The sequence below is a fragment of the Leptosomus discolor genome, chromosome Z (genome assembly GCF_034619465.1).
Source record: "Leptosomus discolor isolate bLepDis1 chromosome Z, bLepDis1.hap2, whole genome shotgun sequence".
In the NCBI taxonomy this organism is placed as follows: domain Eukaryota; kingdom Metazoa; phylum Chordata; class Aves; order Leptosomiformes; family Leptosomidae; genus Leptosomus; species Leptosomus discolor.
In genome coordinates, this window is record NC_141419.1 from 52812040 (window position 1) to 52884128 (window position 72089).

Genomic DNA, 72089 nt, shown 5'->3' on the forward strand with positions numbered 1-72089 from the left:
AACTTTCTAACTTCCACTGAGATTAATTTACATAAATTTATTTGACCTCTAGATGACTGCATGTCTCCAGTGATCATTGCCAGCAGATTCTAATATTGAAGTGCAGTTTTACGCTGTAATTAATACTACTATATTATTCTTTTATTATTTTTTTTTATTCTCTCCTCTTTCTTAATAAAAATTTTTATATACTTAATGTCTCTCTAACTTCTACAGATTATTTTAATTTCTCTGGGTTTAATTTTTAACCTTTACTAGTCCTGGATTGTTAGTTTGTTTTTTTTTTTTTTTATCTCTGTCCACTTACATAGTTTAAATGGGCCTTGTGGAAAGATTCACTGAGGAGAAAATGCAGTAACTATGTATTAAAAGTAAGTTTAGAGTCTGTATGGATACATAAAGAAAGCTTAATTTCCCAGAAATGAACAAAAAAGGATGACAAGGCCCAGTGTGGTGGACAAGGCATAGTAAGACAGACAAACAAAAACGAGAAAAATAGCAAGTAGGGACTGAGTACAGGCATCAAAAATTTTGAAGGCAATCAGAGGATTTAGTGTATTGCAAGTGTTGTGTTGGTGTCCTGGGTTTGGCTAGGATAGGGTTAATTTTCACCAAAAGCAGTGAGGGGACATAGCTGGGACAGCCAAACCAAGTAGCCAAGGGGTAGTAGATACCATGCTGATGTCATGCTCAGTATAGGAGGAGGAACAGCGGGAAGGTGCGGCTCGGGCGGCAGGCGGTCAGCTGTTGTGTTCCATGTGTCTCGCTGTACCTATTATTTCATTAATGATGGTGTTGTTATCGTTATTTCTTCTCTCTTTGTGTTGTTCCATTAAACTGTTCTTAACCTGCGGGGTTTGACCCTTTTCTCCTGATTCTCCTCCCCACCCGCTGCAGGGGGGAGGGATGAGGGAGCGGCTGCGTGATGCCCTGCTCCTGGGTGGGCCCGAACCACGACAGTTGGAAATTTAGTTTGCATGCAGGGATATGGTTAAAGGGATTTAGCCTGGTTACAGGGATTTAGCTTGAACATTTAAACCATGTACTGTTAGTACACAGGTGACAGAGGCTTGGTTGACTATACCTAAAAAGTTGGTACAGCTTATCATGTCCAACAAACCACAACCCCCTGATCAAGGACCAAAGCAAGAAACAACGAGAGGAAAGAAATGAGTCGATGAAGTTCTAGAAGATATCCCAAGATAAGGGCAAACTGACAGGAACAGGATAGGCTGGACCACACCCACAGTGTCCTTAAAAGACTCTTGACCATACATGGTCAATTCAGGGAGTGGTCAGGACCCCTGAACGAACACCAGAGACTGTATGAAACCCCTAAGCATGCACACATCAATCCTTAACCACGATTCAGCATAATGCAAATTATTTTTGAATATTTATTAGATAGATGATGAATAATATGTGGTTTGGAACATAATGTGACCAGCAGGTGTGCCCAGAACACATAATAGAGCTGCTTGAAATTCCAGGTGGGTGTAGCCATATCTCTGCTGCACTCAGGTATCCAGGCCTGGATGTAGTCAAGCTGCATCCCTACTCCACATTAGGACAAGACTTAAACTATGTCTAGCCTGTGAGAGAGGTGTGCTTCATGGCTGTATCTATTCTTCCACAAATTAAAGCACCAGTGAGAATATGGGATAAATTGGAAAGGATGTTAAATGCATATTAAAATGCATATTAAAGTGGTATAAAGAAGGATTTCCTGTAGTGAAGAAAGAGAACTAAATGGAACAGCTCAACTGCATTGCATGGCATGTCATGGCATCTAAAACAGTTGTTCTCAGCAAGAAATACACTTGGTCTGTAGCCATTGATGTAGCTCCTCTAATGCCAACTCCGGTATTTTTGTATTTCTTTGTCAGATTTTAAATCAGACTTACAGTCCCAGTAAAGCATCCTGTCCCTAACAGCGGGCAGCAGCTTAGAAAAACTGCATGAGACAGAAGTACAGAATATTCTTTTTCTGTATATGTCTTCCCAGTTCTCATCCTGTACCAGGAGCTCCTGACCCAGACTACAGGATGCACCTTTATGACTATGTTTAACAGTGACTGAAAGCAAAATTCTCCATTAATCTTTCTAACATTTTTTGGAACTTATTAATATTTTGGGTGTTTAGAATATACTGGAGCAATGAGCTCTACAATTTAATTATGCACAGCAGATCAATTTCTAGATATTCTGAAGAAGAAAACCAGATGTCAGTGTTGTTTGTAGGTGAAAGCTGAGTGAGAGAAAAGGCAAATATTAAAAACCCTTTCAATTCTTCCTCATGCAAGGTCACACAATCATGGGTGGTTCAAAATGACTAAGAATGGAGGAAAAACAGATGCAAGAGGAGAAATGATCAAATAATGTAACATTTGGGATAACAATATGACTTTAGCAACCAGGAAAGAAGTCATATGTGATATGGAATAGTTTAGTACTTCTAAAGAGTTCTGAACATTACTTTGTTTCTGTGCTGTAGAGATTAGAGAATTTTTACAGTTATGATAAAATTTGTATAGTTCTGATCTTTTGTGAATTAAATTAATTTTGCTTTAAGGATTGATTTGTTAAAGTGGCCTCTGGGCATCACAGAATGTATGTCTGTATCTTAGTGATTTAGTAAAAGAATCATGCATAAGAGTAAACTCTAATAATAAGCTACAGAGTAAGAGACTGAAATAATTAGTGACACTTTAATCTGGTCAGAGAAGACACCATGGAGAACCATCTCAGTTTAAATTATTGGAGAGCAATCAGTATTACTGTATCAAACCATAGTTTTTGAAACTTCAGATAATTTAAATTCTAGGTATAATTTTAAAGGAATGTTTGTAATAGTGAAATATTACAGTCGTAATTCATTTCTTCAGCATATATTGATTTGTTTAAATTTAGACACGACAAGCATTTAGCTTTCAAAAGGATAGTACTCTTTATTCATGTGATGCTTTTGACATTATTAGCTATCTGCTTTTGTCAGTAAAACCAAGCTTTAGTTCTTTTTTCTGATGAGTGATTTTAATTTTTATAAAGAAGGTAGATCATGTTTATCAAACTGATGTGCTAGAGAAAACTATGTTATTTGCAGTCTCTGCTAATGATCATAGAGTCATAGAATACCAGGTTGGAAGGGACCTTAAGGATCATCTAGTCCAAACTTTCAAGGTAAAAATATAGTTTAAATGATATGGCCCAGCATCCTGTCAGGTTGAGTCTTAAAACTGTCCAATGCAGAGGAATCTACCACTTCCCCTGGGAGATTACTTCAATGTCTAATTGTTCTCATGGTGAAAAAGTTTCTTCTGGAGTTCAATCAGAATCTCCCCAGGAGTAACTTGTATCCATTACCCCTTGTCTTTTCCATGTGACTCCTTGTAAAAAGTGAGTTTCCATCTCCTTGGTAGCCACCTTTTATGTACTGGTACATGGTGGATCCCAGTCTGAGCTGCTTTCCTGGGTTATGTATTCCTAGGTGCAAAATGGTCAGCATAACCATGAAGATCTGTACGTATGCAGAAGACAGTACCTTTTAATGACACAGCAACACAGAATGTGACAATTATGAAGTGCTTGCATGTCAGAATGTTTTAAACAGTATATTTTGATATGATGCTTTTACATGGAAATAAAACGTGGGGTTTGGACCAAATGAAAAGAAAGCATTTTATAATCTAGGCTTTTTGATATTTTTTTTTCAAATAGCAGAAATGTATCCAGATTTCATAAAAATTAAAACCTGTAGAAATCTGACTGAACAACCTGCTATACTGGCAAATCTTCTTTTTTTTTTTTACTTGGTCTGAATACAAGTGTATCATGTGATCTGTGTGATGCCAGCAAACAGTTCAGTGGTAGCTGCAAAGCTTCCTTAACAGGTAATTGATATTGTACACTCCTCCGCTGCCATTTATGTGGCACTTCTAACTTCCTGTTAAAACTACACATTTTATTACACCCTAAATTGAAATTAAACCTGTGACTGCTACAATCTATAATTTGAGGGCAAAATTAAGACCCCCTATATTGCAGAGAGCTGGATATAATACCATGAAAGGAAGAGTTTCCACTGGAAATCCTTTCCTGGCCTTTGACTGAAAATCAAAGATGCTGCAATTTTAGAAAGATCTCCTCCACTGCTCCTCCATAAATAACAGTGGCTTTGAGCAGAACCTCCCACAGGTTATGCTAGCAAAGAAACATATTGATGTGCTATGAAAAAGGGCATCAAGGACACCCTATTTCTAACCTCCCTCAAACTGCCATGGGCATCAACAGCAAATAACAGTATTTTTATTATTTACTCACTGTTTATTATTTATTCACTGTTTATTTATTTAACAGATTAATCTATGAACACTTCATCATGAACAATTCCCTCCTACCCATTTGCCTGTGGTGTCTCATTTACATTTCTGGTTTTTCGTTCTTTCTTTTCTTAAAGCACTTACCAGAAAAAGAAACTGAAATCACACAGAATATGAACAAGATGTGTATTGCAGATTGTGAAGGACAGTCTGATTTTTTGCTTTAAACAACCTGGTTTTCAGATTTTATATATGTGTCTTGAATAAACCTGGTTTACAGTGCAAGTTTTATGTATTAGCCCTAAAACCAGCCTGCTTTGCAGTACAGCCTGCTCCAGGGAGGGAACAAGACCTGCAAAGGTGGAGAGGTGCTCCCTCTTTGGAGATAAGAGAGTGAAGCGGTGCTCCCTCCTTCGAGATAGGAGGTGAAGCTTCTCCCTCAGAAATTTTATGTGTTCTCCCTTCATAAAATTTAGCTGGAGTGATCAATAAAGGGGGGCTTCAGTTGGAATGGCTACCCAACCTCCCCTAGCCAAATGGATAAACCCTGCAGAAGAGGGGTGTTTCTGGACTTGGGGAGGTCCACTCCCTTATCTACAGGTGTACACTGGACTTGAGGAGGTCCACTTTTGTATCTATAGTGGACAGAACCCCCTTGGAGCCCCCCAAATGTGTTCTAATTAGCATAAAAAGCAAGAAGAGGAGGGGATAATGTGAACAGGGCTCATGGAAGGGACAATAAAAATACCAATAATCAAGACACAGATGTGCACCCATGGCCAAAGAACCAAAGATCAGACTGGACCTGCGAGATGTCACTGGACCCCAGGAGTGGTAATATTTCTTTATCTTTCTCTCTTTCTCTCCTTCTCTTTTTCTTTGTTTCTTCCTTCTTTTTCTCTTTCACTCTTTTTTTCCTCTCTCTGCTTATTATTAGGTAGAACTAGGGAAAGCCATACCTTTATCTGATCTGGGAAATATTATTTTTTCCGATCTGTGAAATATTACTAATGAAGTGCACTATTGGTGCCAATCTACTGACAAAAGAGAGTTATTAACTTGCTACCTTTGCCAAGCAAAGAGTTTCTGCTGCACAGAGGAAAACCCCTTTTAAAAGGGAGGATACAAAAGATTCACCCATGCCGAAACCCACCGTGTGGGATGAGACATTTAAATTGGTGTCACGGACAGGATCCTCTCTTCAAGCAGAAGAGATCCCAAATCGAAATTTGGGAAAGGAGAACAGAGAATCGGCCAAGCCTGAGTTCTCTGATATGTGGTCATGGCTTCCCAGGTACAGCCTGACTTTGTTCCCTATTGTTGGAGCTATTAAAAGAATACAAAGCTTGCCTGATGCCCTGAGGGCGGAGCTGGGCTGAGGAAAATTCTCAGTCAACTCTAGTTGTAGCAGAGTGGATAAAGAATTTGGCTATGGAAAAGAGATCAAAGGGAAAGTTACAGTATGTGGAGTACTGGGGGCTTCCCTCCTGGCAGCACAAAAAGATAAATGCACTACCAAACACACTGAAAGAGAAACAATTAAGTCCTTACAAAACTTAGTAAAACAACTACCAGGTGAATTAAACAGGGAAAGAGAAAAGAATTCCACCCTGAGAAAGCACTTGGAAAGTGCATATAAGCAGGAGGAGTTACAGCATGACCTCACTGTAGCCCAGGGTGATTTGGAAAGCTCCTCAGGGTGGAGCACCCTAGCAAAGGAAGAAGCTATGATTGAGTAAAACGTATCCCCTCCTTATCCTTGGGAGGAGATGAGGGAAGCGAAAGAAAGTTACTCTCCCCAGATCAAACTCATTATTAAAACAGAGTACCAATTTGATGAAGGGAGTGATTTCCTGGGGACAATAACCACTAAAGAAATACCCTTTATTGCTACTGAATTGACAAAAATTCAAGAAAAATTTAGCCGTCATTCCAAGGAGTCACGTGTAGACTATGTGTATAGAATATCAACCTCTGGAGGTGGCCAAATAAATTTGAGTGAGGAAGAGGCCCAAGGGCACTGGGGACCTGGAGTGTTTCTGACAATGGAGGGGGACTGAAGAGCCCCGTGGTCAATTACCTGGATGGCTGCCTATTGGGCCAGAGGCATAGACCTCCTCGAACGGGGAGACCCCCTTATGATCCCCCCAAGGGGCCTGGATCAGTTAAATGAGTCAACACAGAGGTCAGCATGTCTACAATTGCTTAATTCTAGAATTTTAGACCCTAAAATGCCCTCCCCCATGCTGTTAAAGGTAGATCCTGATAGAATGACTCCATTAATATGGTGACTACCTGACTTACTGAAGGTCTATGCCGTACAATTACAAGATTCATTAAGAGATAAAATGAGGGCAGAAGGATTGACAGCTGATAGATTAAATTGACACATGGAAGGAGAGGAAGTATCTGATTCCCAAGAAAATTGGGGAGAACTAGTGAATGACTTCATAGCTTAGAGCAGGATAATAGGGGTTAGTTTGTCAGAATCACCCTCCCAGGCAATTAAAAGATTAGAAAAGAAATACCTCCTGGGTAACAATAAAGTTAAAAGGGGGTCCCACTCAGTTTTCTCCAGGAATCAGTTATGGAGGGAGGGAACAGAGAAAGGAATCCCAAGGAAAATGATGGATGGAATGTTAAAATTGTTAGTAAATGTATGGAGGAGGAAAGAAAGACTGAAACCTCGAGAGGGACCTTTACTGAAACCATCTCCTAGTGCACCCCAGATGAATCAGTTGGGAAGCCCTTACTCCATCCCCAGTAAGTGGGCCATGGGATGGAAAGTAGGTATTTTTAAGAAAGCTCATTGAAAATTGTAAAGGAGATTTATTGATTACTTTTCCAGTCGGTCCCCACAGAATCCCTGTGACTTTCTTAGTCAATACTGGGGCCCAGATTTAAGCTCTTAAAGCTGTAATGGCCAAGAGAAGCCTCTTTGTAGTTAACCTGGCCTTACACGAAGCTGAGAAAACTCTACGTAAACATTCTGTTGTTTTGAGAAGGTCCCTTTAAGGTTCTGAGAACAGTGATTTCTGGACACACGTCCCCCCCTCCCAATGGGGAGAGCCACCAGAGTCTCAAGAAGAGAAGAGGAGGTGAGGGCCTCACCTCTGGCCTCCTGCGCAGGTGGCTGCCTTTGTACGGAAATGGTGTGCTCAGTTAGACCACTATTGCAATATTTATAAAATAGAAGAGGGACCTACAAAACTGCTCAAAATCCAAGAGCCTTCGACCGAGGGTCATAATCAAGATATAATAACTGCAGTGATACAGCCCCACTTAAAAAGTATGTGGTTCACAGATGCCTTTGCAAAACGGGAGTGAAAGACATGGAAATATTGGGCTGTAGTCCTTACTGTTAACAACCTGGAACAAATAATAACTGAGGGGAAACGAAGTGCCCAGGTAGCGGAATTAGTTGCAGCATGGAACGTAGTTACCCAAGACTCTGTAAATGCTGACCCACTGCATATTTACACTGACTTTTATGCAGTTTTTAAGGGATGGACAGAGTGGTTCCAGTTTTGGGAATCAAATCAGTGGGAGGTAAATATGGTGCCAGTGTGGCAAGCAAATGGAAAGATACACTAAAAATCGCAAGACAAAGCCATTCTGATAGGATGGGTACCTGCTCATCAAACAGGTCACCATCCAACTGCTCTCCTGAATAATCGGGTCCATTCCGTAACACATCTGGCTGCAATTCACTTGACAGAGGAGCCAGAGGAGGAAAACGCCTTTAATTGAATGGTTACATGTCAAATGAGGGCATTCAGGAATCAAAGACCTTTTTAAAGCAGCAGGGAGCAGGGGGTGACCAATAACTCGAGAATAGTGTAGTGAAGTAATCTCAGTTTGTGGACAATGCTGTACTTGCTTGGAACTTGATCTGTTAAAAGATAGCCCTCTTCATTTAAGAACTGGTAAAGGATTATGGGACACATGGCAAATTGATTATATTGGAGCCTTAAAGAAATCTAAGGGAAAACAATATCTGTTGGAGGGGGTAGGAATAGTGTCAGGAATAACCCAATTTATGTCACTGCCAGGGCCACAGGGGAAGCTACGATAACAGCATATGAGATATGGTTCAGCTTCCTACCAATCCCTAAATCTATTCAATCTGATAATGGAAGCCACTTTACTGCCAGGGTGGTCCAAGAATGGGCAAAAGCTGAAGGGATTCAGTGGGTATTCCATACTCACTATTACCCACAGGCAAATGGAACAGAAAGGACAAATGGCCTCTTAAAGAAATTTTTAAAGCCACATTCTCCAGGCTGGCAACTGTGACTTTCAGATTCAGTCACTAAAATCAATAGTCAGTGAGGAGTGAATGGATGTCCTAAAATTATTGCCATTTGTCCCACACCACCAAATATACGCCCAGGACATAAATAAAATAAGGATCCCACTACTCCACTACAATATCCAGGACAGCCTGTCCTGGTGGATCTTCCTACTGTGGGGCAAGTACCCCTAACAATAAAAACACTTCTAAACATTTACTCACGGGTAGCCATTGATGCCCATGGGAAAGAACACAAAATTCACACCAGATGGATTGTGCCCTTTTTTTAACATAGTTTGTAATAACTGAATCTTTCTGTTCTAATTTCACAGGTGATCCAGAAGAAAACCCATTTTGGACAAGGCAGCAGGAGATTTTTTTTGTTATACTTTCAGCTGTAGTAATAGGTTGCATTGTAATGTTACTTTATATAGAATATGGACAATTTTGTGTATCTTGTTTTTATATTCCACATAATGTAAGGAGATGGGAGGAGGGAGTGGAGATAATAGATCTCCAAATCTTGCATGGGTACCGATTCAGGGATTTATCTGTATGTGGAATCACAGATCAGGGACTTTGTATAGCACTCCCTCCCTCCTCAGAGCAAGGTCTAAGATTTTTTGCTATTCTGGTGAATTTATCCTTTGTTTCAGAGCTTCCAACTAATAACGAATCTGTATGGGGGTACCAGAGGAACATTTGGAAATGCCAGGAAGGAAATAAAATTTGTACTATCATTTGGAAATGAAAATCTTTGGTCAATTGAATCTGAGAATGCTGGTCTCCAGTCCCTGAATCTATTCATAGTATGACTGGGCCATACTGGAGTACCTATGCCATGTGCAATATGACTGAACCCCGTTCCAGTCTCACAGTCAATTTGACTAAATTGGTATGGCCAGATTTTTTAATTAAGCAGGGAAATTGGTCCATCTTGGTTACGGGAAAAAACTATTTCAGAAAAAGGTGAGAAAGACTACAGTGTATAGTTTTTCCCTTCAATCCCACATTTTTCCCCATACAGATACCAGATTATTATGGAACTCCTTATACTGAAACAGTTACCCTGGATTGGTGTATTCAGCTACACTGGACTACAGGACCTTACGTACCCAACTTTAAAAATACCATGTGGATGTGGTCCTTAAGCAGGCCTCAATTTAAACAATTTTCCAGTAACAGGAATCCTCCTAAAGGCCCTTCTGCTCTATTGAAGTGTAAAGAAATAATTACATGTGATACAGGAACTGGCGAAACTGTCAAACCTGTATGGCATTTAAAATCTTAAGAACTCTCATCAGAGATATGTGTATCTGCTGGAGGAATCCCTGGAAAGGGTGGAAAAACAAGGATCTTGATTCCTGTGATAGAACATATGACATTACCCAGGATAGTGCACTCCATAGATATAATCGGATATATGCCTTAAAGTGTGGTGTTACTTGAATACATTTCCCTGTTAGAAGCCTGACAATAAAAGCGGATTCAATGTTGCGATTTCACAATTATACTGAGGATAAATGGGATTGTAGAACCACACAATATCGCGCACCTTTTGGTTTAGCTTGGAGATGTTCCGATGGAAAGCTTTATTTAATGTTACAACTTGAAAGACATGCCAGTCTGGCATGCGGAATAGTGATTCCATCTCTGTGTTCAAGCTGTATCTTTCCTTCTAACTCTAGCAGGACAAGAAGATCAACCGATGTTCAAATCCTTAATGAACAATCACCTCCCACCTTGACCGTGGGACGTGTCTCTTTTGCTTTACAGACCATCTTTATTCCTGCTCTAACTGGCACTGAAAATCGAGTAGTTTTAAATAATTTAACCTGGCAAGTCCAGTTACTGTCTAATTGGACACAGATTGCCTTCAAGGAGCTAAACCAACAGGGGCAACAGGTATCCAAAATGGCTCTACAAAACCAATTAGCATTGGACATGTTACTCTTGAAAGAACGTGGAGTTTGTGGAGTATTGAATTATACACAGGATCAACATTGTATTACTCTGCATAATGCTTCTACTACCACAGAACAAGCCAGAGATAAAATGTTAGAAATCTCAAAGAAGACTGGGGAACTATTCCAGTCCTTACAATCAAGAGATTGGATGTTGAATATCTTCGTGTCTCTGGGATTTACAGGCTGGAGACAATGGTTAACAAATGTCGGACTTATTATTTTAATCGGTTTCTTTTGTTAATGGTAGGGTTAGCTGCAGTTAGGACTATGATTTCTGGAATTACTTATCTTTTCCCCTCTATTTGGCATGTTGAAATCACCACTCCCGACGAAGATTGGGATGAGATGGCCTGATGCCAGTCAGATTTCCACATAAGATTCTTAGATTTTCCTTGTACAGGTATGCCATTCTGTTTGCAGGTTCATGTCTGTGAAATATGCCTGCCTCTCAGCAGGCTGGCAGCTGTGGAGACAAAAGATATTTGGGCCCTCATAAAAAGCTAATAATCTTTAGAAAAAAATTACTCTGCCAAAAGCTAAGCAGAGTTTTGCACTTGAGCCAGAGCTACCGTTGCAGTTGTCTGATTATTTGTTACTTCTTTGATAAAACACTCAGGGCAAGGGACTTTTTTGGTATGCTCCAAGTTTGTTTGTTTGTTTGTTTTCATTTGAATGCAGTTTTTGAAAAGGGTGCTATTAAAAAGGTATTTTATGCTGCTACACTTGACTGACATCTAAAGGGCTCTCTCTGTCTGGTACATGTAATTCTTTAAGGTAATGCAGCAAGCAGCTCCCTGCTATAAAGAAAAACTCAAGTCCTGACTTTAAAAAAAAAGACACCAAACAACTTTGTAGCTATCGTATAGCCAACACAAAGCACTCGATTAATTTTCAGAGGTGTGTTAGAATTTCATGCATGAAAAATCATTATTATATTTGAAACATATCACAAATTTGGACTTTCCACTTTCTTGTAGGAGATAGCACCTGCATGGAAATAACAGCAAGAAGCTAAGCAGAAATGAGAGAAAAAAGAGGAAGTAACTGCAGAATACTCTTCCTTTTCAGCCTCTATTCTCCAAAGCTAGGATCCACAGATGTATGGAGTTTCATTGAAGTGCTGGGAAGGCAAGAACAAGGCTAACTTCACACCGGCATACACTTGCATTAGACCATCAGGAATCTTATCGCAAATTACTGAGATTATAATCACTGTTTACAGAAACATACACTCCCCAGAAACATCAAAATCCTCTATTTTCTAACCCATTTTCATTTCTAACCTTTTCTTCACCCTTATTCTCATTTCAAATGTGGCCACACTTAGAGAGCAGATAGTAAGTGGACAGGACAGGGAGTACAGGAGTTTCTCAGACAGCTGAACACACCTCCAGGGATTACCTGGTAGAAAAGAGGCTACATTCTACTTTTCCTGCATCGTGGCCTTTGATATTTATTGCCTGCAATTCAAGATACTTACTCAGTCTGAAAGCTTGTTTGTATTCAACATAGACTCTGAATTGCTCACCTTACACAAATAAGAAGAGACTGCTGGCCCTGTATGTAAGAAGGACTGGGTCGCTTTGAGCTGGTGAATACAAACAGCTGGCTATCCTGGTTCCTGTCTGAGTTCTCTAGGAACAGCTGATTTCTGTTTCCCTCATTGGGGCATGTTCAAGAACATTTCAGGAAATTATTTCAGCACTTTCCAGACCAGAAGAGAATTGCAACTTAGACCTACAACTTAATTTAGCATATTTCACACAAAGGATTTGACTGACAAAACAAAAAAAAAATACATTTTTTACACATCACCAGTTTGTTTTCTCAGTCAAAATTCACTGGGGCATAAAATTTATTCCAAGTCAGATATAAAAATTGTTTTACAGTCTTTCTGAAGAAGCCAAGCATATTCTTCTTTCAGCTTCCTGTACCAGATAAATACATTGTTTATAATATCTCTGCAGGCACTCACCAAGAGTTCAGACATAAAACTTTCACCTTGATTCTACAACCTATAAGAATTTAGCAAAGTACTAATGGTCAACTATTTCCTTAAGTACTCTAATGAAAAGGACTGGACATGATGTGGCTTTTGAATAGAATTTCACTGAACAAATAAATTCATAATTAAAGTCTGTACTTTGCAAAATACTTATTGCAAGTTTTAATTATCAAATGACACATGTAAGCTATATATTTGCAACTATCAGTTAAAAAAATCCTATCTTTTTCTACAAGTTTATGGAAGGAAATATGTTATATAAGTTAAGTGAAAAAGAACCCCACTTGAGAATAAGACCTGAATTCTTGCAAATACCAGTTTGTAATTTTTAACTACTCATAGAAAACTCACTATTTCTTTAGCTTTATTATGAACGAGAATAAGCTTTGAAATTGCTGGGTGTAAGTACCTTTCACATCAGATACACATAAAATGAACGAATTTCCACTGTGTAACTGGATATATGAAACAATAGGATCTTCTCTATGGTAAACAGGCACTGACAATTATAGAACCTTTGAAAATTTTATTTGAATGGAATCTCCCATTCAAAGCAGGATTCTTACCAATACTAGGACAGGTCAGTTATGATTTTGTCTAGATGAGTCATGAAAACGCCCATGGATGGAGATTCCACACACTCTTGACACACCTGTTTCAGTTCTTACCCTTTTTGTTCAATAGTTTTTCCTAACATTCAATCTGAACTGCCCGAGCAGCAAATTGTGGATGTTACTATACCATCTTCTTATACCACTCACTACCAAAAAGTGTTTGAACTCCACTACTTTTGTAATTAACCTTCTGGTAGCTGTAGGATGCAACTAGATTTTCCCTTTTCCTTCTCCTTGCTAGAAACCCAGTTCTCTCTTTCTTTCCTTGTAAGCCGTATGCACTATATTCCTAAATATCGATAGTCCCCTGTTGGACCTACTCCAGCATCTTAAATTATCTGTTTGAACTGGGGACCCAAAACTGTACCAGCATACCATTGGCAGTCCCACCACAGTCAGGCAGAATGGAATAATTACTTCCTCAATATCCTAGGCCATCCTCATGCACTCCTTGCTGAACTTCATAATGTTGCTGTTGATCTAATCCTCAAGTTTATCAAGATCTGTCTGGATTGAAACTCTGCCATTTGCATATGTCAACCATGCTCCCGTATGCAGTACCATCCTCAAATCTACTAAGAGTGCATTCTATCTCATTATCTATACCACTGATGACGGCAACATTTGCCATCAGCACTGTCTCCTGACTCAGCTTGTTGCCAGCTGCCAATCACATATTACTGTACTGCTTACTAACTATTGAACCAGGTGCTACAGCCCATTTTTATACCACCTGACAGTCTGCTCATACAGGCTATACTTCCAAATGAGAATGCTATGAAAGATGGTGCCAACAACTGTGCTAAAGTCAAGGCATATGACAATCAATGTTTTCTGCTCAGCTGTTTCATCACTGATGGCAATCAAGCTGATCAAGAATGATTTGCCCTTAGCATATCTGTGTTGACTGTTCATCATTACTTTCTTGTCTTTCACACGTGTGGAAGCAGATTACAAGAAGACATGCTCCATAATCCTGCCAGAAACTGAGATGAGGCTAACTGGCCTATAGGCTCCACATCCTCCTTTTTCATTTTTCCTAAAGATGAGTATAGTGAATTGAAGAAAACTCAATAACAACTAAGTGTTATTAAGCAGGTATTCTTTACTGTGGCACTGGGGAGCACGGGGGATAGGTCCTTTCATACATGCGCATGCAAGCATTAGGATTCTTGCCTTATATTTACAGCTTTTATACATATTTATTACATTCCTAAGAAGAGGTCAGGTTATTCTAATAATTTCCAGGAATTCATTAACATAATTTCCTCCCATAGTCCCGCCCCAGTCTGCCCAAGTTACGCCTCTGTTGGTTGTCCTTGGTGGTCGTTGGGGATGAAGATCTGAGTCTTCCTCATGGTTAAACTCTTGAACTTGTCTTGTGGTGCATGCCCTGTATCATCCTGGGTTTTTTTCCAATTTGCAGAACCAGCTCTCGCTAGCTTCCCTCTTTATCTCTCTCCTGCTCAGTCCTTTGTGTTCCTTGAGCCCCACAGTCTGACTGGAGGATTCCACCTGCTGTCCTTCATTTGTCTAACTTTGCTTCCTTCTTATCTCTAAAGGCCCATTAGTTAGTCAGCAATGGATACACACTTCATTACAAACTGGCCTTATTCTTTATTACAATAGCAATAGCTTTTTTCTATTTGTCAGGGATCTCCTGTGATTTCTCTGATTTTGATTCAATGACAGACAGTGACTTCACAGACATAGCAGATTACTCCATCAGCACCCTCACCTGCATCCCACCTGGTCCCAGTACATTTAACTTCTATAAAAGATCTGTTATTCCCTAAGTGTTAGCTATCACTCTTCTTCTAAAACGTTGGTAATACATGTAGAAATCAGGAGCAAGGTTGCCTGCGACGTCTTTGGCAAAAAAGGCATTGAGTGCTTCAGTGGTTTTTATGTTGCCCATCATAAAGTTCAAAACCAGATCAGTTTTGTCTGAACTACCTTTCATTATTAGTGTATTTGTAGAACCTTCTTTACTTTCCTAGTCTTTTCTTGTTCAGTTGGCTTTCCTGATTTTTTTCCTGAGTGCTTTTGTGATCTTCCTTAGTTGGCTGTCCCTGTTTCCACTTCTTGCATGCTGTCTTTTTTGCATATTAGTCAAGACGTTCTTAAGTCAGCCAAGCAAGTTTTCTGTCAAAATTCCCGGTCTTCTTGCACAACACAGTTTTTCCTTCTTGAGCTTTCAGTGAGTTCAGTTAATCTGATCTAAGCACTCTTCCTCTTAGGACAGCTTCCTAAAGGAATGACTTTGCCTAGCAATTTCCTAAACAACCCAAAGTCTGCTCTTCTGAAGTCCTAATTCTATTGCTTGCCTTCCTCTGAAACTGTAATTCAATCATCTTGTTGTGGCAACCTAAGCTGCTTCTTATGGCTTCTGCCACCAACTCTTCCTTGTTTGTGTGTCAGGCAGAAGTTGGCCCATTCTTTGCCCCTCTAGCATTTCCATTAGGAAACTGTCACTAACACAGTTTAGGAACTTCCTGGATTGCTTGTGCTAAGTGTTGTCATCCTGGCAGATGTCTGGATGGCTAAATCCCACCCCACCCCTGCCCTGAGAACAAAGAAAATTAGCAGGTTGGGTTAGTTTTTTGTCCACTTCCTCCTAAGTGGTCTGTAGCATATGCTAACCACATTTTTGATATTATGTCCCCCTCTAATCTTGACCTAGACACCCTAAGCAGACATGCCCTCCATTTCAAACTGGAGTGAAGACATAGAGCTCCTTTACAGGCAGCATGATACTCTCTTCTCTTCTTCCCTCATCCTTCCTAAACAGCAACCTGTTAACTTGCTGTGAAAGCTGTGAACGTGTCATCGTGTCATGTGGAGAATCACTGAGGATGCAGGTTGGGAACGCCAGCACAAATGCCAGCCAGTGGTTAGACGCTGCAGGAATCTGAAAATGCCAATCAAGATCACATACCGTCTACCCAATCTCCTGACTGAAGTTGTCTGTCACCTCAGGAAGACATCTGGAAGAGAACTCAGGACACACTCCTGGTGGACAATAGGGAGATATCACAGGTACCCAAGAGGGAACAGAGGCAACACCCAGACCTGCCCTAAGATGATGCACTGCCGGGCTCGAACTGCCTCCCTGGCCTGCACCAGCCTGCCCCGGCCCATGCTGCCCCATAGAACAGGGAAGTTATATAATTAGAAGCACTGTTTGTCTATCTGTGACTGAAGAATCCAAGTCCACTTAGTCTGCACACTTCTAGTTTGGCATTAAGTTGCAACACCATCCACGCTCCCTGCCATGAATTTAATTGAAAGCCCACCTCACAAAGTTAGCAAGTGTTCGCATTGACATCATCCAGTAAGAAAAGCACACATGAACTGTATGACTCTGAGCCAAAAACCTTACCTCTGACCACCAGCCTCATTCATGTCTTTAAATTTCCACAGCTACAAGGAAGTACTGCTACACAAAGTAGCACATTAAGTTTATATAACAGCAAAAAACAGCTAGAAACAAGGAAACAAAAGTATTTCAATTAAAAGCAGCAGTATGAAAAAATTATCACAGAAAAGATTGTCACAAATATTTTGAATCTAGCCACAAAGATCAACACCTGTAAGCCTGGAAGTAAGTGGAAAGTAAATGAAGAAAAGACTGGACATGTAAGAATACTCAACTGCTCTATTTAGTCCAGGGCACTTGCACAGAAGTATCGAGCATTTAGGTATTAAAATTACAATAGGATTTTTTAAAGGGGAGGATTAACAAATGCTCGCTCAGTCATAAACTGTTAGATTAGATTTTCTAAGGCAATAGGTCATCAAAAGTCTTACTGAATCTGGAGGCTGGTGACAGAAATTTGTTTTCAATACTAGATTTCAATACTGGATTTCAATTTCTGGAATTCAAGCTTAAAATTCTGGGAAGCTGAAACTGCAGGAACTAGTAATTAGTTTAGATTTAACTTTACAGTGTAATAGCTGTGTACCAGAAGCTTGAAACAGCATATTTTCAATCTGAAGAAATTTCCTTGAAAATTGTGGCTCATGATCATTTGTACAAAAATCTTTTTTTCTAATTGTACAGAAAAAAAAGTCACGTGTTCAACCCAGAAAATGACAATGATTGGACAGACTGCCAGAAAGGATGAGAACTGGTTGAAATGTATTAAGGGAACTGTTAAGGCTTTTGTCCTTTCTTATATATTTATTGAATGTTTCTGAAAAGCAGAAAATAGCAAACAAGGAACTCTGGTTAGAAAATACTAATTAACAGCTTTAGAAAAACTAATCTCTAAGAAAACTACAGAGACTTTTCATTTAACTTACCAACTGGCAACTGGATATTGCTCTAAATTTAAATGGAGAACAGTTCAATACAGAAGGTGTCAAACTTTTGAGATCAGACATCCATTTCAAAATTTCCTTCCTTTCCTGTATACATATAACTCATACAACAATCTACTGTAAATAAACACACTGCAGCCCTGAATCTTTAGCTCTAGGAGTCCACACTACCTAACCTTCACCACCCTTCCACCATAAGATCTAGAAAGGACAGCCTCATCCCTGCCCTGCTAAGCATTTTACCTAAATCCTAGACCTCCAGTCCTGCCCTGTATTCCCTTAGTCGCTTTTAGCCATAGTACCCTCAAAAAAGCCTTCCATTCTTTCATCCTGTGATCCCACTTGGCTTGAGTAAGATAACCACCGCTGTGCTACCAGCAATTAATTGCCTGGACACAGTTAGCAGCTCTTACAGCCTGTTCTATTGATAAAGTAAACTTGCACTGTCTGCTCCTCAGCAAAATGGTGAGGTTTTAAGGGCAGGAGAAAGAAGACAGAGAAAAGGAGGAATTGAAGGTCAGAAGAGACGGAAGGTTTGATGTGATTTCCTTAGGGATTTCATTTTGACTGGATACATTCATTAGTGCCCATGGGTGCCCACTATATGCAAAAACTTCTGTGACTGCAGTTAGGAAAAAGGAGTCAAGCCAAAAAAAATGCGCACTGATAGCTGTATCTTTGCACACTTATTTTTCATTTTATCTTCCAGTACAGTCATTGCCTCATGCTTTTATAGAATATAAGCATCATGGTACTTTTGAGAGACATTAAATATTCAGGAAGATTATGGACAGTCCTTTGCCAGAGAACCAAGGAGAAATGTCTCACTGAGGTAATGCTGGGCACTGCGAAGGGCTCAGAAGGGACGCTTCTTTCATCCAGCCTGAATTTAACTCACACAGGATTTCTTTCTTAAGTTACACAGATCTAGTCCAGCAAAAAAAACTCATTTGGGGAAAAACTAGTGTTAATGCTGTTAAAGCATCCCAAAAAGGCAAGTGCTACCTTTGTCACTTAAAATAAAACATAAATTTAGATTTTTCTAGAGGTGATTGTGGGTTAGTTTTAACAGCTTTTCCTCTAAGGCTTTGCTCCACTTTTCTAAATAAGCTGAACTGAGAAGATGGCAGGCCATCACCACATAAAAGCAGTTACCAGGCTTGTAAGGAGGAAACACGCCCAATGCAGACTGTATCGTAACAGGCATTACAGCACCCAGGCAAGTCTGTACTCTCAACACTTTTTTCTTACCCTCCTGTACCACTTTGTCCCTTGACTTGGCTCCACATACCCAGGATGTCAGTCAGGCACCTGGGATGAGGACATACAGCAGGCAGCTTTTCTCTTTGGAGGTCCCTTCTGTACAATGCCATCTGTAGTACCACCAGCATCTTCCTCTTTAGAGCCGCTCAGAGTTCGGGAGCAGGTTACTGTTTGTTCACCTCTGTGGCTTCTCTGTCAGAGACACGCACAAGAAACCTGCTCCCAGCCCTCTGAGGCAATCAGACAAGGGAAAAGACAGAGTTGAAATATGAAATACACAATATGCACACCGTGTCAAGGAAGTGAGAGTGAATGATGTGCAGAGGTGAAGGAGAAGGAAGAAGGACCAAAGACATAAGCATCATCACCATCTATGCAGCTTTCCTGCAGGCAAAAGAGGCAACAGCAGTGGGGATTTGCCTCTCATACCAACCCAAAATAGACTTTTCAAGTCTGTATATTAGCAAGAATTGATGGTACATTACACTGGCTTCTAGTAGGTTCCTGCTTACTGCAGGACTAAATTATTTTTTAGGATGCATTTTTTTTTCCTTTTTTGTTAGTCAAAGCTGTCATTAGGAAATACAAACTTCTAATTATGTTTTAAAATTATAATTTGATACTTGTATCATGAATGATATATATAAACAGTCACAAGTTTCTCAGAGGCAGACATTCCTCTGACAAAATAAGAATGTAAAATGGAAATTCTGACTGAGTGTACGGTCTGAAAAACAATCCTACTACAGGCATCTCTTACAGTCAATCTACTTTTGCATTACCTCCAGCCACAGAGAAAATTTATGTAAGCTTTCCTCCTAAATCTCTTCTGATACAACATGATCTCTTAAATATGAGATCTGGGCATTACAATATTCATTTAAATGTGACAGATAATTGTTAAAAGATTGAAAGCTTCATTTTCTATCGTAAAGTATTAGATTCAAATACATGGACCAGTATTTTCCCCTGAATTAAAAGATTACATTACAATTTTAAAGGTATTTTCAACCTTTCTGTGAGGCACTTTTTTGGAATAAAATTATACATAAAAGAGTATATTTTGAATGTGCTCTTTTCTTCTCCCTGTTTTGTAAGTACTCTGCTAATCTAGTTCAGGTAGAGAAAATGGGTGTTACGACTCTAAGAATCCAATTTACCAATGTCATCTTGTCATCAACCTTAGCTTAAATTTGTCAGTAAGGAACTTGTATATAAAAGAGGGTGAGAAAAATCCCCAAATCCACTCTTGAAACTTTCATATTGGAAAAGTTGTTAATGATAAAAAGGGCTGACATATAAAAGGAAACTCACTGTAACAAACTAATTCCTGTAACAAATTAGTGTAGCATTACAGTATTTATTCACACAATTGAAGACTGAGTTTTTTGTAGGTATTAGTTATGGCAATTATAGGTTCTCTTTCCTGCTGTAATATCATCATCTAGTGAAAGAACACAATGTAGATGTGGAAGACATTCTTGCTGGTTTATGTCCATAAAAACCCTGCTTTACAGTTTATCTGAGTCTTGGTGTACTGTCTAGACAGGCCCTATTATGAAATTTTCTGCTTGCATTAGGGCTCTATTTTCTGGCTGCATCTTGCTTGGATATGACACACTTCATACTTTCTTTTGCTAAACTTCTATTTATCAACAAAAGGTTACAGATTAATTCTTTTTCTGTCTCTACTGTATTTCATTGTTGGCAGGTAAACTTCCATTTAACAATAATAACAAATAACAAGTGTTATAAACAAACAAGCGTTCTCTCTATTTTCTTTAAATAGAATTAAACTGTTACCCCAATTTGGTCTGCTCTTCATTCCCCTCTTTCACTCAGCATGTGTTTCAAGACAGAGTACAGAAAGACATAAAAACGTTTCTTAGACTCTGTCACGGTTTGAGGCTGGGCCGGCCACTAACGAATGACAGACGCTCTCTGTCAACCCCTCTCCCCTCCCAAAAAGGAAAAGGAGAGAGAACAAGGGAGAGAGACTTTATGGTTTGGAAAAGAAAACTAAAACAGCTTTAATGAAATAATAACAATAAAAGAAAATATAATAATAAGAATAAGGAAATAATGAAATATATACAATATATACAAATATATACAAAACCAATACCGAACCCAGCTCTCCCCACCCTGATGACAATACGTCACCACCACACTGCAGGGCTGACACTTGGGTGGCCCCAGGCTGGACTCGGCAGCAGACAGGGATGGGATGCAGGAGCTGAACTCAGGCACCGGATTCAGGGATGTACAGATCGGGATCGACGACAGAAGAACAGACAGAGTCCTCCTCAGATGTCGGCCATCGAAGAAGAGAGTGAGACCCTCGTGATCTCTCAGCTTTATACTGAATACGATGTATATGGGATGGAATACTCTGTTGGTCAGGTTTGGGTCACCTGTCCGGTTTGCTCCTCCCTGTAGGTGCGACCCTTTTCACTGCCGGCACCCCAACATGGAGTACAAGATTTAGCAGTGACCTTAGTCGCTATAAGAACAAGTATAAACAAGGGCCTCTCTGCATACCATTCCTTGGTACAAACTATAAACATCAGGCCTTATCACTGCTAGAAGTAGTCACTGTCTGGAAAAACAGGCTGCTGTTTCAGAAAGTGCCGTTAGTTAGAGAAGACTTAACTGAAAAGTTAAAGCACTAAAACAGAATTAGTTCTGATTTAGCCCAAACCAGGACAGACTCCAATTAGAGTCCATGGGTGGGTGTAGACTGAAAAAACATTTCTTATTTACTTTTTTGTTGAAAAACAGTTAGGTATTAAACCAACTATTCTTTTAACACCACCATCTGTTCTAGGATTACAGTAAAACTTGATGATGAACTGTACTTTACGCATCTTCAAAGTACAGTTGCACTTAATTTTATGTTTTAATGTAAATTAAGTGTGTGTGTAACACTGAGAATCTGTGTCTCTGAGATTTAATTCACACTTTGTGAACAGCCTAGCAGAAAACCGTGGTATCATTTCACAGTTTCACACAGGAAACAAAATGGATTTCTGTAACTGATTTATTTAACTGTTGTATTTTTATTATTCCTAAAACAAGCCTTTTTTGGTGATGTTTACAACACAAGAAAAAAACTGCAGAGACTTTTTTTTTTCAGTTCATGAAAATCATCTTTCAGGAGTGCACTAAAGTCCTGAACAGTATACTTCTCCACTGAGGCAATATTCTGAATTCTTCATGCTTTTGCAAAGAAGAATACAAGCAAGCAAAACACAAAAGTTTCAGAAACAGGCAAACATATAACTTTAAAATGTAAATAATCATGCAAGCCAAGACAGTAGTCATGTATGTGGAAATTATTGATAAATTTCTGGCATCTGAGACAGTCATAAACATAAATCTCTAAAATAGATACACTAGATTTTTAAGAAGTAATTAAGGTGGTAAGCAGTACTGTTTATTTTGAAGCCCTAACCTCCAACCCCTTTCAACAGCAGACACCCTACATGCTTTAAGCATCAGGAAACAGCCGCAGGCCACTCATCCATTTAGAAAACATTCAGTGCTTCCAGAAAGTGACGGGACTACCACAGGTGCACCAAGCATACGTATCATGCAGACAGATTTTGCCAAGAGTAGAACATCTATGCAGGTGAGTCTCTGTGTACACTGGAGCAGCCCACAAAAGAAATGAGCTGCTGTCATGAGAACAATTAACATATTGTGCTCACTGTGGCTCTTTCTACTGGGGCCTTTTTGTCCTTTTGCTCATCACTTGGCCAGGTCATAGCTGTGATTTATGGGGGACAGAGCAGATTTTCAGGAAGCACTGCTGCTGACAGTGCTTGGTAGCAACACTTTTTTACTTCAGCTGAGACACAGTGTGCCTCTAGGAGTTTACAATGTCCCTGTGACAGAGGAAGAGGCTACATAGGCTCAAAACATGTAAGAACCACAGATACAGATCAATTCAGTTAAGAAAAAATAAGCAGGGGACTGTGATAGAAGATCACGTATAACAATGCATGATATGAATCGTGACCCCTTCCAGCCTTCATCTGTAGGTAAACAGCCTAAATTCTGCTGGAAGCTGTTGGATCTAAAGATAAATGTGAGAGTAATGAAAGAAAAATACTGTTCATTGGAATACTAGAAGACACCGATGTAGATGAAATCTTTCCAAAGAAACACTTGTTCAGACCAGTGATAAGAACTTATTTTAAAGTTCTTAGGCCAATTTATTGCTGCTACTGAATTTTTTACAGTTGTATATAAAATGATTTCTTCTTTGCAACAAATTAAAGTAGCTTGTCTACCTTTAGCAATTTGCCATTATACTAAAAGCAGACTGTATCTGGCAACGCAGTTTTACAAAAGCATTATAAAGGAGCAACATTCATGGTTAACTCTTATTATTCTCCTGCTTAAAATAAGAAAGCAAAATACAGAATGCATAAAATGCTGTGATTTTACTAGCAAAAATAATCTCAAAAATTCTATTCTGAAAATAATTTAAACTTATGAGATATATTCTTAAGTATATGTTCATGATTTACAATAAAAAGCATAAGAGGGTTTTTTTTTCAGCATTCTTTTGTTCTCTTGATTACTTCATGTTCTTGAGCCCAAGAAATTGATCCTGGCACTACCACAGCCTTTTGGTACTGCAAGGACAAAAGGTAACAAACATGAAAATCTAATACTAAACACTACGAGATTCCTCAGTCCCTTCAAGGCATTTTGTCAAAAACTTACACAGAAATACAATAAATTATTTTAATTATGATAAATGTTTTGTACAGGAATACCATGACAAGAACACCATAGCATTGTTTTACTTCAATGATACCAAATAGAGTGGTCTCTGGTTCTGTAATTGCATACATACAGGAAGAGCCGATCCACATCTCCTCTGGGGTACATCTGTGTGCATAACCAGAATATCATTCAAAACTTTGTTTTAGACAGTATTTTTTCAAACTTTGGAAAAATTCCTTACCTTGAGACTCTAGATACCATTTATACATCCAGGAAATGATACTGTCTTTCTCACAAAGTTTTCTTTACATACAATAGCTTAATTAGTTTGGTCCAGAGCTAATGAAGACATTTAAACCAACAATTACATAGACCTAAATAGCTGGATTTTTAAAGGCACCTACCTAAAGAGGCACTCAGCTACATTCTAAAAAGCAGTCAGGGACCAATCTCCAGCTGATCATACATAAATGTAAAATGCATCACTTTTGCTTTTTTAGTAAAGTTATGTATGTGGTTTTTTACAAAATGTATCTGCAAATCCTTTGCAGACTATATTCTTCTGCAATACTTTGCCACAGTTCGTAGTTACTTAGTTTGCATATCACTGGGGAAGAGTCATTAAAAGAAAAGTGACAGGTTAATGTCTGGGCTTTTTTTAACTGATCGCTCGGAAAGATTTCTGATCCATGCAAGGGTAAGTATAGATATACTAGGCCAATGATGTCCTCAGCATAAAAGTGATTAGAATGTGGTTTGGAAACCCATAGAATTGTGTAATGCTATTCAGGGTTTAAGAGCTTAATACAGCTTATATGGGCAGAGGACAGCTAGCACCTGGGTAGACTCATATCAGAGCAGAGAAGTATGGTCACTTCTGGTTTCTTCATTTTTCAAGACTACTTAAAAGTGGTTCCACAGAGACTTTGTAAAGGATGACAACAACGGACTCATAGGGCTAAGGGAAAAGGAGATAGATATGCTTTGTGCTGTGCCCTTTGTTGCTACAACTATCAGGAAGCACACAATGACATTTTAGTGGAACTATCAAAACCAGAAAAAGAATAAATACACAGAACTCCTAAGTGCCTTTCTCTGAATTACCATTTCATTTCCTGATAAAAAGACCCTTTCCCAGACATCCTTGACACTCACATAATCTTGCAAAGTAATTTCTCTGCTCTTTCAGTTCATCTACAAGGCCAATTTTAAGAAATTCAAAAAAAAAGTGGCCAATTGCGTTTTTCTCAAAGGTGAAAGTCAAGCAAGCTCCATGAATTTTAATGGACAATTTAGCAGTCTAAGGGTTTTTCACTGGCATTCAAGTTCTTTCACATTTTGGGTGTAAGATATGAAAGTGGAAGTTCTTTATTTCTCTCATGAGAAAATTTCTACAATTTACAATAGAATAAGGGACTATAACCCAAAGAGGCCTCTTTCAAAAGCTGCTGTATGCTAGGATGATGACAGAACGTCACTCATTGTTTTTAATTCTCTTTCCTATCTTTGGCTCCAAGCAATAAATCAGTCAACAATTGCTAACAGGCAGGTACACTTAAAAAAATTAAATGTGACTGTCAAATCAATTTCCACATGCAAGTTCAAAGTTGTGTCACATTTCATTGAAGAATATCTTATAGCTCTCTCAAAGGAAATTTCTGCATACAAACTTGAAATCTATTTACACCTGACTTGAACAAATTCATGCATTTCAGTGATTAAAAAAACCCCAGACATCTACAAAGACTTCAATAATTGATTTTGTTTCAAAATAAGGAACACAAATTGCAGTACTGTTTTCTATTCTGAAAATTCAAAGACTATCTTACCTTGCTGCAATAAGAGCACTAGCTTCTCATTTTGGAAAAAAAACTTCAAAAAACAATTTTCCTGCCCATATAGCACTAGAACTCTCAGTTTTAAGGAGGGTAGTTTTGCAAATACGGGCATTGAAAAATAAGAATATTAAGTTATGCCATAGTCTTCATTAACCAAGACAATGCCCCCTTTTTTTCCCCCATGCTTTGCATCTGACACACAATTTGCCACGCAGCATGTCACCACATTCCTGAGTATCCCAATGCTGTTACATCTTACGCAGTCCATGCATTACTCACATTTCTCTAGGACAGTTCAACAACAATGACTGACGATGTTCTAAAAAGTATTCCTTCTTGACTTTTGATTGTAACTTTCCTCAGTCATAAGCCACTGTGCTGGAAGGCAGTTGCTTGGACTTGTCAGGAACAAACATACCTCGAGGGAATTCATGGGGAAGAAAAAGCCTGATAGATTGGGGGAGGGGGAACCTGAATCAGTCAAGCTCTATTGGTTATAAACCATGGATAAAGCTATGAAGAATGCTTATTCACATGCTTCCTTCAGTACCTTCAGCAAAAACTGTTGTTCAAAGCATCTGAAACAATATTGCCATAAAGAGGACCATGATTTTTCAAGGGGAAGACATACAGATGATCATGAAATGGCACACATGCTATTTAAATCAGTTTCACCCTTTCCAATTTCTGTCTCATGGTTTGTGTGACACAAGACCTTTAACTTCTTTTTCCAATTAATTAACAGCTAAACTTGTTAACAGTTTACTACAGAATCACAGAAACGTAGAGGTTGGAAGGGACCTCTGGAGATCACCTAGTCCAACCCCCCTGCTAAAGCAGGTTCACCCAGAGCAGGTTGCACAGGGCTGCATCCAGGCAGGAGATCCATCTCCAGGGAAGGAGACTCCACAACCTCCCTGGGCAGCCTGTTCCAGTGCTCTGTCACCCTCAAAGCAAAGAAGTTTTTCCTCATGTTGAGGTGGAACTTCCTGTGCTCCAGTTTGTGCCCGTGGCCTCTTGTTTCACTGGGCACCACTGAAGAGTCTGGCCCTGTCCTCTTGACACCCACCCTTTTAGATGTTTATAAGTGTTGATAAGATCCCCTCTCAGTCTTCTCTTCTGCAGGCTAAAGAGCCCCAGGTCTCTCAGACTTTCCTCATAAGAGAGATGCTCCAGCCCCTTAATCATCTTCATAGCCGTTGGACTCTCTCCAGTAGTTCCCTGTCCCTCTTGAACTGGGGGGCCCAGAACCAGACACAGTACTCCAGATGTGACCTCACCAGGGCAGAGTAGAGGGGGAGGATAACCTCCCTTGACCTGCGGGCCACACACTTCTTCATGCACCCCAGGATACCATTGGCCTTCTTGTCCACAAGGGCACACTGCTGGCTCACAGACAACTTGTTGACTATCACAACTCCCAGGTCCTTCTACGCAGAGGTGCTCTCCAGCAGGTTGACCCCCAGCCTGTACTGGTGCATGGGGTTATTTCTCCCCAGGTGCAGGACCCTACACTTGCCCTTATTGAACCCCATTAGGTTCCTCTCTGCCCAGCTTTCTAGCCTGTCCAGGTCTTGCTGCATGGCAGCACAGCCCTCTTGCGTGTCAGCCACTCCTCACAGTTGTGTATCGTCAGCAAACTTGCTGAGGGTGCACTCTGTCCCTTCATCCAGGTTGATGATGAATATATTGAGTAAGACTGGACCCAGTACCGACCCCTGGGGAACACCACTAGTTATAGGCATCCAACTAGACTCAGCATCACTGACCACAACTCTCTGAGCTCTGTAAAGCTCTGTAAAAAATAGTTTACTCAGCCAGTAAACTATTAACTAATTATTATCTAAACACTGTTGAAATTATCTATATGTGATTTTACATTATTCGATATGACTCATAAACTGAGATGTTTAAGGACTCTGTGATATCAGAACAAGTCTGCTCATACACAAAATCTGGTTGTTACCCATGTTATTTCAACTGCAGAAATATTACTGTACAAGGCTTCTTGGCTATTCTGTCATTTTATCCATTTCCTTCCACACTGTGACAGATTAAAAAGACCTCACTGCCAATGTGGATTTCCTTTTCTTCTATATGTGCATCTGACCCCAAAAGCCCTGCTGCAGTTTAATGTTCACAGAAAAGAAGCCAAAGAAAATATCTAACAATCGACTCTAACAATTAAAGGATTATCCTATCAGAATGGCATTTACTTAAGGAACTCATGACACAAGGATAATAAATATTACGGCAGATTCACTCTGTACAAAGCATTAACCTAAGTCATGGTCCTGTTGCCAAGGTTCATGAATGTCCACCAGCTTCCTAACATAATGACTGCTCCACTACTTTGGTTGTGGTCTGCTAAGACGAAACCACTTTCCTGATCTTTCCACCATTTGACATCAACTGAAGCAAACACCGCAGTCTTCAGGCCCTACTATTTTCCAAACTGGCCTTTTGCTTAGCTTTCCTTAACTGTTTTGCATAAAGGCTTAAAATAGAAAAAGCCAGGCAGATCGCAAATCTAGTACTTCATCACCAGATACTTAACATCTGGCCAGTACGACTAAGAAAATTAACGTCCCACACTAGCTTGAACTAGCAAAGTCACCCCTCAGCTTTGGAAGCCAGACTGCTGCCCAACAGCAGAAGGCAAGAGCAAGCAGGTGTGGGTGCCGCGGTCCATAGCCACGCCTCTGCGCGCACCCCACCCACCCGGCTCACGCAGCCCCTGTCCCCCAGATGCCCGCGCAGTCCGGCGGTTGACGGGCCCGACCACCCGGCTCCCGGCGAGCGCTCAGCGCGGGCGGCCTGAGGCAAGCGGACCACTTGAGCAGAAGGCAACAAGCTGCAGTGCCGGCGCGGCGGGGTCCTTGGAGGGCATGTGGAATCCATGCCCGCTCCGACCTACCCGTGCTCCGGCTCCCACGGGGCCCCGCCCCGCTCCGCCCTGCGCTACGTCACGGCAGCCGGGAGCGGGGTGCGCTGCCCGCCGGCGCTTCCATGGCAGCGGCGGGCGCCGGGTGACGAGCGCTTCCGCTTACGGCGGCCGGACGGCGGCAGGGCTCGGCCGCGCTTAGGCCGCGCCGGCCGGCAGAGAGGATTTGGGTTCGCGCCGGGCAGGACGAGATTGCGACATGTGGCCGCCGCCGCTGCCCTGGCTCCTGGCGGGGCTGTTGCTGGCAGCCCATTGCGAGGAGGCTGCGGCGGCGGCGCTTCGCGCCCGGAGTGCCGCCACCGTCTCCCCGTGCCCCACGGAGGTGGCCGGCGGCGGCGCCACGCGAAGCAGCAGCAGCCGCCTGGCCGAGGTGTCGGCGCCGCCCGCGCAGGGCCAACCGATGACCCAGCGCGCCTTGTCTGTATTGGTGTTGGCCAGCGCTGCCCTCATCGTCTACTTCGTGATCCGGACCGTGCGGTGAGAGCGGGTGCTGCGCCGGCTGGAGCGCTGCCGCGGGGAGAGGGAGACCGGGGGAGGTTCCTCTGCCTCCTCCGAGCCACCATGGGGAGGCAGTGCGCCGCCGAGGGACCGGGGCCTGCACTGCTCCTGCTAGCCCCGCGCCGGGCCTGGTCGGTTGTGTTGGCTGCCAGGCTTCCCATGGCTCCTGGCTTGGGCCGGCGAGCAGGACGGAGAGCGCTGCCGGCCGAGGCGTCTATGAAAGTTCTGGTGGCCTTTCCCCTCCGCGTGTGGGCGGAAAGGTGCGCGGTCGTGCTCCGCTCAGAGCAGTGACACAACTCATCAGTGTGGACCTCTCACTACTGACGTCTGTCAGTGCACACACATTTAATTTTGTACATTCTGTGGATTATTTTTGCCCTATGTGCAAACTCACGTCTTGCTGAGCTACCGAATTTGCCCATCTTTCTATCTTTGTCAGTAAACGTCTTTTTTTTTTTTTTGTTTTTTTTAAGTAAACTTCTCTTATTTTGTACTTTTTTAAGGAAAGGGCCCTTAAAGCTTTCACTGGTACCAGTCAACTGCCTTTATGTTTCTCACAGAAACTATTGGATGTATAACTCTACGTGCTTTTACAGTTAATTCCAGTGTTTGCCGCTGTGTTTTGTTGTACTTGCAGTTTTACTTGCTCTCATGCTTAAACTATGAACTGTTCTGGGCAAGACCCAAATGCATGATTATGCATAAAACATGTTCATTATGCAGCAGTTCTCTGTGTACTTTTTATTGTAGTTAGATATACTGGTGATTAGTATGTCCAGTACTTTCATCATTTATTCCAGAAAGGTAGTTTAAAGATCGTGGTCTGTGTGGGGCATTTACAAAGACGTGCAGTCCAAGTAAACTAGGGTATCCTGATTGCTCCATAGCTTTTACAGATCACTCTTGAGCAGCATTTAATCTTATTTTAATTAGAATGCATATATGGATGCTATATCTTAAAGGAAATGACATAATCTTTTAAGCAAGATGGAGAAGAGCACTTCTTAGTCTTCCTGTTCCTTCTAACAGAAGCCTGGTGTATTTGGAGTTCTGACTGGTACTATGGAAAGGCCAAATAAATGAATAAAAGCCTCTCATTGCAAGAGCTGGAGAAGGAAATTCTCATCTATTGCCATTATTTTTGGGATAAGTGGCAGTTATTTGATACTCTGTTTTGGCAATAGGAAGGGTGCAGTTCTGCATTTAAAACTTGAGTGCTGTCTTCTAGGTGCTACTATTAACTGGAAAGAAACCTCATGTTATTCTGCAGTTCTGCTGCACCTTTCTGTTACATCTTTCTTCCGAAATTCTGAATAGATGAAGCATATGCTTTTGAATTTGGACTTGTGGCTGAAACATTTTTGGCAATGGTTGTATGAGAAATTTAAGGTACAGATACAAACCTCCGAGTTCCCTTTTGAAAGATTTTCCCAACACAAAACAATATGTGTTGTTATCAGACATAAAAGCTTCATGGGTTTTTACAGACTCAATTGGGTCACCCCACTAGTGGATGAAGGGAAGGTAGTGCATGTAGTTTTTCAGGATTTTGGTAAGGCTTTTGATATTGTACATCGTAGCATCCTTCTGGACAAATTATGTAAATGTGCGATGAGTGAGTTCACGGTGTGCTGAGCGATGAGCTGGCTGAGTGGCAGGGCTCAAAGGGAATGGTGCTACATCTGGCTGGCAGCCAGACACCAGCGGTGTTCCTCAGGATTCAATTCTAGGGCCAGTTCTGTTCAATGTGTTTATCAATGATGTGGAGGCAGGAGTTGAATGCATCATTAGCAAGTTTGTTGATGATACTAAACTGGGAGATGCAGTTGTCTTTCTCAAGGGACAAGAGGCCTTGCAGGGGGAGCATTGGGCAACCATCAATGGAATGAAATTTCATGGGAACAAATGCCAGACTCTGCATCTCGGACAGAATAATGCCGGACGTAAGCATAAACTGGGAGAGGAGTGTCTGGAGAGCAGCCCTGCAGAAAGGGATCTGGGAATGCTGGTTGACAGCAGACTCAACAGGAGTCAGCAGTGTGCCCTGGCAGCCAAGAGAGCAAACCACATCCTGGGGTGCATCAAACACAGCATAGTCAGCTGGTCAAAAGAGATGGTTGTCCCACTGTACTTAGTGATGGGATGCGGTTCTGAATTTGAAAACAATATTAAGGTACTTGAATGCACCCAGAGGAGGGCAAGCTAGCTGATGGAAGGGCTGGAACGCTTGTTCTGTGAGGAGCAGCTAAGGACTCTGGGTTTGTCTAGTTTGGTAAAAAGGAGGCTGAGGGGCGACCTCATTGTTCTCTACAGCTTCCTGAGGAGGGAAGGGGAGAGGGAAATGCTGAGCTCTTCTCCATGGGATCCAGTGGTAGGATGCATGGAAATGGTTCAAAGCTGTGCCAGGGAAGGTTTCGACTGGATATTAGGAAGCATTTCTTTACTGAGAGGGTGGGCAGACACCAGAAAAGGCTTCCTGGAGAAGTGGTTGATGCCCCAAGCCTGTCAGTGTTTAAGAGGCATTTGGACAATGCCCTTAATGACACGCTTTCACTTTCGGTCAGCCCTGAAGTAGTCAGGCAGTTGGACTAGATGGTCATTGTAGGCCCCTTCCAATGGAAATATTCTATTCTAACTTAATATATTTGCAATTTCATTTTTTTTTTCAGAGGACAGATCTGTAATTTTAAAATCAAAAATAATGTTTTGCAAGTTCTGGTAAAGACTCTACCAGGAAAATGTAGCTGCTCTCTGTTGAGATACCTTTAGCCAAAGCTTTGCCTACCTTTAGGAAGGCAGTGGTCTCTTCCTTTATCAATTTTATACATTCTGATAAAGGTATGACTTTTTTCAGAATGATGTGACTGTCTCTGAAGGTGGTGCCCTGAAAATACTTTTTCAAGAAAATCATGTGCAAGGTGATAGAGCTTTGCTAATGTGACTGACACTTGACTTCTCTCCACATAGGAGATGAATTTGGATTGGGAATGATTATGTAAATTGTACCAATCTCTGATTAACCTTCTCAAGTAATACTGCTGCAATTCCTCTGCCAGGAAAAAAAATAAAAGCTTAAGTTCCTGTCTGTCTTTGTATGGGGACTTGTTTGAATGCCCTGATTGTAAAGGTTGGGCTGCTTGTGCCTCTCCTTCTGCTAGTACACTGAGAAGCTTAGTTTGGGAAGTATTGTTGGTAGTTGTGACAACTGAAATGGACAATCTCAGAGCGGTAGAGGCTGGCAGGCAGCTCTGGAGATTGTCTAGTCCACCTTCCTGCTCATGGCAGGGTCACCTACAGCAGGATGCTCAGCTCTTGTCCAGTTGAGTTTTGATTATCTTTAATGATGCAGATTCTGCAGCCTCTCTGGGCAACATGTTCCTGTGTTTTACCACTCTCGCAGTAAGAAAATATTTTTTTTTTCTGTTGATGCTGTTACTGTTTTCTGGTTTTCTCCAATCACATTGGTGAAAAAGTTTTTATTGTAGTGAAGCCTTAGTCTTTTCCAGAATCCCTTGGACTGGAGGTCTTGCCTGCACAGACTTGTTTTCCTGCATTAGATAATTCTGCCAATTACAATAGAATTTTTTTGCTTTTATGAATTTTTGTTCTAGTATATATCAAACTCCTTTTATAACAGAAGATTTGCAAAGAATAAAGATCATACAGCAGATCCATCAGAGCTAGGCATAAGAAAACTGAGACACAGTGATGCATTGTTTAGTCTACCAATGGAGTTTTACTACCTTTTTTGCTCCTTATTTTGATACATAAAATACCTTATTGTGTGTGGTTGCCCTTCATGATACATAGCAAGACTAAAGTTAGAATTCATACATCCCTTTGGTTTTTCTCCCTATTACTCTGTCTGGACAGTTTTGTTTTTTTAACTTAAAGCCTATTTCAGACAGAAGTCTTATTCCGTGTTCATGTAGGAAGAAGTGCATGTCCTTAAATATTCATTCTTTCTGAGGTAATGAGAAAACAGGTGTAGCAGATGAGGTGAAATAGCTTTTCTTCTTTTTAGATAAAAGTGTGCTACATAGTATGGCATGCTAAGTAGGACATCCAAAATGTGTTTCAGTATGAAGTGTGTATCATGATTTTCATTTAACACAAATTTCTAGGAAGTTTTTCGTAAATCTTTTGAACAGTGATTACTGAATGTCTTTCACAGGTGCAGGATCTGTAGCTCATGCGTGGCTTTTGTAGACGAAAGGCTCAGTTAACTTCAGTTTTTCTTCAGTTTTCATTTTCTTAACATGTTTTCTACCTTTTTTCTTTTTTACACCAACATTTCTTAGTTTCTCTTATTTAGGTCTCTTCTTAATTTAACAGTCTATTACCTATGCCAACTCTGATGTTAGTCAGATAGTATCTGTTTGTATTTGCTTGTGGATTCCTCTACTTAAGCTGTATTTGATGAAGGATTGAGGCTAAGCATGTAGAAATACAACGTTAAGTTTTCATGTACTTTTAAATCCATTTTTCGTAACTTTATCTTATTAAATTCCAAAGTGTCCATATTAACTTCGGATTAACTACTACAGATAAAAATTAACCCTGTTAAGTTCATGAGGGGCATAGAGAACACTACTGGCTTTAATGAAACTGGGTTTTTGTCCTAGGTTTTCTTCCTGACAGTCACAGGGTAGAAGGTTTTAATTTAGGTTTTGTTAACATTCATTGCACGGCTCTAGTGTCATAGTTATGACCATACTTGCATGTTGCATAAGCGTCTCCAATATTCTTTTACCTTTAGACTTTTGATTAATCTATATATAAAGTTTTCATGTCACAACTAATTCTTTTATCCGTTTTTCAGCAGCATTCATTTCAATCTAGAAATTATTGCCAGCCTTGTGATAAGATTTTTTTGCGTTATCTGCAATCTGGACATTTGCTATCACTGTCTTAGGTTATTCTTGACTCACAGAGGCAACTAATTTTCCTTTTTACCCTGTTGAGTAAAACAAGTAAAGTGTATAGTGAGATTGACAGAAATATTGACTATACAAATAGCATGAACTGCTTTGCTTTCATTTGCTATTTTATTTGCATTAAAAATAATTTCTACTCTGTTAGCCTATTGGGAAGTGCTTGTCCTAGTGCCAATTGCTTAGCTTCTACTTCAATAAAAACAAAATGAAAGACACAGTATATATGAAACAACCATATTTTTCATCACACTTTCATCTTAAAGTTTTAGAATTTTATTCAGCTTGGTTCTTTGAAGTATACAGCTTCTTTCTATTGAGGACTAAAGGCCAGATGAATTGAAGGAAGAAAATGGAAGGAACTTGGTCTTGAAACAAAAGGTGAAATTTACATCTTTGTTATCAGCCTTAGCTTTAAACAAGTTGTGCTAAGGCACTTACATGGCTGGCACAACAGTTACTGCTGTTTCAAATCATAGCTGAGGGTGGAGGAAATGATCGTGCTGATTATTTATTTTTATAATAATGGAAGTTGGAGCATTTTGAAGAAAGTTATGTATTTTGTGTCCTTCCTATGGAAATAAGGTTGCATTTCCTTCTCGGTTCCAAAAGGAGGTCTAGTTCACTGGAATATAGTCTAAACCATGACTGGATGCTGATGTGTGTTCTTTCAAAGTTGCCCTGGTGTGAATGTTTTTCCAAGAAGCAAAGTAAAAAAAAAATTATTTAAGCACACCAGAGTTCAGGACAGAATTTGAAGCTAAGAGTCTCAGTATCATATTTAATATGCCTTATAAGTGGTTGAAGTGGTGCCTCTGTGTGGGGCAGAGAGGTGATTATGCACAGTATAATAGTGGAAAAATATACATAGTAATTTAGTATATACATAGTATATAGTACATACTATAGTAGCATAATGTTATACATAAATACTCCTTTTGATTATTAGCTCTGAAATATCCAGTACTGAAGTTCCTGGATGTTGTAAACACCTTTTCTAGGCACCTAGCTAGGGTTTGTAAATTCTGGAGTTTCTAGAAGCAACAGCTGCTATCACGTTTGAGTTTAGCAGCCTAGAAAGCAGATTCTTTTATTTTTAATGTCCAGTAGCTTTCACGTACCTGCTGTTGGCTAGTATACACTAGCTGAAAGTGACTCTGTCAGCATTTTGTAATGCCTTTGCATAGTGTTTGCTGAGTGGCTAGTGGTCTGATTTCCTGATTCTCAGAGACTTGAGAAAGGTGTATTCGATGCATATAGTCCTGCAAAGCCAAGTGGAATGGTTCAGTGTGCATGGGGGTTACATAGGACGCAGGCCCACACAGAGAAGCCATGGAAAGTGAGAAAAGCAGGTGCAGTCTGTTCATCTGCCATAAGCACTGTGCCTTAATCCTGAAATGTCAATCACTGCACCTTCCTTTTGTCTTTCATGAAGAATAAGTTCTCTCTTATTCCAAAGTGTAATTATGAACAGTGTTTTTAGTTTGATAGCTATAAAGACTTCGTAAAGTATAATAAAAAGTTTTGATGTCACCTGTGACTGGTCTTTGCTCTGTCTTTGTTGAATTTCTCTCTGATTTGATCTGCTGTTCTATAAGGATGCATAAAACACATAGAGAGTATGTAGCAAGACAATTTTTTTTTCATTGTAGGATCTGCTAGAAGTATGCATTTTCATGTGGTTTTGCCTGGCTCTTGCATTTAGCTACCAAGTGCCCATATAGGCTTTTTGTATTCACTACAGTAATTCTGTACAAAACTACAGATGACATTCTTCTTGGCCTTAATCATTTAATGTAAACTCTTGATGCTTAGAATTGTCTGATCTCTGAATTTCGTAAAGCTACGTGTGTACACTTTACGTATACTAGGTTTTTAAAATTTTATTATAAATATCAATATAGCTGTATTTTAAGGGATAGTTTTCTTACATTGTTGGAATAGAAAGTAGAGAAAAATTTATAGAACTTAAATGTTTTAAAATACATTTCAGGCTCAGAAGGCGAAACAGAAAAACACGAAGATATGGAGTTTTGGATACAAACATAGAAAACATGGAGCTGACCCCATTAGAGCAAGATAATGATGATGACGATACAACTCTATTTGATGCTAATCATCCTCGAAGGTTTGTATGTAGAAGCCCAATGTACTTCTAGCAATAGAAGTGAAGGAGTATGGATGATAAGCAGTTTCACTGAGAAAGCTCACTGCTGTGTTTCATATGCATGTAGTTGGAGAAGGGATGTCAAGATCACTTGAATTTTAAATGGGCAAGAATTTAGTGGGCAAGAAGATAAACACCATTTGTCTTCAGCATGTGAGTTCCAGAGAAATGGAGAGGAAGGTACGATATTTTTATTACAAATTCAGTGTCATTATTGAACCTTATGTTAAAGTCGACAACTAGCTTTTACCTTTCTCTTTTTCATTTTTCTTTTTATTTTTTTTATTTTGGAGGCTCCTCAGTGTTTCCTGTGTATTCTTGCCTATGAGTTCTGCTTCCAGCAGCTTCATTCTGCTTTCTCATTGCTAAAGTAGTAAGCAGTTACTTGATGACGGTCCTGCACCAAATTTTCAATTTGGTACTGCTGCATAGAAAGGATCATATTCTTAAGTCACTCTCTGAAAACTATGTAGATAAAGGAAAGTTTTGTTATATTTCCTTATTGTCCTTACACTTAAACTTTATGATCAGTTCAAACTTAAACTTATGCAATTCAAACTTAAAGTTTTCCTTATTGAGTAATGCCGTCACACTGCACATGCAAAAACATAGTAAAAAATTTGCTGGAGGACTACTGTCAAGTATCAGAAGCAATAAAACACTGAATTTAGCCAGTCACAGCTAGTAATTGAGTCAGCTGTTTAATGTGAAACTTAATTAAATTCTTAAGCAAAACAATTCAACAAATGCAATACATGATGTCACAAATTAATTAAAAGTGTTGGAGTAGTAAGTCAGATGTTCTGCTGTTTATCAGGGAGCAACTTTAGATGCAGTTCTGGAGCTTGAAGTGAAAGTTCAGTCTTTTTTAACTTTGTCTTCTTAGTGGGAGTCTTTCAGATTAATTTATTTTTCATAAGTCAAAGTCGCTCTTTCCTTTTTGTGTCCCCCATACATTAGAAGACACTAGTTGAAATATCTCCACTTACTGCTCCTCTGTATTAAGAGAGTCATGGGGCAGTTGCAGTTACCCCATGTTACTAGTCTTGTTCCAGTATAAATTATGCCAATTATGTAATAAATAATTGTCACATTATATCCAGGAATTCCTTTGATGTCTGTCTTAGATCTTTTAACTTCTCTTGTAACTCAGCATACTTAGACTTCAAGGTATTTGATGACCAGTTAACATGATATTCCTCATAAATTTTTATTTACAGGAATATCAAATAACCTTTTCACTAGGAATAAACATGATAACATAGCTAGTCATCGTTAGCTAACAGTATTATACAATTAACAGCAGTATTGTATTCATGTTATAGAGATTACTCCATACTCTTGTATGCTTATTTGGAGATTAAGCATTCTATATTTGTGGTTAAGCTTCAAGGAGCTGATAACGTCTCAAAAGCAGGATTTTATCTGAAGGGACTGTACTATTAATATGTTAAGTAGGTATATGCACTGTGTCTTCTTGTGCAGAGGAGGCTGTGTTAATAAGTGGTATTGAAATATATGTCTTATGCATGTAGATAGGTGTTCTGATTTTTTTCAACTGCTTGTAATAACTTTCAATTTAACTGTTTTGGAAATGGGGGGTGTGGTGTGTGTTATATTAAGCTTTCCAGACACTAATATGGCAGCATGTATCTTTTAAGCCTACTCTTTTACCTTAGTAGGTTGCTGTCTAAATTAATTCATGTTCTACAGATAAATCTAAAATTTCTAGCTTGAAGCTTGCTGTATATCAAGATAAACAAGATGGTATTTTTGAAGTTTGAAGCTACAAAAGTGCCCCAAGTGTCAAAGTGATTGTGCCTGTTTATTTAAACTTCTTTGCATACCTTAAAATAGAAGCAATGAAAACACTAGAGGGAAAGTTGGAAAAAAAAATCAAACCCAAAAAAACCCCACACCAAAGAAACCTCTGTCCTAATTTCCAAATACTCAGTCCCTCTTTAAACTGAAGTACTGCAGCAAATTGTTTAGTTTAGCTATACTAGGCAATTTAGAAGTATTCAAAAGTACATTACTGATCCAGACCATTTTTAAAAATAGTCCTTTGGATGAAATATGGTACAGTTTGAGTACATTTGTAGTGTTTCATTTAGCTGATGTTGTAGCTATGGTAAAATAAAGCAGCTATTAATTTTAATAGATACAGTTCCTCACACACTGTGGTACCTTGTTGATGAAAGAACTTCTGCTAGATAAGTAGTATTTGATTTTAAAAGCATAATCTTCAGCTGAAAAAGCAATACCTGATGTTTTGATCGAAGTCCAAAGAGCCCAGAAAAAGTGGAGTGAGAAGTGGCATGTAATGTTTGAATATGTCATAGTCTGGAGTAAATACATAGAGTGACGTAACTTGTGATGTATGCATCCCTTCATTTCTGCTTTATGGGGCTGCAAAATGACTTAAAATTTGATATTTGCTCACAGAAGAGATGATAATGTCAACTTCTCAGTCAAACTGCAAGAAAAGTAAATGTATTGGAGTAACTGAGTGATCTAACCAAACTTAATTTCAACACATTTCTGTTAACTTTCTGAGGAAAACTGACTAAACAGATCAGAAGTTAATACCTTCAGAAGATAATAACTATAGATAATAAAGGAAGAAGATGCTAGTTTGTTTCAAGGTAGCTCAGAAAGTAAGTGCTTAAATTATCAGTCATTTTGCTATTGGGAGCTTGAGAAAGCAAGGACTTCAGTTATGTTTAGTCAATAATGCGAATATACTCCATTTATGTATATTGAGAGCTTGCTGTGCTGTCCTTTATGGGGAGAAGCTCCCAATATTTTAGAAGTTATTTTTTATCTTGAAACAGTGTTTGTGTAGGAGGAGAACAGTGCTGAACAATATGAATGCACTCCACAAATCTGTGTAGAACAGCTTGATAAAATGTTGTCCAAACTGCAAAGCAAAGACAATGCTGGGAAGGAAGTTTGAAAACTGATGTAGAGTACTTAAAAAAAAAAAAAAAAATTAGGAATGTACTTTTTCAGTTAATTTCATTCTCCTAAGAAGGAAAGTCTTGCATCTGTATTGAGGGTTAGTAATCAGTCCTCATGTCAGTACATAACCAAGAATGACCAAAGGGAGTACAAAATGCCTAGGTAATCAGACTCGCTGAGGACAACTTGATAATGATACTCAGATATTCTCAGGAGGTGTCATTACACTTTATCCTGACATTTGTGTTAATTCAGAGGTATGGTTATTTTTTTTTAAGGTAGCATAAATATGCAGTCAGGCTTGGAGCAACTAATTAGGGAACAAGGAAGACAGACTTCTATTGTTTTTTGAATTTAGTCCTTTGTTAAGTAAATCACAGTTGCAGTTTCGGTTAACTAGAGTCAATGATCAGCTTATTCAGTTCATAAGTTTCTTACCCTCATAACTTAACGGAAGGCATTAAAAAACTAAATGCAGTTACAGGAAATTCTAATCTACAAGTTCTGGTGGGTTCACATGCTTTTGTTATGGGTAACGAATTATATAAGTATTGTTTTATATAGAAAATAGTTGTCTGTTTGCCTTCTTTCTTCATGACCTGTTAATAGACTGCAGTAGTATCCACTCTGCTTTCATTTTCCTTGACTAAAACAGATGAGCTTTTTTTAAGGTGAATATACAGCACAGTATGCATATGTTATAAATCCCTACAGGCTTGTTTTATGTTAGCTGGTAAGTCTATTTGATTCTTTCCAAGGCTAGGTAGAGAAACTGGCTTCTTTCTTAAAGTCAGCGTAGCAGGGTTATTCTATTAGTGTTTAGATATGGCTATTACTTCCAGTGTTGCTGTTTTCTTTCAGAGCTGTATGAATAAAGTCCACAGTGCCCTCTCTTGTAACATACATGTAGTTTAAGTGTACTCCCGTTGTCGTCATCGCCCCTGTAGCTAGTCTCTGTGCTGTTTCAGTTTGGGGCAGCTTACCTGAATGGGGTGTTTTAGCAATTTTGCTCAATAGCATACTATTACATGTCAGAGTCTGAAATTCTAACTTTTGGTTTCTCACCACGCAACTTTACCTATGTGTCAACTGAAGTACATTATCCTAATATCACATCTTTGTTTTTCAAAGGTGTATCACACCAATAGTTTACAATCCTCATTAAATCACTTTACACACAAACTACTTGCTGCACTACAACGCACAAGGAAAAGCACTTACTCTATTTTTGATAGTATTCCAGTTAGGGAAGTTTGAATAGGCACTCAGGGGCCTTGGAAGTTTAAAAATATATCCAACATGGTAAAACCCCATTTTTTTTGTAAGTGAGATGTCTATCTATTTGGAAAGTTTAAATGAATAGAGTTTTATGGTACTTTGCTTCAAATTGATATGGTAACTATGAGTTTTTACAGGCAAATAATAGTATGCTACATCTCTATATGTTTTTTTCATAATGTTTGATCTTCAGAAATGTAGGATAAAGTTCCCCTTGAAACAGGGCATTTCAGATTAATGCATCTGTTTCTTCTGTTGTAGAGAAGTACATGCCTTTCAGTGAAAGAACTTAATCTTAGAACCAGAGAAGGAGACTACTTCGTGGGAGGAATAAGAAGCAAGAGGGTATGCAAGTTGGGGGGACTAATTTAATTTATGTATATTATGGCATCCTTAATTTGTTGCAATAAATACTGTATCAATTTGTTGTACCTTTTTGTATATAGACGGCTCTAAATGTACAGCCTAGGGAGTGAGAGTGCACTAAAATGAAAACCTGTTTGGAAGGGAGATTTCTTTTAAAACAGGGTATTTTTTGCTTGTTATGAATCTTGTATGCCATAAGTGTGGTATACACTTTTTCTACAGTAATCTGGAATGTTAATTTTTTTTTTTGCTGATACTGAATTGTAAGTAAACATAACTTCTGTGGACTCCTCAGAATTGATAGAACTTAATTTTAGTTGAGGATACGCTTTGTCTTTTACAAATAAAAAGCCAAACTACAGCCTTTTGTGTTGAAACTTTTTTAAAACTGAATGAACATGTTTTATGTAAACTTTAGTGAACAAATAAAAACTGTTAACAGTGTTCCTAGCATTTAGTGTGATACTTCAACACTATAGATTTTAAGGATATTAAAATAATCTTGTAAAGCACAGTACTGCAGCATCTTTTTGCTGTTAAAACTACGGTTTACAACTATTAAGTGAATTTTTTTGTGAGGTCCATATTCAGCTTGTGTTAATAGATGTTGCTCACTGACTTTAGGGTGCTGTTGGTGTAGTTCACACTGTGCCAGTGTTCAGACCTATGGTGAAGCAGAGATAACCCTTTGGGTAGCCTTGTTCACTCTTTTTACTCTTTAAACAATTTAGATCAAATACTAAACTTGCTGCAACTCTAAAATGAAAAACTGACATCAGGAGCAGCTGTTACTATGAAATGTGCAGTCATACTCACATGAATGTAGTTGGCATCCAGCAGTTACACTTATTTTTTAGCTAGTGCATAAAAATGAATGGAAAAAAACTAAGACCTGGAAGACCTGCTTTTTAAAAAAAACGTGTTGCAGTTTCCACAGGAACCTTGATAATGCGGACAGACTGTTCAAATTCCAGTTAATTAAAATTACTGTTTAAATTTATTGCTAATTCGGTATATATCTAGTATCAAAGCATAAACTTGCTGTAGCAGTGTTGGTGGGGCTGGCTATGTTTCCTGAAAGTTCCTGTGTTATGGGCTACAGAGTAGAGAGGCGTTACAGAGATACCTGGATAGACTACAGAGCTTAGCAATCACCAACGTTATGAGATTAAGCAAGAGCCAAGTGCCAGCTTCTCCACCTGGGATGAGGAAATCCTGACTATGCATAGAAATTGGAGGATGAGGCTGGAGAGCAGCCCTGCAGAGATTGGTGGGTTTGGATTGATGGCAGGTTGAATATGAATCAAAAGTATGCCATGTCAGCCAAAAGGGCCTACTGCATCCTAGGGTGCATTAAGCACAGCATAGCTAGCCGGTTGAGGGAGGTGATTGTCCTTCTCTACACTACACACTGGTGTAGTCCCACCTCGAGTACTGTGTGCAGATTTGGGTTCCTCAATATAATGACATCAGCCTGTTGAAGTGTGTCCAGAGGAGGGCAACCAAGATGGTCAAAGGTCTTGGGGGCAAGACTTAGGAGGAGCAGCTGAGGTCACTTGATTTGTCAGCTTGGAGACAAGAAGGCTGAGGGGTTGTCCCTCAAGCAGGGTCCAGTACCCAGTGTGCAAAGCCAATTGTACACACAGAGCTGAGATACTTATTTATCTTCAAGTCTGCACAGAAAAGGGTGCTAGGTGGAAATTCCGCAAAGCTAGCACACCTCATTTTTTTCATGATACAGTTTATATACACTTTACAGGTACATAATTACTTATTTACTACGCATGCTCAGAAGGTATTTATTGTTATGCTCTCTACTCTAAAACAAAAAATATAAATTAAATTAGTTAGCGTACAGATTTTCAAGGATGTTTTCCTCAAAACTACATTTTTTACCGATTGATTTGTCCTTGCCTAGATTGCATGTATTGGTCCAAACAAGCTAGTCTGTCCGGTGGTACTTTCTGGGGTAGGTTGTTTCCCTTTTATCAGTCTTATTGTTAGTCATCTTATTCAAAGGAATAGTCATTAGTAAGGTATGCATTGCTGGTAGACCATCTGGTCCACTTGACAAAACATCAGGCCCTGAATCTTGTGAAGAACAGGACTGGAATCTGGAAAAACAGGACTGAGCTTTGAGAAAGGAACTCTTGCTGACAGACCACTTGGTCCATCAGACCAAATGAGCAGCCCTGGATCTTGTGAAAAACAAGGTTTGCCAATCTTATGAGAATTTTGTGAGAAACAAGGCCAAAAACCAAAGCCGGAAAACAGGGCCAGACTTGGGAAAGAAAAGGAAGGAAAAACTCCATTAGTAAAAGAGAAAAAAGAAGGGAAAAAAAAATTAATTACTTGCTATACACGAGGGTGACTTCGTCACAGTCTACAACTTCCTCAAGGGGGGCAGCCAAGGGGAAGGTGCCAATGTCCTCCCTCTGGTCAACTGCAGTATGACACTAGGAGATGGAATGAAGCTGCATCAGGCGAAGTTCAGACTGGACATTAGGAAAAGCTTCTTGGTTGGTCACTGGAACAGGCTTCCCAGGTCATGGCACCAAGCCTGTCAGAGTTCAAGGAGTGTCTGGACAATGCTTTTACATGATTTAGCTTTAGGTAGTCCTGTGAGGAGCAGAGAGTTGGGCTCAATGGTCCTTATGGATCCCTTCCAACTTGAGATATTCTATGATTCTGTATATGGCAAGGACGTAGTCCGAGGTCAAAACCAAGCGTTATGCCAGAGATCTTTTTAAACTGTTATTTCAAAAGGGCACTTGGTTTATTGATCTTCCCTGAGTCTCATTCTGTTTAATAGAAACAAAGACTCATTTATTATAGCTTCATAAAACCTGATCCGTAATTATAGAGGATGAAACAATACACAGTCTCACCCAGGCTTTTTGTTGTTCATGTTTTAAAGAAGAGTCAGTGTCAGTTCAACAGCTATTCAACTGAATGGTGCATTGTATAAAGAATTAGCCATTTGTAATGAACAAACTATTCTATCCACAGCTTTTTCTTTAAAAAAAAAAAGAAATCCAGCAAGAAAGCTTATAAATAAGGTAAGTAGTATTTATGAGGAATCTTTATGAAGCTCCTAGTTTTAGGGCATTTAGACTAGCACAGATTTCTGCAAGAGATTCCTTCATTCAAAAGCCTATATGACATGAATGTTTAGAAACCTGGAGATTCTGCAGGGACAGTGCAACATGTTTGCACTGAGCTTACTATCTTGAACCTACTTTGGCCTCTGTCCAAGAAAAGATGCGTTGACTAGGTGGATTTCTATTCAGACCAAATACAGATGTTCTAATTCTGCAGCCTGATAAGAATCCAAAGGCCCCTCATCTTTCTAAGCACAGAAAATGGTTTTGTGAAGATATACATTGAACCTACTGATCAAAACAGGAATGAATATGCCGACATAGTTGCATGTTTCTGAAAGTTAGTCTTGCATTTCCAAGTATGAAGATTGTTTAGGTTGATTGAGAAATCTAGTTCAAAGCTTAACTATCCTTTTTAGTAGATTGGCTTTTAATTTTGATTTTCCTGATGTGTAATCTAAATCTTGGGTTTAGTCATTTTAAGCCTATTACACTTAAGCTTTAGTGAATGGTAGAAATAGCTTTGTTCTATTGCATATCTGCTATATATTTCAAGATCATTATATTGCCTCTTAGTCTTGTCTAAACAAAGCATCCTCAATTTCTTTTCTAGTACTTTTATGATGTAGGTATGTAATACATTTCATTCTGGAAATGAACTGGCTGGTTCACACACTCCATGAACCGCAGTGTCCAAAAAAGAAGACAGTGGGTGCTGTTTATGAGATGGCAGCAATGGAAAGTATATGTGCGACATCAGTGTACATAGCCCACCTATCCTTATCCCTGTAAAAGATCACTGCCCTTTTTTTGTTACTGAAAGAACTAACAGGGAATTAACTGTCTGCACACTAAGCTCTCTGTGTGGTTGCTAGCACAGTGTAAAAGGCTTTCAATCTACCCCAGTTGTGTTACAGTGAAAGTTTTTGATTAAAGTGTGCTTAGGCATGCTAGATGATATATAACCTTAAAATTTTATATGTGTGTTTTATCTGGGTATATGTCAATGATTGGACCATGCAAAGAAACCAAGCCAGGAATAAGCCAGGAGCTTATCTGCATCCTCTCAGTATTCTATCTAGCCTGTTTAATGTGCCTGTTTCTTGTCCCAGTTCACTTATTTAGTTGGATCAGATATTTGTGAAGTGCTGGTTTATGCCATGTAGATTTAGTTCTCAGCAGTAGTTACAACTGCTTTTTTCCTGCTGGAGCAAGCAACACTTGGCCTTAATCACTTACGCATCTTACCTGAGTGCAGCATGCATGTTTGAGTTTTTCTGTTAGTATTTGCAGCTGTCAAAACAACAGTTGGTGTTTCCCGTTAGGTACACTTTAGCCCCATAATCCTACATGTTTTCTCCCAGTTTTTTTTCCTCCTAGCCTGGAGAACAGAAGCCTGAGAGGGGAACTTATTAACGCTTATAAACATCTAAAGGGTGAGCGTCAAGAGGACAGGGCCAGACTTTTCAGTGGTGCCCAGTGACAGGACAAGAGGCAACAGGCACAAACCGTAACACAGGAAGTTCCGCCTCAACATGAGGAAGAACTTTACTTTGAGGGTGACAAAGCACTGGAACAGGCTGCCCAGGGAGGAGTCTCCTTCCCTGGAGATATTCAAAACCTGCCTGGATGCAGTCCTGTGCAACCCGCTCTGGGTGAACCTGCTTTAGGAGGAGGGTTGAACTAGATGATCTCTGGAGGTCCCTTGCGACCCGTACCTTTCTGTGATTCTGTGATATGAGATGAAAGGGAATGGTCTGAAGTCTTAGCTGTTAGCTCAGTAATTGGAGCCTTATGTGTAACTTCGGGGATTTACATTCAATTCATTTTCTGAATTTTAGAAACATAAGAAATAAAAACCTTTTCCTTCCTCCCCTACTCATAGAAAAGATAAGAAGTTACCATATTTTCAGTTTTAATGCTCTAAATAACTTGTGTTGATTCAGGGCCTTAGATTTTGTAGCACCATTGGAACCATTCAATACTAGAAAGTAAACATGCAGAAAATAGGTTTCTAAATTAAATATGAATAACTACACATCTGCTCTACATTTTCAAGCAGGGTGGAGGTTCTAGAGCTTTGTTCAATCTGAGCTAGGACATGACAGCATCCATTTTCCCAGATGTGCTATGAGAGCAGGGCTTATTTGCCTGAGCAGCCTTCTGGCTCCAATGTTATATGGTCTCTACCAACATAATACAGAAATATCAGTGTGCGATACTGATGTAACTAAGATGTTTCTGGTCTTCTGGATATAAATAGCAGAGAGTGATTTTAATTGATTCCTGTGTTGAGTCTAGATGTCCTTAAGAAAAATCCTTAAATTCATTTCTGTTCATGTAAGTTTCAAGAAGAAGAAAGCTAAAGTAGGATTTATGAAAAATTTGTTAATTATAAAATGTGTTGTTCTTTATTTTGCTATTTGGATATAAACTATGTTGTCCTTGGTGCAGATACATCTGTCTTCAGTACCTATGAAACTGGTAATAGTGTAGATACTGTTCTGCCCATTTGCGTGGCTAGATACCATAACTCAAATCACAAACAAAATTGTTTATATTTCAGATTTTAAATTAAAATAAAAATTCCCGTGTTGGATTCAGTTTTGTCTTATTTCTAAAAATCATAAATGGCAAAATTCTGATTTAAAAAAAAACAAATCACAAAGGTTTGGTATTTTTGGTTTGGTTTTGTTGTTTGGGTGTATTTTTCCCTCTGATTCATAATCTAGGACTTTAAGCAAGTGGTCCTTCCAGAAAAAGGAAATTTAGGATTAAAGATTCAGGCCATCTAGCTGGGTAATGTTACAGTCGACACTACTGCCACCTTGGCTGTGCGTATGAATGCAAGCGGCGGTAAGAGTCACCATAGTGAAGTAACTGTACTCGACACTCCTTATGCCAAAGTGTGAGACTTGCCTTGAATATGAAATTTTAGAGCAAAATCCTATTGAAATGTAGGATTGTCATTTTGTTTCTTTTCTCACAGCAAACACAAGTTCAGTTTTGGGTAGCATACATGTCATTCTCCAGTGAGCAAAAGCAAGGACAAAGGCTACTGTGAATGTGTTTTATTTCACAAAGTTAAATCTACAGCTTCTTAAAATCTGTTAAATGACAAGGTTATAATAGTTTGATATTTTCAGGATTCAATTTGAATATTTGGTTTGGAGGATATTTTTTATTTAAAGTAATAGATTGACAGTCTTGTGTGTCGAGGAGGCAATATAAACTTCTCTGTGCTTCAGAGCAAAGTTGCAACTCTTAACAGCAGAAGGAAGAGAGCACATGCTTTGTACATGCTTAGCCCTTGACCAACAAGACCATTGTGGGTTGATAAGAGACTGACCTATTTTGACCATTGTTGCTAGTGCCAATAATGTCCTTTGCACCTTCAATATCATATCTTGTTGACATGTATCCTAGAAAACTGCATCGCAGACTTGTCAGGGACTCTGTGACCATGCATTGAAATATAACATCCCCTTAAAAAAAATCTGCAATCTAGTGCCTATAAGAGACCACTTGGAATTCCCCAAAACAAAAGCAGCCTGAGAAGAAGGGAGACGGATGGGAGAGGGGTAGGAGAAGGAGGCAAAGGCCCTCCAAGCCTTCACAAGGAGTGTCTCAAACACTCCACGAGTGATGCAGACCTTGTGCTTAATGAACTGATAAGGCTAACGCTTATCTCTTGTGGGCCTCAGTAGCATAGGATGCATGCTGCTCTGGCCCAACTTGTTCGTTCTCAGGGCCATCCTGTCCGATAAATGACCTTTGCCTCATTATCCATGAAATGCTTGTTAAAGTTGACACCCTTCTATATGCTAATGAAGATTTTAGAGATCATGCTAAACATGTGTGATTATAGCCGTTGTCTCTTCATTGGGGGAGAGGGCGGAACCTGAAACAAAAGAGGAGTGGGTCATACTGATCTGCTGAACATAAAATGGGGAGATAAGTGCCACAGAGTGGTGGACAGGAATGAAGTGAAGAAAACACACAGAGCAGAGTGCTTCTAAGACCACAGACACCCGCCCTGCCACGGCTGACTGGACCAACGCAGGAACCAGGACTGGTGATCTCTCTTTATCTCTCTCTCCCCCTCTTCTGAGTGGGTTGTGATAGTACCTAAGGTGTTATTTGATCTCAGGAAGTGGTCATAGGGGTGAAACATGTATGCTGCAAGAACTTCAGTGACGTGGCAAAGTCATATTTTCAAATTATTTGTACCAGCTTGAAGTTTACAAAATAAGCTAGTGACTACAAGCAAGACTTTCACAGGAGTGTTGGTGGTTGTGGAAGACGATGGCACTTTCTCTCACCTAATGCAAGTCTTGCCTAGTCCTGAAATATAGAAGGAAAGTCAATGTTCAGCCTATGTGTTCTTAATGGAAGAAGTGGTATTCTGTTACCAACGATGAGGAAAATAGGATGGCTTACAGGCTTTTATCCCAAGGACACTTCTGGATAACGTCACTGATACATCTAGTGCATCTGTGTGACTGCAAATATCCTATCAACACTGACAGAGCATCTGTCCACTGACATTACCAGCCAGAGCCAGGCACCCACTTTGCTGGGGTTGCTGCCCAATAGTAGTGAAATATTCCTTCCAGAATATACTACCTAACACTCTGCTACTAACTCCTTGGCTGAGCTGGCTGGTAGCCCAAGCCTTTGTTTTCAGCCAGCATGGACTTCTTTTCAGCAGCCGCTACCAAACTGACCTCTAATCAGCCAAGCTTCCTCCTCCTTGTCAGCCAGGCACTCAAGAAACATGTTTGGTTTGGAATTCTTCGTGAGTGTTTTCTTGAAGTCACTTGGCCAGTGTAATCCAGAAGTGGACCCCTCCAGTCATGCAGTGAAACTTCTGTGAAGAAGGACTTGGTCTTCACAGCAGGGAAGCTCCCTGAGCTGATCCTGGTGACGTAAGAGGGAATAACCCTTCACTGGGTAAAAGCTGTCAATGGAACACTGATGCAGTACTGCCAACATAATTCTTCACTTTTTATTGCAAGTTAATGTACACTTTTGTCACCTGACAAAGCAACAAAATAGTTACACATTACAATATATGGGTTTTCTGTCTTGGAAAGGCCCTAATTTTCTCTCTTTCTGTGATGTGTAAATGCCACCTTTTATGTGACTTGTCCTGCTGTTAGCTTCTCATGGAAAAGAGACTATGTCCAGATCACTTAGAGGAATATGAAGTGGAATGGAAGGTCCTGCCTTTGGGGAGCCATGAAAGGAACAAAAAGGTGAACCTCTGCAGAGGTATCATTCACAGGCAGCATTAAGACGTACTGGATATAGGAAGCAAGTGATTGCATTTTACTGGACTATGAACAATTCCATGTCTTGCCTTCACCCTCCCTCCCTTCTCCTCTGCCTTCCTCCTTCTTTAAACAGGATCTCTAAATCCACCCTTTTCTATTGTGTAGTAAGTGCTGTCAAGGAGACATATCCTTCTTATGAGATGCCCTCCTGAGGAGGATCACTGTCCAGGAATGCTATGTGAACCTCCAAGCCATCAGGTTGGATGGTTTTCCCATTACTCATGTGAATTACAAAGTGTGCAGCCTCCTGCCAATGCAGAAGGCAAAGCCAGTGTGTATGGAGATGCCTGAAGGCCTAGTTCGTGGTCAACATGGCAGAAGTTAAGGATGCACTATTTCGAATAGCTTTGATGATTATAGAGAACAATGTTGGGCACCTGAGCAACAGAGGTAAGGCAGTGGTGCTGTCAATGTTGTAGTTGTTGCCTCGTATTTGAAACAGATGCTAGCTTATCACAAGATACAGCCTCTGGAGTTCTGATACTGATACACATCAGTGTTGTTTATGGCCAGTAGGCTTAATATAAGCACGCATGAATCACTTCTGCTGAGACACTGCTGTCATTTCGCGCTATTCTTTTGATTGTGACAGCAGGCTCCCTGTGTTAGTCACTGGATTTCTCATCTATAGTCTGGCAGTGTCGGACCTGATATGAGTCCTGTGGCCCTTACACTAAATATTTCAGGTGGTGCTGCAGACCTTGATTATAATTATGTTAACTGTGCAGTACTGAACTGCTGTGCTGCTCATCCCTTGAATGTTAGCGTTGCCTGCTTCTGGATTGCAACAAAAGCCCAGACAATGCAGGTTGATGAACTGAACATAGCACTGACATGCGGAAAACGGACTCCACAACCTGTAAGATTGTAAAGTAGGTATGTTTATTCAGCGCTGGTCAGCCTGGGTGGGGTGGGGTGGGGGGGTGGGGTAGCTGCACTGCATAAACATACCTACTTTACAAAGTCATGCACATCTCAAAGTGGCAACTTGTCTTAGATTTATACAGTCAAATGTTACATATACATAAGGTTTCCCAATACACCTATACATATGTATGACCTATCCCCACTTCGTATTAAAATTAGTCCCAAGAAGTCATTTCCATAAACTTTTCCCATCTGCACTTGTGCAGTGCCTCCTTGTGGTGGTTGTCGGGAGTCGTAGAGATCGAGGCTGATCGCTCTTCTTCATCACCGCTGGTAGCCCCTTGTTCTTGCGCAGACTCAGTTAGGGTCAGTTTCAGCTGGTTCTTAAGACAGATTCATAATTCTTATCGGGAACTGTCTATTGTAGGGGGCCACAGGACTTCTTGCTTCAACTAATTTGTACAATGGCTAACAGAAACATTAAGCAACATCTATTAATTCAGTCCCCTGGGCTATACAATGATCTAGGTAATCATTAAGCAATATCTTATCTACAAGGATTCCTTTAACTCCTTCTCTCAGCACCAGCTCCAAGAACTGGCCCAGAAATTTTTGGGTACAGAAGTTGAGGAATGAGCCTGTATATCTGTAATTTTTTAACAATGGTGGATATATGCTCAAAAACTGCCAAGAACTCAAAACTACTCAGACAACAAATTACTCTTTTTTTCTGATCAAGTTGTTGCAGATTCAGAAGCTGCCTCTTGTGCTTCACTAGATGTCTTTTGAAGTTCTACTTGCTACAAGCTGTCTTCTCCACCTCCACCTTGTAGATCATAGGTTGATGCACCATATTGGCTCAATGATGTTTGTGTGGACATTGAAGGTAATGGCAGACAGAACTTAAAAAAACCCTACATGTGTCCTGGGTTTGGCTAGGATAGGGTTAATTTTCACCAGAAGCTGGAAGGGGGCATAGCTGGGACACCCAAACCAAAGTAGCCAAGGGGTACTCGATACCATGCTGATGTCATGCTTAGTATATAAGTGGCGGGAAGATGTGCGTGATGCTGTGCTGCAGGTGGTCTGGGCGGTCAGCTGTTGTGTTCCGTGTCTCTCGCTATGCCTATTATTTCATTAGTGATGGTGTTGTTACCATTGTTTTTTCTCTCTTTGTGCTCTTCCATGAAACTGTTCTTATCTCTACCCGCGGGGTTTGACCCTTTTCTCCCGATTCTCCTCCCGCCCCCCCTGAGGGGGGAAGGGGTGAGGGAGCGGCTGCATGGTGCCCTGCTCCCGGCTGGGCCTAAACCACAACAACGTGATAGATGAGAGAGGTACTGATGATTTGGTATTGTGAAGAGGCCTGGAACAGACTTGCCAAACTTACAGCAAATTTTGTAAGTTTTGCCTTAGATCATGCCTTCTTCATGGCTTAAATCTTGTTTTAGTGCTCCCTCTGTGGATTACTAGTGTAGGTATGAGTGGAGATATCTTGCCATGTGGGGATGTTAAGTGTATATAGTGGAGCTGTGTAGGCTAAATAAACTCAAGAATCATATGACAGACTGACCTAGATACAGTCACTCAGACATGTGTGAATAGGACAGTTGTGTAAGTCATTGTCTCGTATTTGTGTCAGGTATTTTTCAAAGGTGAATGCGTCAGGACAACCAAGCTCACTTACATAGACATAAGCTCAAAGAGACAGCAGATAATAACATTTTCATTTCAAATCTAGGTTTGATGTGAAGGATCAATCTAGACATGATGGTTTTGTGTCTTACTACAATGTATTTAAGTCCCTTTTTAAGGAGCTGTAATTATGATAGGTTCTTCTACATTCTCAACACAACGTACTAAGAGAAAAAACAGTTTATTTACAAGCAATAACATTTAACTCCAGAATAACTGCACTACTCACCACTCTGCCTTGCAGTATTCATACTACGGATTAATATTGACATTTATTTGAAACAAACAAAAAAACCTTATCAGAGCACTTAATCATATGCTTAATTCCCACAGAGGGCAACTGAATTTAACCTATGTCTAACATCTCTGCTCAGCTAATATCTTGAAGCACTGTAATTTATAGTAATGGAATTCTGAAAAAATCAGGTAACTGTACCAGGCTACTGGAAACTCATACCCTGTGGAAGTATGCAGGCAGACACAATACCTGTTCAAGTCAATAAATTATGTGTTACTTAGTAGTACTAAGTGAAATCTAACAGACCATGGAGTTTTATTTTACTCTGAAGTAGATGCATTTAAATGATGCATTCAGTTTGCCTGGCAAGATTTTTGGTAGTGGGTGGGATACAGGGGTGGTGTGGGAAAATAACGGGATTGGCAAGGAGGATTGTAAACACAAGTAACTTGCAGCTAAAAACCACACATATCACACTAATTGTTTAGTTCTGTATGTTTGACAAGTAAACATCTGTTTTCAGATAACATAGGCCTGTGATGGACTCAGAGGCACCTTATCAAATGTGCTTGAGATTCCTGCCCTTCTGTGGGAAAGAACAAAGCACAGTGGAAAAATATGGCTGCTAAATCCCTGATACAACAGACAAAAAGCGGCAGGTTTGTTAGCTTTTTGCTTGCTAGCAGGACTGAGCTCCAGGGTGCCTGTGTCCCCACTTATGTCCCTCTGCCCAAGTGCTGCTGCGGAGATCCTGCGGATCACGAGGTGATGAGAATAAATTTACTCTGCATTTCGTCTGTGGTTTTGTGGTTGTTCCTGCATCCTACCTGTGTCGGCTCACACAGGTGGCTTCTGTGAGAAGCTGCTAGAAACTTGTCCCATGCCTGATACAACCAATGCCAGCCAGCTCCAAGCTGGTCCTGCCACTGGCCAAGGCTGAGCCCATCAGCAACAGTGGTAGTGCCTCTGTGATAACATATTTAAGAAGGGAAAAAAGTCACGGTGCAACACCAACTGCAACTGGAGAGAGGAGTGAGCAAAATAACTCTGCAGACACCAAGGTCAGTGAAGAAGGAGTGGGAGGAGGTGCTCCAGGCACCAGAGCAGAGATTCCCCTGCAGCCCATGGTGAAGACCATGGTGAGGCAGGTTGTCCCCCTGCAGCCCATGAAGATTAATGGTGGAGCATATATCTGCCTGCAGCCCATGGAGGACCTCACACCACAGCAGTCAGGTGCCTGAAGGAGGGTGTGACCCTGTGGGAAACCTGTGCTGGAGCAGGCTTCTGGCAGGACCTGTGGAGCAGTGGAGAGAGAGATGAGCTCACGCTGGAAAGGCTTGCTGGAAGGACTTGTGACCCCATGGGGGACCCACGTTGGAGTAGTCTGTTCCTGAAGGACTGCACTCTATGGAAGAGACCACTGCTGGAACAGTTTGTGAAGAACTGTAGCCTGTGGGAAGGAACTCACGTTGGAGAAGTTCATGGAGGACTCTGTCCCATGGGAGAGACCCCATGCTGGAGCAGGGAAAGTGTGAGGAGTCTTCTCCCTGAGGAAGGAGCAACATAGACAACATGTGATGAACTGACTGCAACCCCCATTCCCTGTCCCTCTGTGCTGCTCAGGGCGGGAGGAGAAATCGGAAATAAAGTTAAGCCTGGGAAGAAGGGAAGGTTGGGGGGGAGGTGTTTTTTAAGATTTGGTTTTGTTTCTCGTTACTTTTCTCTGATATGACTGGTAATAAATTAAACTAATTTCCCCAAATCGAGTCTGTTTGCCTGTGATGAGAATTGCTAAGTTATCTCACTGTCCTTATCTCAACCCATGAGCCTTTCATTGTATTTTCTCTCACTCGTCCATCTGAGGAGGGGGAGTGATAGAGTGGCTTTGGTGGGCACCTAGGATCCAGCCAGGGTCAGCCCACTAGAAATGATCACTTGCAACATATGAAGAACTTGCAAACCACTTTTCCTCGCATGGACATCAACAACAGGTATTCAGCCAGTTAGGTGCTTCAGTGTACCAAGAAGAGGAGCACTCATTCAACTTAAAAATGACAATTACATATTTAATGGCAGTATGCGACATTGAAAAATCAACTACATGCTGTGTTAAACACTATTCTTTCTTTTGTATTAAAGTAAAAATTTAATTAGGTTCCACTGGACAATCAAATTCATTGATATCTTCAAAAATAAATTAATTTGCTTGAAGGTTCTTGTTTGATTTGAGTCTGTGTTTAAGACAGATGTAAATCTTTATATGCACTCTATAACGTCTGTTCCAAGGAATCATAGAATGGTTTGTGTTGGCAGGGGCCTTAAAGATCATCTAGCTCCAACCCCCTTGCCGTGGACAGGGACACCTTCCACTAGACCAGGTTGCTCAAAGCCCCATCCAACCTGGCCTTGAACACTTCCAGGGAGGGGGCAGCCACAACTTCTCTGGGCAACCTGTTCCAGTGTCTCACCACCCTCACAGGAAAGAACTCCTTCCTAATATCTAATCTAAATCTACTCTCTTTCAGTTTGAAACCGCTACCCCTCACCCTATCACCCCAATAAAAAGTCCCTCCCATCTTTCCTGTAGGATGCTTTAAGTGCTGGAAGGCCTCTATAAGGTCTCTCCTGAGCCTTCATTTCTCCAGGCTGAACGACCCCAACTATCTCAGCCTGTCGTCATAGGAGAGGTGCTCCAGCCCGTGATCATCTTCATGTCCCTCCTCTAGACCCACTTGAGCAGGTCAATGTCTTTCTTATGCTGGGGGCCTTAGAGCTGAACACAGTGCTCTAGGTGGGATCCTACCAGAGCAGAGTAGAGGGGTAGAATCACCTCCCTCGACCTGCTGGCCATACTTCTCTTCATGCAGCCCAGGATACCATTGACCTGGGCTGCAAGCGTGCATTGCTGGCTCATATTCAGTTTTTTGTCCACCAACCCTCACAAGTCCTCTGCAGGGCTGCTCTTGATCTACTCATCACACAGCTTGTATTTGTACTTGGGTTTGCTGGACCTTGCACCTCACCTTGTTAAAAATCATGAGGTTTGCACAGGCCAACCTCTCCAGCCTGTCAGGGTCCTTCTGGACAGCATCCATTCCTTCCAGCATTATCGACCAAACCACACAACTTGGTTTCATCAGCAAACGTGCTGAGGGTGCACTCAATCCCACTGTCCATATTGCTGACAAAGATGTTAAACATCAGCAGTTCCAATATGGACCCCTGAGGAACACTTCTCATCACTGATCTCCACTTGGACATCGAGCTGTTGACCATTCAGCCGAATCCTTATCCGCTAAGTGGTCCATCCATCAAATTCGTGTCTCCCCAATTTAGAGACAAGGATGCCATGGAGGACAGTGTTGAATGCTTTGCACAAGTCCAGGTAGATGACATCAGTTGATCTTCCCTTATCCACCAACACTGTAACCCCATTGTAGAAGGCCATCAAATTTGTCACACGCAATTTTCCCTTGGCGAAGCCATGTTTGCTGTCGCTAATCACCTGCTTGTTAGTGTGCCTTAGCATATTTTCCAGGAAGACCTGCTCCATGGTCTCACCAGGCACAGAAGTGAGGCTGACTGGCCTATAGTTCACCGGGTCTTCTCTTTTTCCCTTTTTAAGTATGGGGATTATGCATCCACTTTTCCAGTTGGTTGGAACTTTGCCAGACTGCCACGCCTTCTCAAATATGATGGATAGTGGCTTAGCAACTTCATCCACCAGTTCACTCAGGACCCATGGATGCATCACATCAGGTCCGATGGACTTGTGCACCTTCAGGTTCCTTAGTTGCTCTCGAACCTGATCCTCTCCTACAGTGGGCAGTTCTTCATTCTGCCAGCTGCAGTCTTTGCCCTCTTCAACTTGAGTGGTGTGGCTGGAGCACATGCCAGTGAAGACTGAGGCAAAAAGTCATTGAGTACCCCTGATTTCTCCATATCCTAGGTAACCAGGTCTCCTGTTTCCTTCTGGAGAGGGTCGACATTTTTCCTAGTCTTCCTTTTATCGCTTAGGTACCTACAGAAGTTTTTCTTGTTGGCCTTGATGTCCCTGGCCAGATTTTATTCTATCAGGGCTTTGGCTTTCCTGAGTTGATCCCTGGCTGCTTGAACAGTTTCTCTGCATTCCTCCCAGGCTACCTGTCCTTGCTTCCACTCTCTGCAGTCTTCCTTTTTGTGTTTGAGTTTGTCTAGGAGCAGCTTGTTCATCCATGCAGGCCTCCTGGCATTTTTGCCTGACTTCTTCTTTGTCAGGATGCATCAATCCTGAGCTTGGAGGAGGAGGTCCTTGAATACTACCAGGTATCTTGGGCCCCTCTTCCCTCAAGGGCTGTATCCCATGGTACTCTACCAAGAAGTTCCCTGAAGGGGCCAAAGTCTGGTCTCCTGAAGTCCATGGTGGCGATCTTGCTGTGTGCCCTCCTTGCTGCCCTAAGGATCTTGAACTCCACCATTTCATGGTGACTGCAGCCGAGACTGCCCTTGAGGTTCACATTCCCCACCAGCCCACCCTCGTTGGTGAGAACAAGGTCCAGCACAGCTCCTCTCCTCATTAGCTCCTCGTATCACTTGGAGAAGGAAGTTATCATCAACATATTCCAGGAGCCTTTTGGATTGCTTATGCCCTGCTGTGTTCTCCCTCCAACAGAGACTGGGGTGGTTGAAGTTCCCCATGAGGATCAGGGCTTGTGAACATGAGGCTACTCCTATCTGTCTATAGAAGGCCTCATCCACTTGGTGTTGCTGCTCAGGCAGACGTAGCAGACATCCGCTATAATGTCTCCTGACCCTGCCCTCCCTTTAGTCCTGACCCATAAGCTTTTGCTCAGCTCCTCATCCATCCCCAAGCAGAGCTCCATGCACTCCAGCTGGTCATTGACATAGAAGGAGACACCGTCTCCTCCTCTCCCCTGCCCGTCCTTCCTAAAGAGCCTGTATCCATCCACTCCAACACTCCAGTCATAGATGCCATCGCACCATATCTCTGTGATGCCAATAAGATTATAGCTCTGCAGGCATGTACATGTCTCTAACTCCTTTTGTTTATTTCCTATGCTGTGTGTGTTTGCATACAGGCATTTAAGCTGGGACCCCAGTGAAGCTGACTTGCTGGCTGGAATTCCTTTGTGCTGCTCTCCAGGTGCTCTCCTGCTGACCTGTGATCCCTCTTCAGGCTCCTTTTTCATCTGTTGCTGACACTGGCATCAGACTGCTAGGAGTGGGGTGGATTGAGGTTTCCCTCCTGCCCCGGCAGCCAGGGATGAAATCAGGAAAGCCAAAGCCATGATAAAATGAAATCTGACTACTAACTCTTAGGTTTCTTCGAAGACACCCATGGCAATAGTGGCTTAGAGGAATAAATGGATAAAACCAAATCAATTTTCACAGAAACACCAGAAGTTCATATTTTATAGATAGGGTACTGAGACTATGAGAGACAGAAATGTTACTAATTTTAGTAAGTTTGCCTCAGGTAAAACAGCTAGAAATGATTTTTCAGGGTGTTGAAGCATTTTGCATGTTTTAAGTATGCAGTATTTTATTCATTGTTGTGTTGTAAGAACTTTTATAGATCAGAGCCAGAATCTTAATTTGATCAATCAGAAAATGAGAAATACGTAGCAATGACAAACTGGTAGATTTTGAATTAGAAGATTTGTTTAGCATCACCTTGAAACTCAGTGGCAGAGCCTGAAGTAGAATCTGTTTCTGCAGGCTATTGTTCAATTTTGTTTCCTTTCTTTTTCCTTTTAACATTCTAGTAAAGTGCATAGTTCTTTAATTACCATGTATCCCTAGTTCATTCCTCAAGTGTAGTCCACCTGGTATGCTGAATGAAGCAGGGTCCTTCAGGAAAAATACTTTCTGATTATGTAATTAAGGACTTTATTTCAGTGCCTATACACAAGGGAGCAACTTTCTTCTGCCATAATTAAAGAAAAGTTGTTTGTCTTTGGACAACTGGGCTAGTAATCAGGAGAAAGAAAGGAGGATGAACCTGGGAACTGTTAACTTAAATTTGTGATTGTTTTGGAACGGAATATTTTATTAAAGATCCTTCAGAAGGAAGAGGGATTTCTTTGAGGGTAGGGAATACGAGATGATGTGTTGAAAAGAGAGACCAGTATTTGACTATGCTTTCTGCATGTTTCAATTTACTTCATGCTCTAGGAGAAACTAATTGGGAACTTATTTGCTTTGAATAACCTGTTACAAAGCTGGATCTGTGAACTGCATGAATTGTGTCAAATTCAATAGTTATTGCTTGAGGATTACTGGGCAGGAATTTAATGTTTGGCAGACTGAAATGTTGAAGGAACCATTTATCTGGCAGGAGTAAATTTTTAATTCTGTCTGAGGATATGCTTTACTCCAGTTTGTAACAGATGCATGTCAGCAACCAGTCTTGCTGTCATACAACTATGTGCTCTGTTTTGTAGATACCTGGTTTGTTTCTTTCCCAACCACTTGTATTTGGTTTTGTTCTTTACCTACAAAATGTTTCTAACAAGAAAGATAAAGGTGCCTTAAGTAGAATCAAGGATTTACTGTGTCTGGTTCAATGTAAATATAGTAACAGACCAAGAGCTTAGAAACTAAGCAGGTGTAGCAGACAAAGGGTAATAGACAAGAAGCAGAAGTATCTTTATTTTACGGCTACAAGATAAATTCCACTACTGGCTGCCACTAACTTTGTATCATATAGGACGAATAATAAACTCTTTGCCAGTCTAACCCCTTCTGATCTTTCAGGCCAGAAAAGTGACAGCAGAAGCTTTCCTTTTATTTTTCTTATGAAGGTGTAATAAAAGGAGGTAACAACTTTATTTACAGGTCAGTTTTTAAGTGAGGTGTCTTTTCTGAACTGAGGAAAGGTACGTCCCACCCTGCAATGTAACGCAAATTAGGCATTTGGGCTTGGTCTTCCTGTGCTAAAGTAGATTCTATTGAATGTCTAACCACTGTAGTTATATGTAGATAAATAGTGGAAATATGGCAATAATAAGAGGTCATTTTTACTCTGAATGAGGAATTACTTTACCAGTAATGTCTAAACACCTAACTAACAGGAAGTCTGGGAATGGTAGATTCCAGGAGACACTGCAGAGCCTACCCACAATGTATGCGATTCTTGGGCTGGACTAAAAAACAAGTTGCTGGCCAGGGAGAAATTGCTTCAACATGTCAGTCCTAGACATAACTACTGATGTTTAGGGCAAAGAGAAGCAGAAATTAATGCACCAGATTCACATTTGCATGACTGAGTGTAATACTGGTTGACCATACTGGGTTGAATGTGGACAGACATGACACTTTAGGAAGGCTGAGTCAGAGCAGCTGTTGAGTGAAACATGCTTGCAACAGACTGAGAGGGAGCATTTGTCTTCCTGGAGTTTGGATTCCTCAGCCATACAAGGGACAACCAAACTTAATGAATGTCAGCACTGCTTGTCTCTTTTAGGCCACAGCAGCAGCAGAAAGTAGTGGATAGACAGGAATTAATGTCACTGGTGACTTAATCTTTCTGAAAGGAAGTTGAATCCCTAGAAAGGGATGTGTATACAAGAGCTCCACATTGCAGATCAACTAAAGTTTGTGGGAAAATTACAATTCATGTTTGCTAATACTTAGTTTGAGTCACTTCAATATTTAGAAGTTTATGCTTGCTATTTGTATCCAAGGTTTCCTTGCCTGACTCTTTTCCTTCCTTTCATTTAATTAAACACAGTTAATTATCTGTGAGAATCAACACTTCCTGCCACCCCTAAAAAAATTAAATCCTTCATTTCCTGCTATTCTGGTGTGTAATAATCTTTCAAATTTATTTCAGGTATGAAGGATGAGGAGAAAAAATAATTTTTCATTACATTTAGATAAGATAAATTTTACTTACAAGATTATCTTTATTGCTCTCAGTTGAGAACAGCTGAAGTTACCTTTCTTTAAGAGATAATGCTGGTTTTATTGAGTGATGTATTAAAATAATGTATTTTAAGTATAGTGATTTTAGAATTATGATTAAAAATGTAACAGAAGTACTCTATGCCTTATCAAATATAAAATAAAACTTCAAATGCACAATATATCTGAATTTTGGAGAACTCTGGCATTCATGAGATGTTCTTTAGACCGGTAAACTATGATTCTACTTTTCTTCCTCCGAAGAAAGGAAAAAATTGTAAAGCAAATATTTATTCTAAAATATGGCAAATATTGTTCTATCAAATGACTCACGTATTTTTTTAAATTGCATTTGGACAACTAAAGGATGACAAACCCCATTTATTGAAAATATGAATACTGATGAAAATGGTGTGTTTTGCTTGCATTTGTTATGATTCTTCTGTTCTTCTAAAATCCTAGCAAGAATTACATCCTGAGTTTTACTGGTATCTAACTATTAGGAATCCTGGTGAGAACAAGTTAAAGATCCCCTTAAATGACCTGTAAATATTCACCTGAATCCTATTTTATGTAGTGTGCCTGTTGTCAGGAGTGATTTATAACTGACGTATAAAGGAAAAGATTAATGCTTCTAAATAGAAGCACCAAAAGGCACAACTCTGCCACAATGTGCAGAATGTGCAGAACCGTATCCTGTATATTACTTTACCTCAGATACCTTCATTTAAGCAGACTCAAATTCTCCCTGCTATGAATTATGAAAGACACAATTCTTTTCATAAATCAAGCTGTTCTCTCACAATATAGGTATTTTTCATCATTATTATTGTAAATCGCTGTTTCACAACCTACAGAGTGACCATGTTTTCACAAAAACTATTTAAACACTACCATCCTGACTTTTCCAGCAAAATAAACTATATTCGTACTCATGTTCTCCCAATTTCATGTTCTCCTAAATATAGAAGAGGTACTTATCCTTTGTCCATTTAACGGATGTCATTTTTTAACTCGACACATGAATTGCATGCCTGTGTTAATAGTATTTCTTTAATGCAGGCATCTTACTCCACAGTGTTACACCAAGGAAAAATAGTTAAATGTAGTGTGGAAGAAAGAGCAGTATTTCCCTCAAAACACTGAGGAATATCTCTTCATAATTGCATTAATAGATTGTCCACTGAAGAAGACAGATGAAGCTAAAGAAGGTGGAAGTGTGTAGACTCCCCTGGGACAGGTACTGTACAGTACAGCAGGCTGCTGTGTTGTTTAAAATTGGTTCAGCAGACAATTGTCCCTGAAGAAACCTAATCTCGCATTTTTTCAGTGTATGGACAATTTAATTCTATTTTTATGGCATTCAAAAAATGGGAACAGGCAATATACTGCGTATCTCTTATGGTGGATTCTGAGTAGAAACTTAGGTCAAAGTAGAGTGTGGCATACATAAAACAACTTAATGGAGTGGGCATGTTCAAATATTTATTTTTGTAGGGAAAAAATTATATGCACAATTCTTCCCTGAAATCATGTGTATTACTATGAAAATTTTCCATATTGTTATTTTTTCAGTCTTATGATAATTTCATCATGGAAATTCCTGTAGCTCAGCTTACAGTTTTGAAATGGAAAATGAAGGGTGAAGAAAAACTATGAAGACATAGATTTAGATCTGTAAATTTGCACTAAATAATAAAATGTGCGGTTTGACTCAGAATCTTCACAGAAATGTGTACATCATTGTCAATAATGGTCTCAGTTATAAGGGGTTTGTTAGCACTAAAACCTAACATTTTGTGATGCCCTTTTGTCCAACTGGTGTGTAGACATGGCTGAATCTTGCCATGTGAGTTGCAAGTGACTGCAAGTACTGCAAGGGTCTGGCTTTGGTTTAACTGTTCTTTTTCAGGCTGTTAAACCTTTCTTCATGTTGCAACAGCGGATCTTTAATCTACCTATTCATCCAGATTGCATCTGAAAAATGGGACATCCAACACGGTGATTATTGTGCTTGTGAAACAACTAAAAAGAACCATGTAAAATTTGACAGAGTCCATGGGTCAGAAACATTGCCTTGAAGTTAAATATTTTGCCCTGTCTGCTGCTTTATAGAACACTTTTTATTCACATATGTTGTAATTCTTTATTGTCTGATAATGTTTATTATTTATAAATAGCATCACTATATTTAGAGACTGGAATACACTGTATTGTATTGTATGAATGTACTGATTCCTTTTGTTTCCACTGAGATAGTATGAATGGAAATAATGTTGCAGGTGCTTTGTCATTCATGTTAAAGTAGTGAAAAATCACCATTTTGGAATATGTCACAATTATGGAGTACGTGTTTTCAAAGTCCTTCTCTTCCAAGTAGTGTATAAATCTGAGTGACTGTGTCATTGTATTTAGATTCTAACAATGCAGTCACATTTTAAAATGTCCACTCTTATCTTTTAAATAATGTGCTATTGTTTTTGGTTTTCTGTTTTCTTTCAATCTAAGTTCATTATTGAGAACTCGCTTCATTTTATGTTTAGTCTGATAAGGTAGGTCTTTGAGAACTACCTATTTCTTCGCCAAAGGCATTCTTTTAAAATTGGAAACCCCCAAGTAACCAGTACCTTTCTTCATTTAGGATGAATACCTTCCATTTCTTCTGCAGTTGCTGATGGCTTGTTTGTATAGTTAATCTATTATTCCTCTTCTTGTGTGAACTGCTTTTGTAAGAGCAGTACTATTGCTTTTGTAAAAGTGTGCTGAGTGTAGCGTAGTGGTGGCTGTGCAACTCAAGACAATGGTAGGAATTCACTGAACACAATAATAATTAATAAATGAAATTGTAACTTGAATGCAGCTAGTACTGTATACAACTAGTGTACACTAGAATTGTTGCGTAGTGTTTAAGTTAGTATATGCTACTGTTGTAATGCAGGAAGTTAGCAATTATTTTAATGTGCTTATATTTCACACCAGAATTATTTTCTAAACATACCATCATGATATGTGATAGCTACTTCTGTGTTAGTCCATAGTATGCAAATGACTAAACTTTTATTTGTTTGCATCTTAAAAAGGTGGAAAGAGAAGCACACCTAACCATCAGAAAAAGAATCATAGATTATCTCAGGTTGGAAGGGATCCGTAAGGATCATTGAGTTCAATGCCCTGCTCCTTGCAGGACCACCTAAAGCTGAATCATATGACTAAGAGCATCATCCAGATGCTCATAGATCTCTGACAGGCCTGCTGTGATCAATTCCCTGGGGAGCCTGTTCTAGTGACTGACCACTCTCTCAGTGAAGAACCTTTTCCTGCTGTCCAATCTGAACTTCCCCTGATGCAGCTTCATTACATTTCCTCATGTCCTATTACTGTTCACCAGAGGGAGGAGATCAGCACCTGCCCCTTGGCTGCCCCCCTTGATAAAGTTGTAGACTGTGATAAGGTCACCCCTCAACCTTCTCTTCTCCAAGCTGGAAAGGGTCAAGACAACAAAAATGGAGGGACAAGAAAACAAAAATGAAATAAACATACCAACATCACTGATTGCACATTGTATTTTCAGTCCAGCATTTTGAGTTTAATTACTGTTTTGAACTCAGAACTTACTGAAGCCTAAATGTTTTTTATTAGCACTGACATTCATTGTTCATGTATTTCTAAACTGGGATTTCTGCTTCTCTCTTACCCTCTCAACATTTAGCTGGTCTTCAGCTCCTTTTACTCCTTCACCACTATTATCTTTTGGCCTATGGATTCTTGACTCCCTTCCATGATACTAAGCTAATGCCTAATGGCATATACGTGAGTAAATGCTGAGAAACGGGTATTTTTCAAGCTGTAAAACTACCATGTAATACTCAGTGTTGCATGTGAAAAAGTACATAAAGGCAAGATGTTAAACCTCTGTTAGTTCCTTTGAGTTTATAAGCTCTAGAGTGTATCAAAAATGCTAACTAGAACTGTTATTATTTGTAAAGAGAACCTTCTTTCATGCTCTACCCCAAATGGACCACACTAATCACTGTGATCATATGATTCATGCCTCCTTTTGATCCTCCTTGATTAAGGCCTCTCTTTCCGTAGAAAACATGGTTAGACTGTTTCTTGAGTAAGCAGGAGACACAGTTCTGCCTGAAAGTAGGTGGAAGATTTTGAAATTCTTTCTGTAAGACCATTACCCTTTTTTTTGAACTGGTACATGTAGATAAGTGCAGCTGGCACTTTAATTTCCTCCTCTTTGGCTACAGAGGAAAACCAGGACAAAATTATGAGGGCAGGAGACAGGAAGTGTCAGCTTGGGTAGAGAAAAGTGAAGTTCTCAGATTCTTCAGCATCCCTGAGGGTAGAATCCAGAGAGGAAGGAGCCCACAGAAGTGCAAGTATGGAAGATAAGCAGAAAAGGAGAATTCTGTGGCAATAAAACGAAGCAGAAAAATAGAAATACCAAAGAGAAGACTAAAGAAAAGATCAGCACCACAGGTTAAATTTTATTATGTGAAATGCAATGTGTTCAGTGTCCAAGAGGACAACAAAGCAGGTAAGAATTCCTCTAGACAATGTATACTGTGAATTCTGAGAACAGGCATAGAACAGTCATTTTCCATCTCATTAGTTCCCATAAGATCCCTTACTTAATGTAAGCTGATTTTTCCTGGTGCATCACTGACACCAAGTTTTCCTAATAGATTTCAGACACCCATGTGCTGAAAATAGGATGATGGTCACTTTATTCTTTGAGAGAAAGGAAAGGACAGTCTGATAGAAAGAATACAAGGACTTTATTTCCTTAAAACACATTTTGAAAGACTTCGTGAAAATGAAATTGAAAGAATCAGAGGTTATCTGTATTTATTTAAGTGGTATTTACTATTTCCTACTCTCACTATACTGCTGCATAGATGATTTTCTTTTTCAAATCACACCATGTTGTTTGAAGACCACTTCTTACCTCAAGTATTTGTGTCACTTTTCAGAGCTAGATTCTTAAAATAACTTAAAATGGGTCTTAAAAGCAACTGCTGTTCTCATCTTAGTGTAACATCTAGTTCATAAAATTCTTCCTCCGTTCCTGGCCATTTCTGCAAAGACACAAAATTTGGCATTCCAGTTTTGAGTCATGGAGCCATTAAACTACCTGAAGGCTTAACGATGCCATGCAGTATATCTGAGCACAGGCTCAAGTTCTGCACTAAACAGTATGAGGAGATGGTATGCCACCTCTCCTAGCCAGCAGCTCCCGTGGAAGGTCAGCTAAAAGGCTTATCATGGCGACACAATAAGCAGAAGAGTTTGAGACCGGTGACAGGTTTTGATTCAGTTCAAGCAATGCCATGTTCTTAGTAAAGAATGCTTTCCCTGTATTATCCCCTTCTTACTGCATCTACTTTGTTTTCCCAATTCTTGTTTTTTTATGGACGTAGAGTCTATGAATCTACTGTGATCAGCAATGCATTTTGTCTCTCAGCTTTTGAGCAGTTTGTCTAGCTCCTACACAAACACAAGCTCTGTTCTTTCACTTGGTAGGAGCTAGAACAAGGTTTTAAACTGAAAGAGTATAGATTTAGATTAGATAGAAGGAAGAATTTTTTTATGATGAAGGTGGTGAGACACTAGAACAGGTTACCTGTTGTGGATGCACCATCATTGGAAATGTTCAAGGTCAAGTTTGATGGGGCTTTGAGCAACCTAATCTACTGAAAGATGTCCCTGCCCCACAGCAGGGGGGTTGGACTAGCTGATCTTTCATTTCCAGCACAAAACATTCTACAATTCTATGATCTAATTAAAATAACCCAGTATTTATGTCAGCTGATTGTCCCAGGAGAATAGAATGAATTTTGTGATATATGTAGTCCTCTGAAAGAGAAGCTTCTTCCTAAAGAAAAGTCTCTCATATGTCATGCAGTTGGCGACCTGTCTAAAATGAGTTTATGCTATGTTTTAGGAAAAAAATAATGCTGGCCTATGAATAGGCCTCATATGATTCTGTGCAATAAACACACCCTCAGTGATCAGGTATTTACAGAGTGTTGCATAATAGTTGCAGTAGTGTGTTAGTTTGATATACTTCTATGCAGGTGAACAGTTTTCATTAGAATATTAAGGATGTATTTTAGCTGGAATTTTTATAGCTGACTGTGTGACATGTCGGCAAGATCACAAGCTGTCTATATGTTCTCAGTACAGATTTATAAATATGGGAAGTGTCTCAGTTATGAATATGTCATGCCAATGCCACTGAATCTTCCCATGTTTAACGAATTCATGCTGTTACCAAGTCAAGATGGATAGAATAGGGAATCTGTACGTAGAGATAAAGTGTCCTGAAAGTGTTATGTACACTTTCCACAGAAATTAGTGTTTCCGTAGAAGGAAATGAATTAAGGTATTGGGCTATGAACAAATTTTCAGAACATTTGATTTAGGAAATTTCAGAACAAACTGGATTCTCATCAGTCATGTTCTGTAGCTTTTAATCAGCAAGGACTCAAAGCAACATTAGATTAAATGTTCCCTACAAACATTTCTAAATGCTGGAACTTAACTGACTATATCATACTCCTAATGGCCCCTGAGACAGTTCTGCTCAGTTTATACTCTCCAGACAATATTAAGGCACAATTCAGGAGTTGGTATGAGCCAGAAAAGCATGTTTGTGCTTCAAAAAGGTATTTTGCATGTCTTGAAGTTTTATATGAAGAAGAAAACCATTTTTACTCTAATTTGATAGAAAATAAATTTGAGATCATTGCACACATTTGTCAAAATATTTCAATAATATAGAATCGTAGGATGGTTTCAGATGGAAGGGACCTTAAAGATCATCTAGTTCCAACCCCCCTTCCACTAGATCAGGTTGCTCAAAGCCCCATCCAACCTGGCCTTCAACACTTCCAGGGATGGAGCATCCACAGCTTCTCTGGGCAATCTGTCCAGGGTCTCACTACTCTCATCATAAAAAATTGTTTCCATCTATCTAATCTAAATCTACACTTTTTCAGTTTTAAACCATTACCCCTCACCCTATCACTACACTCCCTGATCAAGAGTCCCTCCCCACCTTTCCTGTAGGCACCCTTTAAGTACTGGAAGGCTGCTATAAGGTCTCCTTGAAGCCTTCTAGTCTCTAGGCTGAACAACCCCAACTCTCTCAGCCTGTCCTCATAGGAGAGGTGCTCCAGCCCCCTGATCATCTTCGTGTTCCTCTTCTAGACCTGGTCCAACAGGTCCATGTCTGTCTTATGCTTGGGACCCCAGAGCTGAACACTCCAGTACTCCAGGTGGGGTCTCATGGAGTGAGGTGAGGGGGGAGAACCACCTACCTTGACCTGCTGGCCAAACTTTCGATGCAACCCAGATGTGTCTTTCTGGGCTGCAAGTGCACATTGCTGGCTCATATTCAGTTTTTCTTCCATCAGCACCCCTGATACAAAATTCAGAGCTTCCAAACCCCCTTGCTTTCTAACGCTTCTCACCAAGGTGGGAGGCTAGGTGCAGCTGGGTAAGGATTCCGAGACGAAAACTCAAAAACAACAGAGTGTTATTAAGCAGGCATTCTTTATTGCAGCACTGGGTAGCACTGGGGATGTTCCACCATGAGTGCTCCAACTGGCTAGCAAGACACATCGGTTTATATACACAAAAATCATACATATTCATCAGATTTCCTGAGAAGGGCAGTCTTATGGTGATAAATTCCCGGGATTCATTTACACCTCCGAGATCACTCTTAATCTTCCTCGGTGATTGCTCTTAATCTTCCTCGCATTAGTTGAATCTTCCTTCCTGAGCACAAGCCAGGGCCCCTTTTCTGATGCAAATTCCTCTTGTAAGGAGCAATCGTGTAGATGTTTGCTGGGCGTGTAGATGTTTGCTGGGCGTCTCCTTAGTGTTTCCTTGATATCTAGAGCTTTGTCTTCTTGATGTCTCCTTAATGGCCTCTTGATATTTGGAGCTTTGTCTTCTTGATGTTAGGCAAGATGTTATCTATTTACCAATTTTTCTCATCAAATAGCTAAAACATCCTTGTGGGGGAAGGAAAACTCAGGGAAACAAAGATGCAAGCAAAACTAAACAGATCACAGTGAGGCCTTAGTCAGGGCTTGCCAGGGATTAGCTCTTTCACCCTCAAGTCCTTCTCTGCAGGGCTGCTCTCAATCCACTCATCACCCAGCCTGCATTTGTGCTTGGGATTGCCGCAACCCAGGTGCAGGACCTTGCACTTGGCCTTGTTGCAAGAGGATCACATATGAGGATGACTATGGAAGACTCAACTGTCAGAAATCAGTACTCATCACTACAGACTAAAAGTATTAGTTTGGAAATGTTGCTAGCCAAAAATATGATCTGTTGAAGGTAAAATGTTATATGGAAAAATATTTTTTTCAGCAAGTGTTTTCTATTTTAAAAAATATTTTATAACTCCTATTTTCATTCCAAGCAAAAAAAGTCATCCTTTTTTCAATTCCTGATATGAAGCAAAATTTCTAGTCACAAGTAGGTCTTTGTCCTTCTGTTTTACGTCTTAATTTCATTTGAAATTTCATTTGAAATATGAGCCAAATATTCAAATGTTGCTTTAAAGTAATGAAAAGTTTAATTACAGTGAATTCTGAAAAATAATTTCAGAGCATATTTGCATTTGTAAAATGTCTTATTTATTTCAGTTTTGTCCTACTTTGAAAGAACAACAAGTCTTGTGCTGTTAGAAATTTCCAAAGAGCAAACCCGCCCTTGTATAATCTGGTGAACCTTTTGTTTATTTCCTCCCAACACCACAATTCTGTTTCTTTTTCACGAAGTACAAGCCTGGAAGAGATTTTCTTGAAATTCAACTACTGAAGGCAAACCTGAGGATTTGCTTGCACAAGCTTGATCCTGTAGTTCGAATAAACCTGATTTTTAGACTTCAAGCAAGAAATTGTTGGACTCAGCACAGCTGGAACTACACTAAGAAAATCCTTATTCCCATTCAGACACTTAGCTGATGGATTTTCAGAAAAAATCAGCTTTTGTTGTGATACTGTTGGTAAAATTTTTTAAGAGAGAAGTGAGACAGAGATTTAAGAAACATGTTTGTAACAAAAGAACTTTGTATTAAAACCAGTGATAATTTGCTTTTGTTTCAAAAATGTAGCTGTAGATGTCTTTATAGGTAGCCTTGAAGGGGTTTAGACAGACTTTCAGCTGAGAAGTGACTCATTAAATATGAAACACTAAAATAGGGCTGAATAAGCAACCAAAATACGTGCTTGGCAGCAGAGATGGCTGGAATGTTATTGGTGTTTTTTTCACTTCTTTTTCTCTCTGCTGCATCTGTCTGTGATGGGAGATGAGACAACCAAATCGTTACAGAAATACACAGAGAGAGCAGGGTAATACACAGAGAGAGCAGGGTAATGCACAGGCAAAATCTCAGCTTCCTCCTCTCTCTACTCCAGTGCTGGTCACACAGCCACCTCAGCTGTGATCATTGGGTCAGTAATTGAAAGATAGAGGAGGGTACAGATGCTGGAAATGAGAGGAGTTAAAGGAATCTTAGTAGATAAGGCATTGCTTAATGATCACCTCGATTGCTGTATAGTCCAGGGGATCAAATTAATAGATGTTGCTTAATGTTTCTGCTAGCCATTGTACAAATTAGTTGAAGCAAGAAGTCCTGTGCCCCCCTACAATAGACAGTCCCCAATAAGAATTATGAACCTGTCCTAAGAACCAGCTGAAACCAACTCTGAAGTTTGGGCAAGAGCCGAGGAGCAACTGAGTCTGAGCAAGAACAAATGGTTACCAGCAGTGACGAAGAGGAGCCATCAGCCTTCATCTTTATGACCCCCCCAACAACCACCACAAGGAGGCACTGCGCAAGCGCAGATGGGAGAAGTTTATGGAAATGACTTCTTCGGACTAATTTTAATACGAAGTGGGGACAGGTCATACATACGTATGGGTGTATTGAGAAACCTTATGTATATGTAACACTTAACTGTATAAATCTAAGACAAGTTGCCACATTGGGGCGCACGCGACTTTGATGGAGCTACTCCCCCGTGCTGCCCAGTGCTGAATAAACGTACCTACTTTACAGTCTCACAGATTGTGGAGTCCATTTTCCGCACGTCAGAAACCCCCAAGGAATGGGAAATATGAAGGCTAGCATTTCTTCCTCTGTGTGTGTTTGTGTGTTTACATACATAAAGGTTATACTCTTTCTTGTAGTGGTCTTTTTGTCCTCTATCATTTGCCCTATAAATAATTTTGTGGCTAACGCATCCTTTTGTAACATATCATTTGCAAAATATTTTTGCAAAATATTTGGCTCTGTGACTATGCTTGTGTATTGCTTAATCAAGAACATGCCCGAAGATTCTGCTACCATGTCATGTCTGACACAGAAAGAATAAACCTGTTCAGTTTACACGGAAAACTTGAGAAAATCTTGAGAAAGGCTGTGCTATGGCTGGGTCAAGGAGATAGGCAAAATAGGATGCAGCTTAAGGGCTGGGCAGAAATGGGAAAACCTTCCCTTGTGCCCCACAAAAAAAACAACTATATTTATCAGTTCCAGCCTTCCAGAAGTCCTTGTGTTCTTTGATTTCTCCTATTCATCCCCAGATTCTCCTACTGAGGCTTGCCAGAACTCTTCTTGCTTTTTGAATGTCACCTGAAAATAAATACTACTATTGTGGAGGCACCCACGCGACAAACAGAACAGTCACTCAGAACACATCTACAGATCTGAGCAAACCGCAAGCATGGATGCCAGGCAAAGGCACTCACAAAACAGAGTAACTACTCCAAAAATGGGCATTTATTCCAACTGATACAAAATTTGGATTTTCCAAACCCCCTTGCTTTCTAATGATCTTCACCGAGGTGGGAGGCTAGGTGCGGCTGAGTAAGGATTCTGAGATGAAAACTCAATAACAACAGAGTGTTATTAAGCAGGCATTCTTTATTGCAGCACTGGGCAGCACTGGGGATCATTCCACCATGAGTGCTCCAACAGGTTAGCAAAACACATCAGTTTATATACACAAAATTCATACATATTCATCAGATTTCCTGAGAGGGGCAGTCTTATGGTGGTGAGTTCCCGGAATTCATTTACAAAGTCCGAGCACGTGCAGTAGATTTAGGGTTAGGATCTTTTCATCCTTCGGTGGTTATTCATAGTCTTCCTCACGCTGTCCACTAGTTGAATCCTCCTTCTTCAGCACAAGCCAGAGCCCCTTTTCTGATGCAACCTCTTGTAAAAACAGTCCTGTAGATGTTTGCTAGGCATCTCCTTAACATCTGGCAAGTGTAGATAGCTTTGTCTCCTTGATGTCTCCTTAATGTCTCCTTGATATCTGGAGCTTTGTCTCCTTGATGTCAGACAAGATGTTATTTATTCATCAACTTTGCTCAGCAAATAGCTAAAACCATCCTTGTGGAGGAAGGAAAATTCAGGAAAACAAAGACGCAAGTGAAATTAAACAGAAATATGCAAGTAAAGCTTTTATGTCTATCACAGTGAGGCCTCAATCAGGGAATGTCAGGGTTTAGCTCTTTCACAACTGAAGTAAGATAGCACTCCGGTAGACAAAAATAAGGTTCAGATGTCAGTTGGGAAATGTATTACTACACAGCTGTCTTAAGAATTTCTAAGTTATTCAAATAGGCTTGTTAGGAAAACAATCCAAAATGTGCACTTGTTCACCCATGAAAGGGGAAAATCTCTCAAGTGTATGGTACCCAGAATCTATAATCACTCACCCAAAAGGGCAAGGGCTCACTCAAGGATATATCCAGCAGAAATCACTCACCCAACATGGGTGGTGAGGGCACTCAACCCTGGCATCTGGACCCAAGGGGAGAATCTCCAATTGCAGACCCGCTACTCCAAGGATGACTGACTCAAATCAGCTCTCTGGCAGGGCCCCATCTATACCCAAGTGGAGTCTGTCCTGTGGTCATTTTTAATTAAGCTGGTGCCAACAGGGTAAGACTAGGTAACTGAAAGAGCTGCTGGTTATCAGGTCTTTAGTGAGCCCTGATCGTTTTCAGGTCCGGCCAGGGGTGGGTGCACCTAGCACAACTACTACCAAAGAATGTTTGCTATATGAAAATCCAACCTGAGTGACATTGCTGAGAAGAGTTGTCAAACACTGGCTGTGATTGTGACTCAAGTCTAAGAGCTACTAACTAAAGCCTCTAAAAATGGCAGACTGGTTTTGCTAGCTCATTGTATTAATTGTTTAGGCTGGCAGTGTCCTGACAAACTTCTCCCTTTCTTTCTCCTGTCATTTCATGAGATGGAATAGTTCCACAATAGCAGACTAAGAGTGATGTAAGAGCCAACTTCCAACTCCCTGAAACAAAAAGCGGCCTGATGGAAGAAGATAAGGAAAGGGAGGGGCAAAGGCCCTCCCGAACCTTGCCCTTAGGATGT

The 72089-nt window shown here is 40.2% G+C and overlaps 1 protein-coding gene across 1 annotated transcript; it reads left to right on the forward strand.

The window, feature by feature from the left end:
- Nucleotides 1–28503: 28503 nt before the first annotated feature.
- Nucleotides 28504–36036, forward strand: FAM174A (family with sequence similarity 174 member A). The gene is made up of 3 exons (XM_086480383.1): nt 28504–28781; nt 35730–35864; nt 35971–36036. The coding sequence occupies exons 1-3, from the start codon at nt 28504–28506 to the stop codon at nt 35996–35998; spliced, it is 441 nt and encodes a 146-aa protein (XP_086336509.1). The 3' UTR covers nt 35999–36036.
- Nucleotides 36037–72089: the final 36053 nt, after the last annotated feature.

Excerpts from the sequence above, each read along its gene's own strand:
- FAM174A (XM_086480383.1), top strand. The coding sequence starts at position 28,504 with ATGTGGCCGCCGCCGCTGCCCTGGCTCCTGGCGGGGCTGTTGCTGGCA. Across the intron at positions 28,782-35,729 it reads TTCGTGATCCGGACCGTGCG|GCTCAGAAGGCGAAACAGAA; the intron begins GTGAGAGCGGGT and ends AATACATTTCAG. Across the intron at positions 35,865-35,970 it reads GATGCTAATCATCCTCGAAG|TTGGAGAAGGGATGTCAAGA; the intron begins GTTTGTATGTAG and ends ATATGCATGTAG.